The sequence below is a fragment of the Oncorhynchus mykiss genome, chromosome 1, assembly GCF_013265735.2.
Source record: "Oncorhynchus mykiss isolate Arlee chromosome 1, USDA_OmykA_1.1, whole genome shotgun sequence".
Classification (NCBI taxonomy): domain Eukaryota; kingdom Metazoa; phylum Chordata; class Actinopteri; order Salmoniformes; family Salmonidae; genus Oncorhynchus; species Oncorhynchus mykiss.
The window spans coordinates 51,454,738-51,526,826 of NC_048565.1; the positions used below are offsets into that span (position 1 = coordinate 51,454,738).

Consider the following 72,089-nt stretch of genomic DNA (forward strand, 5'->3'; position numbering starts at 1 on the left):
TTCTACATCCTGCAATACATTATTTTATTACATTTATTTGATTTCAGTCGATATTGGATTGTTTTAGACAAAGATATCATGCGTAATCCTCCCTGTCGCCTGGACACATCTTGAGGAGTCTGAGAAGTTTGCGCGGCGTCAAGACACAATAGACTAAATAAAGGATGAGCAAAACACGTTGTAGAGGCTACATGTGTCAGCTCACACTAAAATTACAGTGGCAACTACTGCGTTCATTGAGATGTTGTGCATGGTGCGCCCTGCCAGTCGAGATCAGAGCGCACAAGGGGAGGTGGTTTTCTGAGTGACTTTGCGTCGGAGGTAACTAGCGTGCATGTGGATCGAGTTGAGAGCAACCTTTTGTTACAGTAGGTGGCGTGTGATGTCATTTCGGGGCACATATAAGTATCATCAGGAGAGGGACATGGCTATGTCTTGCAACACGACTGACAATTCACAACTCGATCTAAAAGCATCTCGGAATAGAGTAATTCAGCGGAGCCATTTGAAGTAGCCTACAGAAAATACTTCATGCAGACTCAAAAATAAGTTCACTGGAGGCTCAGTCAGTCCCACAGTCTCCACAACTTTTCCGTCAACCTGTGAGCACCACGGACAGGGGAAAGAGGGGTTTGGGCAAAATTGTAAAACAAATTCAAACACGTGAGACCGCACTGACCACACAAGGATGTCTGTCCACGCGTCCTGGCTACCAGTACCGCTGCTGGTGTGGGGACTGGTCTGCAGCTCAGTGCGCACTGCCCCGTTAGCGGGTGTGCAGAACGGCGCTCTTGAGCGGCATTGGGAAACGCTCTACTCGCGATCACTGGCTCGGAACCCATGGGAGAAGAGAGAAATCACCCGGGATGGTGAATATCTTATGGGCATCAAAAGACTTAGGCGTCTCTATTGCAACGTCGGCATTGGGTTTCATATTCAAGTTTTACCAGACGGAAAGATAACTGGAATACATAACGAAAATAGATACAGTAAGTTTAGTTTCATACTTTTATTTAAACCAGCATCTTTGGGCACACGTGTTGGACGCCCCTCTCTTCGTCTGGAAACCTGTTTGTGCCATGTGCCACCACTTTAGAACTTCATATTGTGAGTTTGGGTTGTGTGAATGGGCACCATGCCAACTTCAACATAGTATTGTGTTTAGATTAGGCCACTAGCCAATTGACGTCACGTGTTAGTATTTTCGTCCGATGGCCATGAGGACAGAGGAAGGAGTGTTTTAGCCAAGTAAGATTTCGTCTTCTTTGGGCAACATTGAAAATCGTTTGCGGCTCTGTTTCAACGACATAACAACAAACAAGGCTTTAGTACATGTTTCTGAAGAGTCAAAATAAATCACGGATAGTACCAGATCTGGGGGTTTGGACTTGACGATAACTGTTGGCTACCAGTATATTGGGGTGCAATTGGGTTAGTTATTCTTTACTGACTATCCAGTATAAAGTCAGGACAATTTTCTACTTTTCTTTTCTTCCTACCTAACACATTAGTATTGTATTTTGATACATACATTTGATACATTCCTCCAAGAGAATAACAAAGACTAGACAACATTATTATTATTATTATTATTATTTTGATCTTATGTAAACCATAGACATAACAGTTTGAAGTTTTCTCAGAACTTCATACTGCCAGGAACTCATACTGGGAACTTTAGTGAGGGGAAGTCTATATCATATGTAGCCTAGTTGTCATCTAATGCCAAGGGAGAAATGCACCAATTTCCTTGCAGGGTGTTTTAGTAACAGTTTGAAAATAGATCTAAATAGATCTGTGTCTACTACAGACTTCCTTATCTACTGGATCTATTTTACAAGACTGGCATAAACAATGGATTATACACAACTTTGCTATGGTGTACAGAATAAACCTTTCAGTAATATTCTTTATCTCATTTCAGGTCTCCTTGAGATATCACCTGTGGAGAGAGGGATTGTGACCATCTTTGGAGTACGAAGTGGTCTGTTTCTAGCCATGAACAGCAAAGGGAAGCTCTATGGCTCTGTAAGTGTACATGATGTGTTTTCTGGGACGTATTTCTGGGTCACAACATACTTTATTGCATGAAAGGTCTCCACAGCAAAATGACTGTCAATGTCTTGGCGGGCCTTTACGTGTTTGTAGCTTATGAACTTCATTATAAGCTACATCACAGGTGCGTTCAAAATAACCTTTCCTTTCCTTAGAGTCCATGTACAGTATATGGTATTTCAAAGTAAAGTTGAATTGGGCCACAAAATCCCTAAGTGTTGAGATTGATCTGTGTGATTTGGGTCATTTGCCAACAGAGGTTCGACATCAGCTTCCATATGGCCTGCTGTTCATTGCGTTATTTTATGGTCTCTTAACGTAGACCGTAACCTCTCCTCTCTCATCCTTTCTCTAGGGTCATTACAATGACGAGTGCAAGTTCAAGGAAAGCCTCTTGGCAAATAACTACAACGCGTATGAATCTGCAGCCCACCCAGGGATGTATATTGGACTGAGTAAGACTGGCAAAACCAAAAAAGGAAACCGGGTAACACCAGCAATGACAGTGACACACTTCTTACCGAGGATCTGAATGATTCCAGACAGACTGTGCCTTCAACAGAGGGCAGAGGAGAGAGAGAGAGGAAACAATGCACTTTCAAATGGTTTTTCTAGAGTGAGATATTTAAATAGTTTATTTATGATTCTTGAGACTTTTTATATTTTGGGAAAGTGGAATTACGTAGAAAGGGAACATGAAAAAAATGACAATAGTTTTTTTTTTTTTTTTTTTTTTTTTTTTTTTTTTAAATCTATTGAATGTGCGCTGCTATAAGTGTCTTGAGAGGAGTACATTTTCTTTTTAAACGTCAAATGGATTTTGCACTGTTTTTAAGTTATTGTTGTGCGGCAATGGTTGTGCAGTACGTGTCCTTGTCTTACTTGTGTTACTTTGAAAGAAGTTGCTGGCCCAAGTTTGTCAGAGTTGTCTCTCGGCATCAAAAAGATAGACAATGACGGAAAAGGTCCAAACCATTCAAAGTTAATTACAGGTCCCATGATTAGTCATTTATTGGCCGATACAATGACAATTGGGACTTACAAAAACTCCACAACACAGAAATGGGTTTCTGCATTGAATTTGTCGTGTGGTCTTGGTCAGAGTTGCGTGTGTTATGGCAGTATTTCTACGTCAGAAAGACCACTTGTTATTTTTCCATTCCTAATTGATTTAGTTTTTTACTACCTCAGTGTGGACGTGCAAGCTCCAGGGATTGTGTTGTTGTTTGTTCTGTGTCTTCTACAGTATGTTGTTCTGTCATATTTCTGAGCGTGACATATGACGCTGCCACACTTCTGTGTTTTACAAGTTACAACTTAACCTACACTGTATACCACCGATAAGGTGAACTGGAGGAATTGAGAGGAACCCATTCAGAGAGAGGGAATCTGAGGTTAGAAGGCACATCTATAGTGTACGGTCAGGGTTAAAAGTAACTCTGGTCTAGGGTTGAACTATATTTTTGTTGTTGTATGCATGTATGGTATAAAACTCTTTCATAAATAGTACATGCAGCACACAAATGACTGGACGGTACTTGATTATCAGTAATTTATGACAATTCCACTTTCTTATGTTTTCTGTATTTCAAATATATGTATTGTTGTACTCAATGCCTGATATGTGGTTTTGTAAATCCTTGTGAATTGACTTCCCTTGCAGTTGTCAATAGTAAGAACCCATATTAGCTTTGGGAGTATGTTGCTATTTCAGTTTTTTTTATTCATGCAAACTAAACCAAGAAGAATGTCCTTTCTTGCTGGCACAGAGGATGCAGAAAATGAACAAAAACTGAAACTAGATGTGTTTCTTACTGTGTTCATTCATATGATCCCTTGTGACCTCCTGCAATCAGTTCAACATTATATTATGTTCTCTGTTATGCGTTTCATGTGTATAAAAACTATGTCTGTAGTTTTATACAGGTCCTGTTCAACTTTGTGATGTATGTGCTGTGCACATTATCAAAAAACGTAAAGAAAGTCAATAAATGATGTTCTGCAGCATAGACTATGTAGTGTGGATTGCTTTCTTCCAGAAAGGAGTTCATTGAAAAGTGACGTCTTGATCAACATCAATCTACAACAGACGTGTCTGTGAATAATGCCCCAATTTCGTTTTTAGCGCCTACATAAAATATGAACATATCACAGATCATTTGTCCACACTCATGACCCACAGCACTTTGAGAAATGTAGAACGCCTTTTCAAGTACTGATTGGTGCAATACATAGCCTGGGGGACATAGGCCTATCACACGGTCCCATAACAAGGAAGTGTTATGCAGTGTGCTCTTCTGAATGGTGACTCACACGTATACAGTTCTGACTTCAAACTATGACGCTTCAGTCAGTTTCACTAAATAATGGGGTTCCCCAACTGTGACCATCTTGCAATGCATTTTCAAAACAGACCAAAACAATTGAGACGTGAAAGATGAATAACAATGCTTTTAAACTATCCTACCTCGCATGTGATTTCCATGCATTTTCAGACCTGCAAAATAACATTCATTTAACCTAGAAATTCAGATTGAATTCAGATCTGTTTCACGCTTGTTTCACTCATTGAAACCACGGTGAAACATAGCAGGGTTGATTTCCAAGCTAACTTTCAGTGACACTTGAACTCAAAACCAACGGCAAATCCACACTGGAGGTCACCATGCAGGGTGCGGAGGTCGCCATGCAGATCACTGAGACAATGGGGTAATTTGTATGCTTGGATTTAACATGTTAAAAGCCTGTTGCATTCACACCTCTCTAAAGTGGTAATGCTGCTGAAATCTCATCGGTAAATTGGCTATGCTAATAGGGATAAACACGACTAGATTGTTTTCCTTGTGGCAGGCTGAGACAGTGTGAATGGAGGACAAAGCATTCGTCAATATGAGAGTGTGATTTCAATGAATGAATGCATGTACAGTAGGACAGTAGAGCACCAGTCCCGCCTCCCTCTTTGGGCCCGCTCAGCTTCTATACATACTCTACTTGATTAATCCGCCACTCACTATGTAGTCATAGCTACATTCATAAGGTTACACAGTGACCAGCTCATGTAAATTAGCCTTCTGACAGTTTACCATGCAACATCTACAATGGCCCTAAGCCTTTAGTACGTTCAGAAGATCACAGAGAGAAGTGTCCAATCCCGACACAAGCATTTTGGGCGTCTTCTCTTTTACACCATAAAGATGACAGTACACTGGTACCTTCCCAGCCCAGATGAGAGACCACTAAAAACGGTGTCATTTCTGCACCAATCGTACTGCCATCATCAACACCAACATTTGCACATCACTAGGGTGCTACTTCTACATTGAACAATTCACCTCGAGGGTCTGTTTTATTCCCTGTAATCCTTTCATGTCCTTTAGATGCACAGAGGTCTCAGCAAACTCCAGACAATCCAGGAAACTAGCAACAATGTGTGTGTTAACAGAAAGTGTATTGATTGTAGTTGATTGGTGGTTAAATTGATGGCCTTGGTAAACAAGATGCAGCATGGCTTGGGCAACGGCTGGTATTTGCTAGTAGCTATTTTCACATGATTTTTTCCCTCTCTCTTTTTCAGTGCTAATGCACACACACTGGCTGGGAGGCTAGCAGCAGGGAACAGACAGCCAGGCCTACACATTGACAGCAGGCAGTTGTGAAAAGGCATGTATAATGCAACCGTCCTTTCGCTTCTGTGTCTAAGAGCTCAGGTGTAAAAGGGGGAGGTCCTAAATGCTTACTCCTTTGGCTCGAGTCTAATGTGCTGCCGTCAAAGGGAACACGGAATGGTAATTCCTGAATGCAGTAGTGAACTAATTGCTACAAACTAATATCATCGCTGTAATCCCTAAATAAAGGGCCAACAATAACTCTCCCAGGCCAGGAAACTAGTTAACGATAGTGGATGAAAAATGAAGGATATGTTAAACTAAGCATTTGTCTTAAACTCTTAGACCCACTTAATCTTCCTCTACCTCTACTGCTGTGAGTGACTGGAAGGGGAACCTTTGACTATTCATTGTTCCATTAGAGTCTCAACATCCACAATTGTTGAAATCATTAAATTACCGTTTTTTTTTAATCCCCCTATTTATCCTCCTTTAACAGACAAACAGACACACAGCCTCTGCTTTTGGAATAGGGTTATAGGCTCAGCGCTGGGAAGAACTCTCCAGGACAGGGCTTATGTCTAATTCTCTGTTATGGCCTGTAGGCCTGAGCAAATAGAAGAAGAGCTGTGGGAGGAGGACTGCAAGTACACCACAGAGAGGGAGGTTGTGGGTTTGGTAGTTTGGTGAGAGGTCAGGTTTACTGCTGAAGACTCAGAGCATCTCACATAGTTCCTCTCTGGACGTGACCCCACTCTCTAAAAGGGTCTCAGGGGGAGTTGGGATATGCAAAAAAAACACATTTTCAAATTCACATATGCATATAATACTCACTTGTACATGTGTGAAACAGAACAAATATAAGCATTATTATTATAGTGCAGTGATGATAATATGGACACTGGAGTGTAAAACCATGCAGCAATTTGGTGAATCCAGTCAGACTTCAGTTGCTGGTTTTACCGGACACGTTACCCGATAATTTACCTTTCAACAGGTGCTTTGGGGACAGGAAGACACAAATGCAATTTATGCTTCAACACAAATTCACTTGCCTTAAGATTATATCAAATGGAAGATTCACAAGCGCTATTTGAGCCACACAAAGCTTGTTTTGCCTGTGTTAAGGTTTTGTTCTCTAGATCTCAGATATTGTATATATATATATATATATATATACATTTTAAATGTGTGATAGCCCGGCCTCAGTTTATTGTTTTTCTTTGCTACTGTTTTGTCTGTCTCTGTCCCTTTATCTAGTCACTTCCCCTTGAGTTAAAACAAAACACTGAGCAGATGGAAGTCTTTCTTTCCCTAAGGTCAGACCACATTGCACACAACAAGCTATAATATTGTAGCAAACGGCGACAGAGCAGCACTTGTTGGTCTCTAACCCGAGTCTCCAAGCCCGTAGCCAAACACTCTAACCACTGCTACAATATTGTCATGTAAAAATGAATGTTACAAATATTTTTTTAAATATCATCGTTTGCGTGATTTCTTCTTGTATGCATTGAATCCAGGCGAGTCTTAAGCGAGTTTGCTGTCCATGTTTGAAATAAGCAATTCTCAATGCAAACAGCACATTAAACATCAAAGGGGAATTACTCATGGCCAGACATGAAAGAGGCGCTCATTTAAGAGTGAAATCGCATGATATACAGTCAGGGCTGCTGTGAGATGCCACATGCTCTGGTCTGTTTGTCTGTAATCATTTCTAAGCACGTAATGGCCAGCCTTTTCTTTGGTTGGAATTCACGATCTGGGAAGTCATAGCCTAGCTGTTTACCTGCCTCTCTTTCTTCTCCTCCCAAACTAAATGGCCACTCATGTGAAAGTGTGCATTTCCTGTCTGAGCGTGCTCTCTATATGTGTGCGTATGTCTGCTCCTGTCCCGTGCAGCAATGCCGGCCCAGGTTTGGCCTGGATCCATGGTGCGGCAGGCCCGAACCTGCAGCTGGGAGAACGAGGCCTGGCCTAGCGGATGGAGGGAGGGATGTATTTAGCTGGCGCGTTTGTGCCCCTGGTCTCCTTTGTAGAGCCAGCTGTGAAGTATGTGTTTGGGACAGTGGTGTAGTGCGGGCCTGCAGATGTTTGGCCATAAAGAGCAGCACTTCAAAAGAGAAGAGACACTCCCCCCCTTTCCTCCAGCCCCTCTCTTCTAGGACAGAGCTCCACTCTGGAGGACTTTCAGTGAGGGGAAACAATGCAGACTTGGGCCCTGTAATCAGTGGCCACTGACAGGTGTTGTGAAGAATAAAGGGCTAGTTCTGAACTGGTGAAACAAGTTTAGACCCAAGTCACTTTCTATGCTGTTGTCTCACATTATGGAGCAGCAGACTGGTCTGTCCTGGCCAGTCAAGGCTTTATGTCTGTAAACTTGGGACATCTTGAACTTGACTGCTGCTTGCACTCCGTCTGTCCAGGAACACAAGCTGGTAAAGCAGTCTTCAATGTGAAACAAACCAGGAAATGACAACTGAGTTACTGTGTGTGAGCTGGGAAAGCTTATGCTAGTATTAACAGTGTGTGTTGTTACAACAGCTGGGAACTGGAGCACTCCAGATTAACCTAAAGTGTTTGGGTTATCTCATTAAGGATCCTTTTCATGCTCTGACAATTATGTGTACATGTGGTTTTTTTTTTAACCAACGTTTTAGTCCTTTTAAACCCCATCTGTTTGAAGCTCTTTAGAGCTGGATCACACACGACTGCAGGGACCACAGAGGGAAATGTGAAGTAGTAGTACTAGAGGTAGCAGCAGAAGTACTGGAGGTAGCAGCAGTGTTGTATTTACTGTGTTATCTCCTGTTTCTTCTCTAGAATCTAGCCAAGTTCATAATCTAATAGAATATCATGTGTTAGATTCAATCAGAATGTCCCATCATCTAACAACTGTACAATAGGGGTTCCTCAGGGAACTAGCTTAAGGCCTATACCCTTTGGCATACAACGTGTCTAATTAATCCTAGTATCCTAATAGTGTCATAGCTACTGGTATATTATAACTGCTCAGCCATCCAGTTAGCTCCATTGAAGCCGCAACTAGTTGACGAGCCCCAGGTGACGAGCAGAATAGGAGGGACATAGGAGGAACTTGTCACACCTCCAGTGTTTATGTGATTAGAATTCTCTCTAAGGGGGAATAGAACAACTTCTGTTCTCAAAGGTCAGTCTGATTTCCACTGCATTCCTGCTACATGTTTTCACATTTGCATCTGCAGTCAAACGTTCCCATGATTCTCATCTGGCACTCCCTCACAGCTGAGATGGTGCAGCCAGGGCATGACAAAACAAAAAAGGCATGACATGTTTTTTTTAGGCAGGCTGTGAAATGAACAAACAAATAAAAAGACACGACAAAAGCTTGCAATTTCTATCGAAAGTTGAACGGTTGTTCTCCATTTCAAGTAGTCAAACACGTAGATTCTAATGGAACATAAAACAATGGTTTATTTTTCTTTCATCAAACTTTCTTTTAATCTCCCTTAAGGTCATGCACAATGTGACACTCCTCTAATGACACGTGTGTTTTTTCTCTGCACCTTCTCTGAGGTCGTTAAGACCACACACCTTCATTTGACTGGCTCCTCCCTCTCAGCAGGGCTCTCCTTGATATCTAGTGCTGTGTTGACATGGACCGCGCCTCAGAGAGGATAATACTCCTGTCCTGCCGCTAGACTCCTATCATAGAGAGAGAAGAAGTGATGGCTTGGGGGGGGACGTCTCATCTCATTCATCAAAGCTGCTGAGTTCAAGCCCTGCCCTAACTCACCATGGGAAAGACGTATTATATCTGATCTGTCTGTTGAGCATAAGAAGCCGTCTCCTTTCATTTAGCAGCCTTTTGATCAAACGCTTCACTCGCAGGTATCAGATCCAGCAAAGGTTTGGTTGCGACAGGGAACAAGGTACTGTATCAGCACGAGGGATCACTAAAAACTGGGATCTTATCGTTTTATACATAATGTGGGACACTTGATTGATCTGCTGCACCACAGCCAACATGTTCCTCTGGATTAACGTTGGTAGTTAAAGGTCTTTGAGATTTTAAGTACTCTGTGAACTGTGACTACACCAGACACACCACTTCACTGTGATTATCGTTATTTATAATGCATTGTGCATTAGTTACATGCATGGTATTCCTTTCACATAATATGACAAATATGTGACGCAGTCAACATTTACTCCTATTTTCCAGCTGATTCGTCCTTTGCCACTGCACTGCCTGTGGGGGTTGATGTCAAATCAATCAGAGACTATCAGTCCAAAACGCTGCCAAAGCTCCCCCCCCCCCCGCGTGTGAGCTAAAGATCAAACGACCTATTAAGGGAAGACATTAAGCAGTGAGGAGGGTAGGTACACACACTTTGTATCTAAATCAAACTTCACTCAATGATTTAAGTCAACAGAAAGGGGCAATCAGTGAAACTTCGGAAGGGTACAAACATGTGCCCTTGGGACACAAGCTTCCGAAATTGTAACATCGCCCTTCTTTTGTTATGACATAACGTTTGATATCGCTCAATCCCTTTGTGTTTGATGGAATAATGGGACAGATACTTTCCCAGTGCAGTAATAACAATAATAAATCAGTAATAACACTAATAACAGAAATAACACTTGTCCTACAACTGTAGAACTTCCATATAGCTGGATGACCCTGGTTATCTGACAGCATTACAAACTCTCAAGGACAATCTGAGGGGGGTGAGCTGCATAATAAACACTTTAAAAGCATTATTAGTGGAAATAAACATCAGCGTGTTGAGAGTTGCACTCGGGGGTTTCTAATCATCAAACAAATGAGTCATCAGTGAGTTTCCCAGCAGGTGAGCACTGAGTTCTCTGGGTGTCTGTCCTGCGTATGAGTGTGTGTCTGTCTGTGCATACCTGCGTATTTGTGTGTATCTCCCACCCAGCGTGGAGTGACACTACATCTATATGGGCATGGCTGAGTGTCACGCCCTGGTCTTAGTATTTTGCTTTTTCTTTATTATTTTGGTCAGGCCAGGGTGTGACATGGGTTATTTATGTGGTGTGTTTTGTCTTGGGGTTTTTGTAGGTTATGGGATTGTGGTGTAGTATAGTTGTCTAGGTAAGTCTATGGTTAATATTGCCTGCTAACATGAATTTCTTTGTGTCACTTCTCTTGCAACAGAGTCAGGGTATATGCAGCAGTTTGGGCCGCCTGGCTCGTTGCGAACTTTGTGAAGACTATTTCTTCCTAACAAAGACAGCCAACTTCGCCAAACGAGGGATGATTTAACAAAAGCGCACTTGCGAAAAAAGCACAATCGTTGCACGACTGTACCTAACCATAAACATCAATGCCTTTCTTAAAATCAATACACAGAAGTATGTTTTTTTAAACCTGCATATTTAGGTTAGCAGGCAATATTAACCAGGTGAAATTGTGTCACTTCTCTTGCATTCATTGCATGCAGAGTCAGGGTATATGCAACAGTTTGGGCCGCCTGGCTCGTTGCGAACTAATTTGCCAGAATTTTACGTAATTATGACATAACATTGAACATTGTGCAATGTAACAGGAATATTTAGACTTATGGATGCCACCCGTTAGATAAAATATGGAACGGTTCGGTATTTCACTGAGAGAATAAATGTTTTGTTTTTGAGATGATAGTTTCCGGATTCGACCATATTAATGACCTAAGGCTCGTATTTTTGTGTGTTATTATGTTATAATTAAGTCTATGATTTGATAGAGCAGACTGAGCGATGGTAGGCACCAGCAGGCTCGTAGGCATTCATTCAAACAGCAATGTCGTGCGTCTCGCCAGCAGCTCTTCGCAATGCTTCAAGCATTGCGCTGTTTATGACTTCAAGCCTATCAACTCCCAAGATTAGGCTGGTGTAACCGATGTGAAATGGCTAATAGCGTTTCAAACGTCACTCGTTCTGAGACTTGGAGTAGTTGTTCCCCTTGCTCTGCATGGGTAACGCTGCTTCGAGGGTGGCTTTTGTTGATGTGTTCCTGGTTCGAGCCCAGGTAGGAGCGAGGAGAGGGACGGAAGCTATACTGTTACACTGGCAATACTAAAGTGCCTATAAGAACATCCAATAGTTGTATATGAAGGTATATGAAATAGAAATCGTATAGAGAGAAATAGTCCTATGATTCCTATAATAACTACAACCTAAAACTTCTTACCTGGGAATATTGAAGACTCATGTTAAAAGGAACCACCAGCTTTCACATGTTCTCATGTTCTGAGCAAGAAACTTAAATGTTAGCTTTCTTACATGGCACATATTGCACTTTTACTTTCTTCTCCAACACTTTATTTTTGCATTATTTAAACCAAATTGAACATGTTTCATTATTTATTTGGGGCTAAATTGATTTTATTGATGTATTATATTAAGTTAAAATAAGTGTTTGTTCAGTATTGTTGTAATTGTCATTATTACAAATAAAATAAAAAAATTGACCGATTAATCGGCATCAGCTTTTTTTGGCCCTCCAATAATCGATATCGGTATCGGCGTTGAAAAATCATAATCGGTCGACCTCTAGTGTGAACCAAGTAGTTGGAGCTATCAAAGGAGTTAGGGGAAAATGGGAAGTGGAGGCCTACACAACTGAGACTCCTCAATGTTTGATCCTCAGTTGGTGAGCATTGCGTTGGTGCAGGAGCGGTAGCTCCCACAAGAGGACGACGTTCTGTGAGAACAGGCTGAATAGGAATTTCAAAGGCTGCGTTTGTAATGCTCATGCTCACCTGTTGCAGTGGAGTAGATTTAGAGTTAGGTACACTGGCATTCATGCTTATGCCCTGACACGCATGGAGTTTGATTTTTTTTCTGCAAATGCCAATAGTGTAAAATACATACTAAAGGTGTCGTATGCAACTCCCATTTACAAGCTCGGCACCCTTACACAAAACGTCCAGATGCCAATAAGGGTCATTTTTGTGTGACGATAATCACAAACCGACATGGAACACATAGGACAGTACAAATGTATTGACATAAACAAATGCATTAAACATGTATTTGACACGTATTAGAAAACGGAAGGATCTAACATATTGAGACTAGCGTGTCAATTTGTCACCAGCCTTGATAAAACAGTCTTCGTAAGGCGCTTTCAAGCCACCTTATTTACCGGCTTCTCCTCTGATAGGGAGCCCTTCAAAGGCAGAGCTGCTGCAGATAAGACACCAGGACACAACATGTATTCTTGGAGGAGCACTACACCACAGAGACCAGAGACCAGGGGACACAGATTACCCCGATGCTGGCTGCAGGAATGCCCATATAGAGTAGGGTGTTTTGTAACAGCACGGGCAGAAACACACTGCACTCCAGAAACCCCTATGTACCAAGCTGAACCTCAGAACAATTATTTGTTCTTTTCTGTTTGAGGATTTGAGAGCTTTGAACAGCATGGACCTCAGTATATTTTGCCAACGCTTGTCCCAACCCCAGCAATGGTCATTCTGCTAGATGTGAATAGACTAGATTGGACTGAAATGAAAACATCATGAATGATTCAATAACATCATGATCCCGTAGTAGCCGATAAGAAGGCAAGCTTATAGTTCTATCAATCAAAGCCCTTTTCAAATCAGCAGATGTAGCCTCAACCCGGCCCTAAACCCCAAACAGAAGTCAATGCAGACGTAGAAGCACGGTGGCTGGGAACAAACTCCCTAGAAAGGCCAGAGCATTCTAGATCATGTTAGATGTTCAAACGTTCATAGATGACCAGCAGGGTCAAATTATCCTTTTATACCTAATGCTCCAAGGATCATTGGGGTTTAAAAAATATCAGACACTTAGGTGATAAAAGCTGGTAAACCACTTGTTATAGTAAAAGCGACACTTAATCTGACACTTTAATTAAGATCATGATTTGACCCCAGTCACAATATGAACTTACTTTTTGTGAGTTCCAAATGATAGCAAGTAGACCGTATTGGGAAAGTCTGGGTGCCATAGCTAGTAAGCATAATCCAGTAAAGTGCTGCCCTCCTCTGGGTAAAATAGAGAACCACAAGGTAGCAACATAGCATTGTTATTTGCCGCTCCGTATCCATTTTGAATGATTTCAGGAAGCATCTATATAGGCCTTATAGAGGGTTTATGACAACGGCATTAAGCGTTTAAAAAGTGTCGTTTATTTAAAGTGGGACACAAAATCCCATCAAGAGGAAGAGGTATGACAGCACAATTTATTGCCTTAGTATCAGACATGCGCTCAAGTCTGTTCTGGACCCTCCAGTAGAGGGTGATATGACCCTTCCTACTGGACCCCGTGACACTACATGACTGCAGTTGGTTCAGAATGAATGAGAGCCACAGAGGCTGTCTGCATAATGCTGCTGCCTGCCAAGCTGGTTTTGTCCTGGGCAGCTGCCTTTCTCTGATTTTCCTTTTCCTAGAAGAGGCCTGGATCAGAATTCAGCGGGACAAAGCAGGCAGGGGCCAGCTGCCGGACAGACAGCTGGCCTATAGCACTCTGCAGCAGGTGAGCATTGGACTGGCGGCATGAACTGAGGCCCACTGATAACATTGCCCTGCTCTCTCTCTCTCTCTCTCTCTCTCTCTGCTCTTTCTCTCTCTGCTCTCTTTCTCTCTACTACAAGACTCCACTCTGCAAGCAAACAGCACTTCACTTCAAATGCTGCCAGCTGTACCGCCTGGAAACCCTTGTGCCAACGGCCATGACCCTCCTCTACTGTTTCATAAATCTGTGTCTGTGGAAAATGCAAGAGCATAGAAGCACTATCTGGAAGAAAGATAACGTGAAAAGAAAGAGAAGGAAAGAGAAAGCAATATTCCCTGGAAATCAGTCTTCCCTATTCCCTGGATGGGAGAATGTGATGGAATTTCGGAAGCGACAGGTGGTATCAACGGTAAAAAAAACAATTAGAAGTCACGATGCTGCAACTGACATACCATTATAATAGCGTACATTACTTTACTTTACTTTGCAGGCTATGCTACAGGCTACGAGAACAGCAACAAAAGCAGATTTACAAGTTACAATCGTACAAGCTGCTTGCGAGGAAACTTCTCCCTCTACTTTTTGATAAAACACAGTATGCAGTAAGAGGCCGCTTCGGCAGCTGTTCTGTTGTGTGACATAGCAGTGGTGGTGCAGTGTGTCCTGAGGCCATAGGCTTAGGCTGACTGGGTTACGCTGACTGGGTTGGGCCGCTGTGTCCTAAATGACACTCCATTCCCTATATAGTGCACTACTTTTGACCATGGCCCCAAAAGAATCTCCTTTATAAGAAAGCATTGCATGCATATCATTGTACTTGCAGATCTGAGAAACAATTTCTTTTCCTAAAATCATTTCAAGGAATTCTTTGTCATTTTACATGACTGGAGACATTACAATAATGACCAAAATGACACGCTACTCTGACACTGACATAGGGAGATCAATAAAACGAATGACTTTGCCTTAAATGCAACCAATAGTATAAGCCAATGAAAGGAGTGGAGACACAGATTGTACAACATGATTTGTCACATCATGAGCACACAGAGTATAGGCCTACATGGGGAGGAAGTTACAGTCCACCTTTCTAGTGGCACTCACTCATACAAACTTTTTTTCACGCAATTGTATTTTGAAATATTGTGAAAGACCTTTTAGCTACTGCCTGTTGTTCATTGACAGCCACAACTCAACTCAGCTGTTTGATATTTGCTGTAAGGGTTGCACAAATGCAGGCTTTCCAATTGTGGGCTTCTCGACTGTAGGCCTATATGTGCTCGGAATGTGACAGAACACAATCCATAGCGATTTTTTAAAAGTAGTTATTGATCATCTGTGGCTAAATTATGTGAAGTATTTTCAATTATTTCATTTATTTCTATACAGACAGGAGTATTTATGTAATTTGGCAAATGTATTTAAATGACTCAACACATATTATTATTATTATTCAATGGATTGTAGCCAGTAACCCCAATCAGTGCTTTGCAAAAGTATTCATCCTCCTTTGCCTTTTTCCTATTTTGTTGCACTACAACCTGTAATTTAAATGGATTTTTATTTGGATTTCATGTAATGGGCAAACACAAAATAGTAAAATTTACAAAATATTTATTTCAGAAAATTCGAGTACAGTATATACATATGAGATGAGTAATGTAGGGTATGTAAACAAAGTGGCATAGTTTAAAGTGGCTAGTGATACATGTATTACATAAAGATGCAGTAGATGATATAGAGTACAGTATATACATATACATATGAGATGAGTAATGTAGGGTATGTAAACATTATATTAAGTAGCATTGTTTAAAGTGGCTAATGATATATTTTCCATCAATTTCCATCAATTCCCATTATTAAAGTGGCTGGAGTTGAGTCAGTGTGTTGGCAGCAGCCACTCAATGTTAGTGGTGGCTGTTTAACAGTCTGATGGCCTTGAGATAGAGGCTGTTTTTCAGTCTCTCGGTCCCTGCTTTGATGCACCTGTACTGACCTCGCCTTCTGGATGATAGCGGGGTGAACAGGCAGTGGCTCGGTGGTTGTTGTTCTTGATGATCTTTATGGCCTTCCTGTGACATCGGGTGGTGTAGGTGTCCTGGAGGGCAGGTAGTTTGCCCCCGGTGATGCGTTGTGCAGACCTCACTACCCTCTGGAGAGCCTTACGGTTGTGGGCGGAGCAGTTGCCGTACCAGGCGGTGATACAGCCCGACAGGATGCTCTCGATTGGGCATCTGTAGAAGTTTGTGAGTGCTTTTGGTGACAAGCCAAATTTCTTCAGCCTCCTGAGGTTGAAGAGGCGCTGCTTCGCCTTCTTCTCGACGCTATATGTGTGGGTGGACCAATTCAGTTTGTCCGTGATGTGTACGCCGAGGAACTTAAAACTTACTACCCTCTCCACTACTGTCCCATCGATGTGGATAGGGGGGTGCTCCCTCTGCTGTTTCCTGAAGTCCACAATCATCTCCTTTGTTTTGTTGACGTTGAGTGTGAGGTTATTTTCCTGACACCACACTCCGAGGGCCCTGACCTCTTCCCTGTAGGCCGTCTCGTCATTGTTGGTAATCAAGCCTACCACTGTAGTGTCGTCCGCAAACTTGATGATTGAGCTGGAGGCGTGCGTGGCCACGCAGTCGTGGGTGAACAGGGAGTACAGGAGAGGGCTCAGAACGCACCCTTGTGGGGCCCCAGTGTTGAGGATCAGTGGGATGGAGATGTTGTTACCTACCCTCACCACCTGGGGGCGGCCCGTCAGGAAGTCCAGTACCCAGTTGCACAGGGAGGGGTCGAGACCAGGAAGTGGGACATCTGAGGTTTGTAGTTTTTCAAAGCTTGGCCTACCGAATACACATTGAGATATGGATGAGGTTGCACTTCCTACGGCTTCCACTAGATGTCATTCATATTTTGAAACTTGAATAAGGATTCTACTATAAAGGAGGGGCTCATGAGACCTCTTTGAGTCAGTGGTCTGGCAGAGAGCCTTGGTCTCACGACGCGCGCTCCCGACAGAGTTACCTCGCGTTCCAGTGCTTTTTCTAAAGACAAAGGAATTCTCCGGTTGGAACATTATTGATGTTTTATGTTAAAAACATAAAATTTTATGTTAAAAAAAAATTCCATACATCGTTTGACATGTTTCTAAAGGACTGTAACGGAACTTTTTGAGTTTTTGTCTGGATGAAGTGCCTGCGCCTCATGAAGATGGATTACTGGGCTGAACACGCTAACAAAAAGTGGCTATTTGGACAAAAATGATGGAACTTTAAAAAAAAAAGATTGTTTTTTATATTTTCTGGGTCAAGGTTTGGCTTTTTCAAAAGAGGCTTCATTACTGCCACTTTTAGTGAGTTTGGTACACATCCTGTGGATGGGGAGCCATTTGTTATGTTCAACATAGGAGGGCCAATCAGAGGTAGCAGCTCTTTCAGTTGTTTAGTTGGATGCAGCTTGAAGGTTTAGAAGCCATGACTATTTTCATGAATGTGTCAAGAGATATAATATTAAAAGCTTTGAGTGTCTCCCTTCATCCTAGGTCCTGGCAGTGTCGTGCAGACTCAGGACAACTGAGCTTTGGATAAATACGAAGATTTAAAGAAGATTTAAAGACAAGTCCATAATTTGCTTTCTAATGATCATGATCTTTTCGTCATAGAAGTTCATGAATTTATCACTGCTGAAGTGAAAGCCATTCTCTCTTGGGGAATGCTGCTTTTTAGTTAGCTTTGTGACACTATCAAAAATACATTTTGGATTGTTCTTATTTTCCTCAATTAAGTTGGAAAAATAGGATGATCGAGCAGCAATGAGGGCTCTTCGATACTGCACGGTATTGTATTTCCAAGCTAGTCGGAAGACTTCCAGTTTGGTGTTGCACCATTTCCGTTCCAATTTTCTGGACGCTTGCTTCAGGGCTCGAGTATTTTCTGTATACCAGGGAGATAGTTTCTTATGACAAATGTTTTTTATTGTTAAGGGTGCCGACTGCATCTACGGTATTACGCAAGGTTACATCTAGTTCCTCAGTTAGGTGTTTAACTGATTTTTGTACTCTGACATTCTTGGGTAGGTGGAGGGAGTCTGGAAGAGCATCTTGGAATCTTTTGGTTGTCACAGAATTAATAGCACTGCTTTTGATGATCCTTGACTGGGGTCTGAGCAGATCATTTGTTGCGATTGCAAATGTAATAAAATGGTGGTCCGATAGTCCAGGATTATGAGGAAAAACATTATGATCCACAACATTTATTCCACGGGACAAAACTAGGTCCAGAGTATGTCCGTGGCAGTGAGTAAGACCATGTTGGACAAACCCCACATGTTGGACAAAACCCACTGAGTAAATGATGGCTCCGAAAGCCTTTTGGAGTGTGTCTGTTGACTTTTCCATGTGAATATTAAAGTTACCAAAAATTTGAATATTATATGCCATGACTACAAGATCCGATAGGAATTCAGGGAACTCAGTGACGAACGCTGTGTACTGTTTGTGGGTGAGTCCCAGAAAGAAGGCCAATTATCTACAAATTCTATCTTTTGGGGTCGGGCAGAAAACAGTTTTAAACCAGCGATTGAGTTGTGAGACTCTGCTGTAGAGCTCCTCACTCCTCCTAACTGGGAGGAGGCCAGAGACAATTTCTCGTTGCCGACATATCTTTCTAGCTGATTTACACGCTGAAGCTATGTTGCGCTTGCTGACCTCTGACGGTTTCATCTTAACATCGTTTGTCACGATCGCTTAAATGGAAGGACCAAGGCACAGCATGATTTGAGTTCCACATCTTTTATTCACCTTGAAACTTACACAAAAAACAATGAACATACACGACCGTGAACTACGTGTTGCAACAGGCACAAACACAAAAAAATATCCCACAAAGCAGGTGGGAACAGGGACACCTTAAGTATGATCCCCAATTAGAGACAACAAACATCAGCTGCCTCTATTTGGGAACCATGCTAAGAGCACCAACATAGAAATGAAAAGACACCCCCTAGTCACGCCCTGACCTACAACACCAAAGGTGCGGACGCCCTGATCTACAACACCTCCCCCCCCCAAAGGTGCGGACTCTGGCCGCAAAACCTCAAACCAAATGGGGAGGTTGGGGGGGTGACTAGTGTCGGTGGCGGCTCCGGTGTGGGTCGTGGCCCCCGCCCAGACCACGGATCCGGCCATGGAAACGGGCTGAACGCCGTGGGCATTGGCTCAGAGGAGGGCTCCAGACATGGAGCTGGGTTGGACGCTGTGCCTGGACTGGGCACCGGCGCAGAGGAAGGTTCCTGCCCTGGAGCGGGACTGGACACTGTGCCTGGACTGGGCATCAGCGCAGGTTTCACCGGAATGATGACACGCTCCTCAGGTCGAGTGCGTGGAGCCGGCACAGGACGCTCCTGGCTGGGGAGGCGCACTGGAGGCCTAGTGTGTGGAGCTGGCACAGGTTTCACCGGACTGATAACACACACTTCAGGGCGAGTGCGGGGAGCCGGCACAGGACGTACCGGGCTGGGGAGGCGCACTGGAGGCCTGGTGCGTGGAGCCGGCAGAGGTGGCACTGGACTGTTGACACGCACTTCAGGGCGAGTGCGGGGAGCCGGCACAGGATGTACCGGGCTGAGAAGGCGCACCGGAGGCCTGGTGCATGGAGCCGGGCAGATGGCACTGGACTGGTGACACGCTCTTCAGCACGCCTGCGCTGTAGCATACTCCTCGCTACCACCTCTCTCCTGTGTCTTTCATTGAATTCCTCCACCGACTCCCACACAGGCTCTGGCACTCCCCGCTGCTCAGCCGACCACTCCTTGTGCAGGGAGTAGTAAACAGCGTTATACAAGATCTCAATTTTCTTGGCAATTTCTCGCATTGAATAGCTTTCATTTCTCAGAACAAGAATAGACAGACGAGTTTCAGAAGAAAGGTCTTTGTTTCTGTCCATTTCGAGCCTGTAATCGAACCCACAAATGCTGATGCTCCAGATACTCAACTAGCCTAAAGAAGGACATTTTTATTGCTTCTTTAATCAGGACACAGTTTTCAGCTGTGCTAACATAATTTCAGAAGGGTTTTCTAATGATCAATTCGCCTTTTAAAATTATAAACTGGGATTAGCTAACACAACGTGCCATTGGAACACAGGAGTGATGGTTGCTGATAATGGTCCTCTGTGTGCCTATGTAGATATTCAATTAAAATCAGCCGAATCCAGCTACAATAGTAATTTACATCATAAAAAAATGTCTACACTGTATTTCTGATCAATTTGATGTTATTTTAATGGACAAAAAATGTGCTTTTCTTTAATTTCAAAGAAAATTTCCAAGTGACCCCAAACTTTTGAACGGTAGTGTATATATACACCGCTCAAAAAAATAAAGGGAACACTTATACAACACAATGTAACTCCAAGTTAATCACACTTCTGTGAAATCAAACTGTCCACTTAGGAAGCAACACTGATTGACAATACATTTCACATGCTGTTGTGCAAATGGAATAGACAACAGGTGGAAATTATAGGCAATTACAAGACACCTCCAATAAAGGAGTGGTTCTGCAGGTGGTGACTACAGACCACTTCTCAGTTCCTATGCTTCCTGGCTGATGTTTTGGTCACTTTTGAATGCTGGCGGTGCTTTCACTCTAGTGGCAGCATGAGACGGAGTCTACAACCCACACAAGTGGCTCAGGTAGTGCAGCTCATCCAGGATGGCACATCAATGCGAGCTGTGGCAAGAAGATTTGCTGTGTCTGTCAGCGTAGTGTCCAGAGCATGGAGGCGCTACCAGGAGACAGGCCAGTACATCAGGAGACGTGGAGGAGGCCGTAGGAGGGCAACAACCCAGCAGCAGGACCGCTACCTCCGCCTTTGTGCAAGGAGGAGCAGGAGGAGCACTGCCAGAGCCCTGCAAAATGACCTCCAGCAGGCCACAAATGTGCATGTGTCTGCTCAAACGGTCAGAAACAGACTCCATGAGGGTGGTATGAGGGCCTGACGTCCACAGGTGGGGGTTGTGCTTACAGCCCAACACCGTGCAGGACGTTTGGCATTTGCCAGAGAACACCAAGATTGGCAAATTCACCACTGGCGCCTTGTGCTCTTCACAGATGAAAGCAGGTTCACACTGAGCACATGTGACAGACGTGACAGAGTCTGGAGACGCCGTGGAGAACGTTCTGCTGCCTGCAACATCCTCCAGCAAGACCGGTTTGGCGGTGGGTCAGTCATGGTGTGGGGTGGCATTTCTTTGGGGGGCCTCCATGTGCTCGCCAGAGGTAGCCTGACTGCCATTAGGTACCGAGATGAGATCCTCAGACCCCTTGTGAGACCATATGCTGGTGCGGTTGGCCCTGGGTTCCTCCTAATGCAAGAAAATGCTAGACCTCATGTGGCTGGAGTGTGTCAGCAGTTCCTGCAAGAGGAAGGCATTGATGCTATGGACTGGCCCGCCCAGTCTGGGACATCTGGGACATCATGTCTCGCTCCATACACAGACTGTCCAGGAGTTGGCAGATGCTTTAGTCCAAGTCTGGGAGGAGATCCCTCAGGAGACCATCCACCACCTCATCAGGAACATGCCCAGGCATTGTAGGGAGGTCATACAGGCACGTGGAGGCCACACACACTACTGAGCCTCATTTTGACTTGTTTTAAGGACATTACATCAAAGTTGGATCAGCCTGTAGTATGGTTTTCCACTTTAATTTTGAGTGTGACTCCAAATCCAGACCTCCATGGGTTGATAAATTTGATTTCCATTGATAATTTTTGTGTGATTTTGTTGTCAGCACATTCAACTACTATGTGAAGAAAAAAAGTATTAAATAAGAGTATTTCATTCATTCAGATCTAGGATGTGTTATTTTAGTTTTCCCTTTATTTTTTTGAGCAGTGTATATTTATTTGAACAAAAATCTGACAATTTGAGTGATTATACAAAAAAAATTCAATATTTTTTGTTATTTAATGTTTTTGCGTATTGCCTTAACATTTTGCCTGGGGTACGCTGTGCAAATGTAGGCATGTTTACATAATTTTGCGCTCACATCTTATGCTCACATCCATTGAACTGTACAAAGCTAGCTAGCTAGCAAAAACAACCTGAGGGACAAATGGACTCTATTGCACCTCCAACAATTTTCCAAGTCGACTGACAGAATTGATACTTGCTCTATCACTGATGGGAGTGCAGATGCTGTTGCCATGGACTCGCCAAGCACTGAAAGACCTGCACAGGAGATATTTCAATGGTATGTAGCCTTTCATTCTCTGTTAACCGCAAATAACATGGTTTGCTCTCAGAACAGCCTCAATCTGTCAGGGCGTGGACTCTACAAGTTTTTAAAAGCGTTCCACAGGGATGCTGGCTCATATTGACTTCAATGCTTCCCACAGCTGGGTCAAGATTGCTGGATGTCCTTTGGGTGGTGGAACATTCTTGATACTTAAAAAATATATATATACTTAACACTTTTTTTTACCAGGTAAGTTGACTGAGAACACATTCTCAATTACAGCATCAACCTGGGGAATAGTTACAGTGGAGATGATTGAGCCAGTTGGAATCTGGGGATGATCAGGTGGCCATGATGGTCTGAAGGCCGGATTGGGAATTTAGCCAGGACACCGGCCTTAACACCCCATACAATAAGTCAAGACAACCATTTAATGCCCCATCTGAAAGAGGACACCCTACACAGGGAAATGTCCCATATCACTGCCCTAGTTGCCTCCTATTGGTCCTCTAACACCTCTTCCAGCATCATCTTGTCTCCCATCAAGGGGCCAACCAGGACCAACTCTGCTTAGCTTCAGAGGCAAGCCAGTAGTGGAGGGTGGTTTGCTGCTGAGTGTGAAAACCCCAGCAGAGTTGCAGTTCTTGACAAAAAAACGGCACACCTAGCTCCTAATACCATAACCCTTACTACCATACTCCATTAAAAGGCTCTTACATTTTCTGTCTTGCCCATGCACCCTCTAAATGGCACACTTACACAATCCATCTCTCAATTGTCTCAAGGCTTAAAAATCCTCCTTTAACCTGTATCCTCCCCTTCATCTACACTGATTCTAGTGGATTTAACAATTGACATCCATAAGGGATCATAGATTTCACCTGGATTCACCTGGTCAGTCTATGTCATGGAAATGTTTTGTATACTTAGTGTATATCAATCTTTCTAACAATGAATATCAATGTCCTGTGTATTTGCATGTCATTGTGGACGCTACATCAGTCAACATGTCTGAGCTGAGCAGTGTGTAATTTTGTCAGATGATATTAAATTTGCAAACATTAAAAGTTTTTCTATCTTGGCTACAATGGTATTTTCATTTGGTAAAAAGATTTGGTAAAAAGAAGAAGTCAATTTTGGTTATTAATAGCCTATTTCACTCTGGTTGTTGGCGCTATCTGTTGTATGGTGAACATGGGCTTCATCAAGCTTTATTTGTCAGTAAATCTGGCTTTGAGAATAGCCAGTGCTTACCCAGCCACCAACCTCACTTCATGTCACTGGCGCAATGGCGCTGTCCCAATGAAAACGGTGCTGAAATGATAATGTAGTTGAGAACACACAGCAATTGCTTTGCATGTATTATAACGGTTGGATGACTTTGTGAGTTTCACGTAACCACGGCTCTATGAACTAAGCGGTGCATTCAGCTGACTAAATTATTTTTACACCATCGCAGCAGCGCAAAAGATTCAGGGCTGACCACAAATCATTCGAGGCTAAAGCCCCAAAATCCCGATCCTGGTGAGGTCTTTGCCTGTGGGAAAGGATTAGGGTTTCAGCCTTTCTATTCCTCTATACAGAATTCTCCCTTCAAAAGCATTCCATGCATAACAAAACAGAATGTACTGTGTCCCTCTTCTCTCTCGCTCCTTTCTCTCAATTCTCCCTCTCAGTCTCTTACCCCCCCACCCCCCCTTACATACACACACGCGCATGCATACGCAACCTGATGTCTCTTCAACAGATTTCCCCCACTAGGTAGGAATCAAAGTGATTAGGACCTGGATAGCAGCTTCATATCCAAGCAGATGTATTTACTTTACTTTGGTCACAAAGACCAGAAAAGTATTTACTTATGTTGAGGCAAAACCAACAATATTGCCTCCATATGGAACACTCTAACATACCAGGAAGAGAAAAGAGACAGTAGTCTTTATGGTTATTTATTTTTTATTGTGCTGCAGCAAAAACACATGATTGATAACATCATGTCTCTGGTCGTTTCGAGCTGATGACATGAGGTACATTTTTTTTTATTATCAAAACGGTGTTAAATCGCTATCAGAAAACAACCTATGGCTTAATAGGTAAACATGCCATTTACAAAAATCTGTTTTCAATTTGTACAAAAGCTTTATAAATATATATATATATATAAGGGCCATCAACGGCCTAATGGGGGATAGTCTCTTTTAATGAAACAGCTTAAAAAGGAGTTATAAAGGTGTTTTAAACTAGTTATAACAACTTTCTAACATCAGGTTGGTTGTTATGTCACCAGGTTCAATCAATGCTTTCGACTAGCTCCCTGAAGGACCCATTTGGATAATAGTATTCAAATTTTCAAAATGGACAGACAAATAAAAAAAAAGATACAGTCAGAATTAAAGTAAAACTCAGACGAAATAATCAGATATTTTTGTCTGTAGCATGAGGTATAGTGAAGGAAACAGGAGCTCTATTTTTTTACGTTTTCTTTTTTTCTTTTTTGGAATAGAGCAGAAATCATAAAACATAGTAAGAAAAATCTGATCACATTCCAATACACTACAAATGACAATGTCAATAATATCATCATTTTCTATGAGAAATTCTATTACATGGCAGTATATTGACATTTAACTAATACAAATATCCACAAAATAGCAGCAAACACTTTGAGAAAAAAAAGGATTGTTTTTCTTTTCATTTTCATTTCATTTAAAGTCATGCAACTTTGCTGGGAATATTCCTCCATAGCAGCTTGTTGTTAGGAGTGTTAACCATTTTTTTCTGTCACTGTACAATCAAACCGTTTGCCCACATACCTTATGCCCCCCATCACTCACCTCGCAACCCCATAGCAACTTCAGTTATTTCTTCCAGCTTCAACAATACGCAAAAGACATCTTTGAATATGTGCAAAATGATTTCAAAGCCTTTTCAATTTTCATTTGATGACAAGGGAAGATTTGAGACATTCCTCTTTTGAATTCTAGTTTTTCCTTAATAACATTCAGTACACTAAGCCAATGCAATGATTTCAAAGCAATACTTTTGAGTGTACTTTTACTTCATATGCCTTTCAAAGTAGGGCCAAAATGTTGTATTTTGATTGGATGAAATTACACATATTTGTAAAAAATGTATTTGCAACTCTGAATTGAATGTTTTGAAATATTTACATATATGAAATAGCTTCTGTCATCATGATCCACACTGGCCTTGAAAAGAGAATACTCTGCAATAAATAGTTCTTAGTGTAACTACAAATTACAAGCCTCAGATGCAATTCAAGCTGTTAGAAAAGTCTGTTATCAACTGCCATGAGGAGAATAGGTAGATAGGTGCCTTCTTGCGTGAATGGGACTACCATTTTTCACTGTCTTTACTACCAAGATGTCGGAAAGATGGGGTCCAGGTATTTTAGCTAGACAAATAGATTAGATTTGCCCAAAACACTCTAATATGTCCTGCCATTCCCACATAACACCATGTTTAGAAACACTCTTCATCCCAGAAGCTGACGTTGTTCCCAAACCATTCCATTATGTTACGTCATGTCCCATATGGTTCTTCTCAAAATAGGCAGTAAGGAGTTATTGACCCAAAGTGCTTTTTTTTGATGGAATGGTTTTTAGATAGTAAGACAGAATTACAATTCGATAAAGACTGTGGACTACGTTAGCTTACATAGAGAGAACATACAGGACAGCTAGCTAATTATTCTGTCGCAGAATGCAATGTTGCAAGCATTCAGTATAATATGATCTAGACGTCCTGCAGATATTTTGAAGTAGCTGTACTTCACTGGTTAGCTTGCTGTCTCCGGAAAGCAGTGTGTTAGCAGTTAGGACAGAGGCCTAGGTAATCCACAGACCTCTGATGACAATTGAATAAAAGGCTCTATTCAATGAGTATCGCTGAAGCGTTACAGATTGCGCGATCGAAGAGGTAAAGGTCATTTCCGATTAAGCCGACATACGCAGAGTTTACAGTTAATGCAGTCTCTGCTAACGCGGGAACATTGCCTTTCAATTTCAAACCTGTCGTAACGATGAACTTCCGCGATATGGATTGAATAGAGGCCTTAAGTACGCTAAACAAATTAACATTGTACATTCTCCATAAAAAAAAGGAAGAGGAGATTAGAAGACTGATTTTCAAAACAATATCTCAAAGTTGGTTAAATGGCCACACCAAACTAACCAGGGACAACAAAAACGCCCCTCCATTAGAAACGGGTTTACCATACCATAAAACGCCTATGTCATCAAACAACTCAGGACTAGCTTTTTTTACGTGAGACATTGCAGGTGTATCGTGCTCAATCTGTCCAAACAACAACAAAAATACCTAGTTCATTATTCTCTAGTTGTCTATTCTGTTGTACATACAGCACTACATTTCTTTTTTTTGTTATTCAAGTTTGTTTCGTCTAAAATACATAATGGGAACCATGCCCAATTGATGCTGCCTCAAACCAGTGAGGGGACAGAGAGCAAGTGTACGCATGAAGCCCGGGCTGATCCCTTACAACACCTGTTAGGAGCCAGACAGGATGTTCAGGCCAGACCCTATGCTACGAGCACAGGTGTGTGAGTAGGTGAGAGCGCAGTCAGTGGGAGCGGTGCTGCTGAGACAGTGTCAATCAGCGCGTTCTCTTCTATCCCCGAAGCCCTATCCTCCATCCATGGCTTCTGCTTAGTGTGCACCAGAAAAGGCTGTCCAACTCAGATGTTCACATCTCTAACGTCCGTTGGCGTGCACGACAGGTCGACCTCCTCATCCATGCTCTTGGTGTCAATGGAAACAGTGTGTTGTTGTGCCTGACGGAGACTGGTCTCCAATAAGGACTCGATCTGTTCTTGACATGCCCGTAGACAATCCTGCAGAGGGGGGAGAGAGAGGCATTGTTAGAGATGACATAAGGACTCGTGTTGGTTCGTCTCTCAGCAACAAGCACCACTTACAGTCATGGACATTTGTCTAACAGGTGGCTTTTTTGCCTGCCTTCTAAAATAAATCTTCAAACAATCGGAACAATCTGAAAACATATGCAGTATTAGAATGGTATGACCATGGTACCAATGGTATACTGTGTAGGCTTTAAGGAGTGGTGACAACACACAGAGCCAAAGAGGCAGAGTTGCACTCTAGTGGGAAGGGCTGTGACTGTGTGAGGATTAGGAGGAAGAGAATACATCCAGAAAGACTGGAAACCCAATCTGCTAGCACCAATTCCTGGACACAAAACAATAGGAGCAAAAGCAATTCATTGGGCGAAGGATAAGAGGGGCAGTCCCTCAGTCAGGTGGTGGAAGGAGAGCCCCAGGGACCTCATTCTATTGATTACGGTTCTTATTACCAGGATCAAAGAGACCTGTAGAAACTAGAGCCAGACCAGTGGGTGAGGAAGGTTTCAGAAGTTATTCTATTACTATACAACACTTAGATATTACCCTTTGATTAAAATAATAACAATACACTGAACAAAAATATAAACGCAAGATGTAAAGTGTTGGTTCCATCTTTCTTGAGCTGAAATCAAAGACCCCCGAAATGTTCCTGTATGCACAAAAAGCTTATTTCTCTCAAATGTTGTACACAAATTTGTTTACGTCCCTGTTAGTGAGTATTTTTCCTTTGCCAAGAAAATCCATCCACCTGACAGGTGTGGCATATCAAGAAGCTGATTAAACAGCATGATCATTACACAGGTGCACCTTGTGCTGGGGACAATAAAAGGTCACTCTAAACTGTGAAACTTGGTCAAAAAACACAATGCCACAGATGTCTAAAGTTTTGAGGGAGTGTGCAATTGGCATGCTGACTGTAGGAATGTCCACCAGAGCTGTTGCCAGAGAATTGAATGTTCATTTTTCTACCATAAGCCGCCTCCAATGTTGTTTTAGAGAATTTGGCAGTACGTCCACCCGGCCTCACAACCGCAGACCACGTGTATGGTGTTGTGTGGGTGAGCGGCTTACTGATGTCAACGTTGTGAACAAAGTGCCCCATGGTGGTGGGTGGGGTTATGGTATGGGCAGGCATGAGCTATGGACAATGAACACAATTGCATTTTATCGATGGCAATTTGAATGCACAGAAGTACTTTGACAAGATCCTGAGGCCCATTTTGTTAAGGTATCTGTAACTAACAGATGCATATCTGTATTCCCAGTAATGTGAAATCCATAGATTTGGGTCAAATTAATTTATTTAAATTGACTGACTTCCTCATATGAACTGTAACTCAGTAAAACCTTTGAAATTGCTGCATGTTGCATTTATATTTTAGTTCAGTATAATAATAATAATAATAATAATTTGTGACATTCCTTTGAAATAATGAGAGTGCCTTGCAAAATAATTCATCCCGCTTTGCTATGAAGCCCCTAAATAAGATCTGGTGCAACCAATTACCTTCAGAAGTCACATTATTAGTTATATTGCATACAGGTGGACTTTATTTAAGTGTCACTTGATCTGTCACATGATCTCAGTGTATATACACCTATTCTGAAAGGTCAGAGAGTCTGCAACAACACTAAGCAAGGGGTACCACCAAGAAAGCAGCACCATGAATGAACTCTCCAAACAGGTCAGGGAAAAAATTGTGGAGAAGTACAGATCAGGGTAGGGTTATAAAAAAATATCAGAAACTTTGAACATCCTATGGAGCACCATTAAATCTATTATTAATAAATGTAAAGAATATGGCACCACAACAAACCTGCCAAGAGAGGGCCGCCCACCAAAACTCACAGACCGAGCAAGGAGGGCATTAATCAGAGAGGCAACAAAGAGACCAAAGATAACCCTGAAGGAGCTGCAAGCTCCACAGCAGAGATTGGAGTATCTGTCCATAGGACCACTTTAAGCCATACACTCCACAGAGCTGGGCTTTATGGAAGAGTGGCCAGAAAAAAAGCTATTGCTGAAAGAAAAAAATAAGCAAACACGTTTGGTGTTCGCCAAAAGGCATGTGGGAGACTCCCAAAACATATGGAAGAATGTTATCTGGTTAGATGAGACTAAAATTGAGCTTTTTGGCCATCAAGGAAAACGCTATGTCTGGCGCAAACCAAACACCTCTCATCATCCCGAGAACACCATCCCCACGTTGGGGAACACGGTGGTGGCAGCATCATGCTGTGGGGATGTTTTTCATTGTCAGGGACAGGGAAACTGGTCAGAATTGAAGGAATGATGGATGGCACTAAATACAGCGAAATTCTTGAGGTAAACCTGTTTCAGTCTTCCAGAGATTTGAGACTGGGACGGAGGTTAATCTTCCAGCAGGACAATGACCCTAACCATACTACTAAAGCAAGACTTGAGTGGTTTAAGGGGAAACATTTAAATGGTTTGGAATGGCCTAGTCAAAGCCCAGACCTCAATCCAATTGAGAATCTGTGGTATGACTTAAAGATTGCTGTACACCAGCGGAACCCATCCAACTCGAAGGAGCTGGAGCAGTTTTACCTTGAAGAATGGCCAAAAATCCCAGTGGCTAGATGTGCCAAGCTTATAGAGACATACCCCAAGAGACTTGCAGCTGTAATTGCTGCAAAAGGTGGCTCCACAAAGTATTGACTTTAGGGGGGTGAATAGTTATGCACGCTCAAGTGTTCCGTTTTTTGTCTTATTTGTTGTTTGTTTCACAATAAAAAATATTTTGCATCTTCAAAGTGGTAGGCATGCTGTGTAAATCAAATGACACAATTCTAGGTTGTAAGGCAACAAAATAGGAAAAATGCCAAGGGGTGTGAATACTTTGGCAAGCCACTGTATGTACTAAAATATGACATTAGGACTGAGTTGTGTCCTGTGTTTGTGCTACTACAACTGACTTTGTAGTTGCAAGGAAAGTGCATTTATTCATGGTGCCTCTTTCTTTTTTCTTCCTCCTTTCCTTTTGGACTCCACAAGAGCCTGGCCTCCTGCATCAATGACAAAGGGGACAACGAGCGAGAACTTTTGCACATTGTCGTCGACTGCACTAGAGTGAGGGACTGTTCGCTCGCCTCTCATTTCCTGACCTCATTCAGAGACAGGGTTTATGGCCTGGCTACCTGCTGCTCTACATCCCCTGTCTCTCAGATCTCTCTCTCTCTCTCTCTCTCTTTCCTCTAGTGCTGAGTGATTAGTACTTTTTGAGGTCGGTTCGGGTTTGTTTTGATTATAAAAAAAAAATTTTAAACGACTCCGGTTTCGCTTATTTATGTTTTTTAAACATTAAATGCAACATGCATTATGGGAGTTGAATGCTGTAACAACACAGAATAATTTTTTTATAAAAAAATCCCATGATGGTAGTGATTGCCCATCACATCACTTATTAACCATCATTTATTCACATTACTTGAACAAAATATTTCAGTTGTTGTGTATATTACACTTGTTTTATTTGATGACTTTACTACGTCATTCCAAATCATCATCTCATCTCTATAGAGCTGCTGCCCCATGCTGTCTTACAAAATCACTATAATAGTCCTTCTTCAAAGTAAATAAGGCATACTTTTATGACTGCTGAATACCATCTAACAATCACTGAGATCATGTACTTTCAGGTAGAGATACCATGCGAAGTAACTGCTCTCTATCCTTCTCAATAACGCATTCTTCGGTCTCTTTTACATAGCAGGTATAGCAGACATGAGTCAGTCATGGTCACATGATGAGGTAACCCTGCCTACGAACTTCAAAACCAGTGTCTGCCCTCGGCCCAAGAGGGAATTTCCTCTTGATCTAATGGTCTAAGATGTTGGTTGCTCCCGTGGGAGACCCGGGCAACTGATACTTCGGGTTAATGCTCAGGACTACTCCTCTCTTGTTCTACTGTCACCCCCTCTCCCCCACGAGTTACCACACAGTGGAAGCAATCCGATCAATAAAAGGAAATCTGTGGAAGATAAAAGACGGCCATTCATTCCATTGCAAAGCTAGGCAAAATGGTTGCACGTTTACTATATTAGGCTCTCTTGTCACATTTCTAAGCTATATGTTCACTTTCAACATTTTTGCATGAGACTTGGTTGTCCTTGCATACCGGGTCACTTCTGATGACTTGAGACAGGAAGTCAGTGAGTTGCTGGGATGACAGTGCATCGTCCATGCTCTTCAGATTCAGCCCCTGGACAGCAGCCGCCACACTGCCCGCTGCGATCATTGACGGAGGGTTGGCAATGAATTTGACATCTGGTGGAGAAAAAAGGAAAAGAGAGAGAGAGAGAGAGAGACAGACAGACAGAGAGAGAGAGAGAGAGAGAGAGAGACAGAGAGAGAGAGAGAGAGGGTCAGAGAGAGAGAGAGAGAGAGGGTCAGAGAGAGAGAGAGAGAGAGAGAGAGAGAGAGAGACAGAGAGAGAGAGAGAGAGAGAGAGAGGGTCAGAGAGAGAGAGAGAGAGAGAGAGAGAGACAGAGAGAGAGAGAGAGAGAGAGAGAGAGAGAGAGAGAGAGAGAGAGAGGGTCAGAGAGAGAGAGAGACAGAGAGAGAGAGAGAGAGAGAGAGAGAGAGAGACAGAGAGAGAGAGAGAGAGAGAGAGAGAGAGAGACAGAGAGAGAGAGAGAGAGACAGAGAGAGAGAGAGAGAGAGAGACAGAGAGAGAGAGAGAGAGAGAGAGAGAGAGAGAGAGAGAGAGACAGAGAGAGAGAGAGAGAGACAGAGAGAGAGAGAGAGAGAGAGAGACAGAGAGAGACAGAGAGAGAGAGAGAGAGAGACAGAGAGAGAGAGAGAGAGAGAGAGAGACAGAGAGAGACAGAGAGAGACAGAGAGAGAGAGAGAGAGAGAGAGAGAGAGAGAGACAGAGAGAGACAGAGAGAGAGAGAGAGAGAGAGAGAGAGACAGAGAGAGAGAGAGAGAGACAGAGAGAGACAGAGAGAGAGAGAGAGAGAGAGAGAGAGACAGAGAGAGAGAGAGAGAGAGAGAGAGACAGAGAGAGAGAGAGAGACAGAGAGAGAGAGAGAGAGAGAGAGAGAGAGAGACAGAGAGAGAGAGAGAGAGAGAGAGAGGGTCAGAGGCAACAGGTCAAATTCCCGAAGCAAGGCATTTGATCCGCAAATAATTCACACAACAACCTTGCTAATGGGGCAGCTCACTGGCTGCAGAGCGGCAGCTCAGGCCATTGACACTGGTACGACAACAAAAGAGAGATGACACCCTGGCAGTGAGGGGCGAGGCGGCGGTGTGGGGGAGGGAGAGAGGGCTGAGAGGAAGGAGGTGGGACGAGGCAGCGTAATGTGGCACAACCAGATAATGGCAAGGCAGAGAGGAGAGAGACACTGCATCCAACAGAATCAGAACAGAGCCACCATGCTGACATGTGGCAATGTGCCCTGACTGCAACTGAGGAGCTATGCTGTAGGTCCCAGTCACACTGCCCCCTCCCCCATTACACTCCTATAGCCGTCACCCCCTCCTACTCTCTCTATCCTCGTCTCTGTAGCCTCAAATTTGCATACATACAACACTCTGTTAAGAGCAAGGAGGAGCAGATACAACAAATGACAATCAAATAAGAGGTAAGACATATTGCTGGAATCTGATGTTGGTGATAAATGATCTATTCAGCCCAAGAACTGCTTGACAATCACACAGAGAGAAAGAGACAAGCTCATGAAATGCAGATGTATTCTCCCCAGACCCTCTTCTCCCCCTCCACCTCAAGCCCAAATCCCCTTTCCCCTTCTCGACAGCCTCAGTATGCAATAAATCACTCTTCAACTCGCTTGGCTTGGACCCCTCTCTGGAAAGATCATGTCTCACTTCCTCTTTTCAAGTGCTTAGAGAGACAATAAATCTACTCCAGGCAGGGGCGCTCACACACGCACCACATGTGCGCACAACACACACACACACACACACACACACACACACAGAGGGGCTCCTCAGACGATGCACATTGTGTGAAACAACAGGTCTAATCACCAGGCTCAGACCATTAATTTTACCATATTAATTAGGGGGCCTCTCAGTCTAGGAGACGAGCCCCCTTTACACCCCCCCCCCCCCCCAGCCCAATGGGTGTGGGGCTGGGGCATCATTGTGAGTGAGCTCCCATTGCAAGGGCCTGCACCACAGAGAGCTTAGAGAGGAGGGTTGAGGAAGAGCGCTGCGAGATTAATTGAACTCGCATAAAGGCAAGCCAGAGAGCCATTATCCAGGCCCATATCCCCACTAGATCTGCCCAATCCTAGCCTCCCTATAAAAGAGAAAGGAAATAAATGCTTGCAACCCTCAAGATGAATGCAAGGAATGCCAGCCAGCAGCTGCTCTTAAGGACAAATATCAGGCAAGAGACTCCACAGTCTCAGAAGAAAAGGAAGATATAAAAAGGGGATACATTTCTTCTATTGCCGGCAAGATGAAGGAAGTAAATGAATGTCACAGAGGTGCATCAAAGAATATTAAAACACACTCCTGATACCAACAATGTTGCAGCAGGTCCGAACTCGTGAAGTGCCTTCCTTTACGCAACGCAAATAGCACATACAGGATCTTCAACATGCTTTCACACACTCCCCCTGTCATTCCCTCCCTCCCTTATTCTGTTTGTCTAGATTCTTTCATACAATTGGAGTAAACTGTTGTAAGTGATCCTTTGCGGAAAAGCGTTTCTTATTGCGTCACTCTTAATTCCCTTCCCTTCCACTACCAAAAGAGTGGAGTTATTTTAAAAAAATCTCCATGCCACCATGGGTGCACAACAGAACAGGGCAGGGCCTAGGCCAACAGGCCCATTCAATCTATTACATTAAGCACTAACCTCAAACAGCGCGTTGAGTTAAGTCCTCCCCCTGACCTACCACAAGGCAGAGGGGCTTACTCTTGTCACAAATCAAATGCTGTTGAGTGAAAGCAACGCAAGGTTGGAAACCTATAGAGCAGGACTTCTCTTCAATATAAACCTGAAGTAAAAAACGCCTGCTGTTGGGGTCCAGGCCTTCTATTGTGCAAGCTTATGCTAGAGCTTAGTCCAAAGGGTCGACATTGGACAGGGTAACAGCAGCTACGTCGAAGTATATTGCTGCAGTAAGACAGCTTCGCAGGGCCTGCTCACGAACGAACGCAACGTGTCTGGAATGTGTCCAGCGTCTGCTGTATTTACCAGAACCGTCTTACGCCAAACCAAACCTCTTCCCTTTACCAAAACGCCAAGTCAAGTGGTTTGAATCAAGTTTAGCAAAGGATAACGGCACAACTGTTACACGAGTATGGGAGTTGTCATGCCATTGACAAACGTCAACTCAACCGCTTGCCTTTTGGAACCCCCCCACCCCCCACCCTCCCCCCACCCCGTCTTCACAGTAGTAATCCACATCAGTACATCTAAAACCCACAGGGACATGTAGCATTACAACCTCCTCCTAAGTTAACAGCACTAAACAGCAGAGCAGTCAGCAGTGTAGGTGGTGGTGGGACTCCAATGCATACCTGTAGCACAGAGAGCCACAAAGGTCTGGGCATGCTTGCACAGGATTTGCTTGGTGTCCTGATGGATGGGTAGCTTGGAGAGGAAGTGGTCTATGAAATCGTGCGGAGTAACTGAGGCTAGATCCCATTTCAGCTTGTTCAATACCAGTAGTTCCATTTGCTGTAGAGGAGATAGGAAGAGAGAGAGAGAGAATATATGTAGTAGGACACCTGCAAGGGTTCAAGAAACCAACACACCACTAGAGGGAGGACATGCTCCACACAGGCCTATGCTCCGCCATGGTGCCAGTGCCAACACAATGACAATCATTGATGATACGGGAAGTAGATTTAAGACATTTTTTGTTACAGAATTTCAGTTATTTTCTCGTTTAAAATGATGTATCTCCTAAAGTTAACTTTGGCTAAACTGAAAAGAATCCACTTATAATAAATTATAGTCATAGTTCAAATATGTCAAAAACAGCATACTACATTTGTACAATACCTCCTAAACATAATCTACATGTGTTGGTTATAGCTAATGAGAACATGATGCGGAAGTCAAATTACCAGCAACTCGCCCGTCCGGATGGAATTGTCTGTGTATATGCACAACTTCACAGCTGTTAGAGGAATGGTCTCCTTCATTTTAGACGCCAGAAACATGCATGTAGCGCCCAATAACTGTAGTCGAGTCTTCTTTGTGGGTTCAACAGACAAATATCTGTCTAAAAAATTCATAGCTAGGGGAAAAACCTCCTCTTCGCATTTCTGTTCCTCACAGACCTGGAATCAAAAGCAAAACGAGTTAGGCTAAGGTTTAACACATCCAGTCTAAGGTTGATCTCTCTGCAAGGCAAGCGCATGGCTTGCAGAGCCATATTGTCGTTCGCCATATTTTCAAAAAAATATTTTTAAATATTTATAAATAGTTTTAGAATGTAACATGGGCGTGTAAACGTTATTATGCTTTTGTTTTATCGGACAGAAGTGTCATATTCCGAATATCTAAAATAATAATGTTCAAAATGAACTATATTTGTAAGCCACTAGAAACTGGACAAGCAGCATGCGCACACATCTCATAACAGCATGCAACTTTAAAAAAAATAATTTGAAATGTAATCTTCCACATCACGAAAACATTTTTACCCGGTTAATGTTAATCAATGTGCCGTCTCACATAATATGTCACCTTTATTACAATCTCTCGAAAGGGATCGAAGCTTCTAACCAATTTTAAAGGCGACCCTTTCAAGCTCCCAAATCGACTTGTTCAGTTGCTTCAACTCTTAAGAACAATTATGTAGGCTACGTTTACTTTATCAAGTGGCAACTTAACAATAGAAACAACGTTTCAAATGCATCCAATGTCGGTGACGATATGGAAAACAGCTGTGACATGGTTATTACACTTTTTAAACCACAAAGTAGTGCTATAAACCACAAGCAAACAAAGAGGGCGAATACTGGCACTAAGTGACGGCATAATACTAAAGTGTAACATTTTGTTTACTTGAATTTAATCCAAGGGGAAATTTTGGCGTCCTTTGCAGCATGCGTCAGGTAAAAATAAGGCTCAATGAGTCACACAGACAACCTCTAATTAAGTCCAAAGTGTAAGCTATCGCTGGGTGAATAATGTAATAAACACATGACATGAACAACACAGGACAAGCAATCGTTATAGTTGTATTTTGCCAATATTCCAAAGGGCATAGGCCAGTGAGATGATTCAGATAATTGAATGATATGGATTTGTTAGAAACGGTTTCTTGCACAAACCTCCAGCATCCACGTAGCAACAATTCTCCTCATGCAGGGTACAATCTCTTTCTGTACACATTTGAAGTAGTTCGTTGCGGGGAGATAATTGTCTTCCGCTTTTAGCATGGTCTGCAGAACTCTGTCGTTGAGCAGGTTCGAGTCTTGGTAAGCTCTCCGGATGGTCTCCACTTCACAGCACAGCAACAGGTGTTCCATTCCGGCAGTCGCTCGAGCAATGAGAGAGACTGAAAGAGAGTCTGAACTATTGCTTCCCCCAAAAAGTTCCGTGGACGTTGCTTTACCTCTGTCTGCTGCGACTGCTGTGTCGAAGCTCTCAGGAGGCCACCAAACTTTGATCAGCTTCCCTCAATAAACTCCCCTCCCCTCCGCGCACTGGGGAAATGACGTGACTGTTGTTATGTAGGTTGGTTATGGAGCAGATCAAAGGCGAGAGAGAGAGAGAGAGAGAGAGAGAGAGAGAGAGAGGGAGAGAGAGAGAGGCCCAAAAAGAGAGGTCCGCCTCAAAGAAGGGGGCACGTTTTAGAACGCTATTCCACATAAGTTTATAGTCCCTTCCCATCGCCGCCAGCGTATGGCCTATTGGAAGTGGGAGGTCTCAGGTCCGTTTCTGGAGGCAGTAGACTAGGCGAGGGTCTGATTGTAGCTACTGCGAGGTACCAGTGGGGGAAGCAGAGATGCTCGGTGGCTGGATTGGAGAACTCATGTAACCTTTTTTGTTCGTGTGGCCTCTTTTTTTTTTTTTTTTTACCCCTGCACAACAAGTACTTTGCCTAATATTAACTAGGCCTATTAACTAGCCCCCCCCCCCCCCCCCCCCCACATCCAAAAAATAAGAAGTAGAGGAAGGAGGAACATAGACTAATAATAGCGTTATTAGTTGTACAATTGGGTTATTCTATTTTTATTTTTTATGTGCGTGTATTGTTTTGTATCGTCAGGTATTACTGAACAGCTGGGAGCACCCACGGTAACATCAGCTAAATATGTGTATGCGACCAATACCGTTTGTTTTGAGTAGGATGATGAGGACGATGATGAATATGATGATGATGATTATTATTATTATTCTATCTCTGCACACGTGTTCATTGTCATGATAGCAAGGCAAATATTTGTTTTCATTTGTGAATCTGAATCTGAAAAAAAAGAAGAAATTTAACAAATATTATTTTGTATATATAAGCCAGCCGTAAAACTCCAATGAAAAGCAGCAACATAATATCTTGTAACTAGACTATTTGGCTAAATGGCAATAATCAGGACTAGACAAACTATTAAACTAAATTAAAACCATAGGCAATGAAAACTAAAGTAAGAAATAGTGTGGAAATCAAAATTGAAAACTTCACACAGCAAAATAGTGTTTTACCTTTTACACTGAGAATTGCAGTGAAAACAGTCTACATCATGTTTACATTTTGCTCATTCAACAGCAGGTAGTGAGGGCATTCATTTTCATACATGTTCCTCATGTGAATCGAAGCCACGACCCTGGTTGTTGTAAGCTTCATGCTCTACCAACTAAGTCACACAGGACACCTGTTGATACTATTGTGAATACATACCTTTTGATTATTCACATGAATACACTGAACAAAAATGTCAATGCAACATGCAGCAATTAAAACTAAAGTGAATCAGTCATTAGGCCCTCATCTATGGATTTCACATGACTGGCAATACAAACATACATCTGTTGGTCATAGATACCTTTAAAAAATAGGGTCTTGGATCAGAAAACCAGTCAGTAACTGGTGTGACGACCATTTATCTCATGCGTGACACATCTCCTTCACATAGAGTTGATCGGGCTGTTAATTGTGGCCTGTGGAATGTTGTCCCACTCCTCTTCAATGGCTATGCGAAGTTGTTGGATAGTGGCGGGAACTGGAACATGCTGTCGTACATGTTGATGGGGCCGGATGAATGGCACGACAATGGGCCTCAGGATCTCGTCACGGTAGCTCTATGCATTCAAATTGCCTTTGATAAAATGCAATTGTGTCTGTTGTCCGTAGCTTATGCCCACCGCCACAATGGGGCACTCGGTTCACAACGTTGACATCAGTCCACACCAATGCCATACACGCTGTCTACCATCTGCCCGGGTACAGTTTAAACCGGGATTCATCCATGAAGAGCACACCTCTCCAGCGTGCTAGTGGCGATCGAAGGTGAGCTTTTGCCCACTGAAGTCGGTTAAGATCAGTCAGGTCAAGATCCTGGTGAGGACAACAAGCTTGCAGATGAGCTTCCATGAGATGGTTTCTGACAGTTTGTGCAGAGATTATTTGGTTGTGCAATCCCCAAGTTTCATCAGCTGACCAACTGGCTGGTCTCAGACTATCCCACATGTGAAGAAACTGGATGTGGAGGTCCTGGGCTGGCGTGGTTACACATGGTCTGCGGTTGTGAGGCCGGTTGGAAGTACTGTCAAATTCTCTAGAACGATGTTGGAAGTGGCTTATGGTAGAGAAAATCATCTGGCAACATTCAATTCTCTGGCAACAGCTCTGGTGGACATTCCTGCAGTCAGCATGCCAATTGCACGCTCCCTCAAAACATGACACATATGTGGCATTGTGTTGTGTGACAAAACTGCACATTTTAGAGTGGCCTTTTATTGCCTCCAACACAAGGTGCACCTGTGTAATGGTAATGCTTTTATTCAGCTTATTGATATGCCACACCTGTCAGGTGGATGGATTATTTTGACAAAGGAGAAATGCTCACTAACAGGGATGTCAATAATTTTGTCCACAACATTTGAGAGAAATACGCTTTTTGTGCGAATGGAAAATCTCTGGGATCTTTTATTTCAGCTCATGAAACATGGGACCAGTGTTGTGTTTACAGAGGCTGAATGGGCAAAACAAAAGATGTAAATGTCTTTGAACGGGGTTTGGTAGTGAGTGCCAGGCACACCAGTTTGAGTGTGTGAAGAACTGCAATGCTGCTGTTTTTGTTTTTACGCACAACAGTTTCCTGTGTGTATCAAGAATGGATCCAACACCCAAAGGACATCCAGCCAACTTGACACATCTGTGGGAAGCACTGGAATTAATATGGGCCAGCATCCCTGTGGAACATTTTTGGGACCTTGTAGAGTCCATTCCCAGATGAATTGAGGCTGTTTTGAAGGCAAAAGGAGGTGCAAATCAATATTAGGAAGGTGTTCCTAATGTTTTGTGCACTCAGTGTATGTTCAGAAAGGCTAAATATTCCCTTACTGCACACTGTTTTAACCCGTTTTAACACAGTTACAGCCGTCAGTATTTTTCAGTGACAATACTTTTGCGGCGTCCATCTTCCCATTACACACAGGTGTTCGGAGAGGCAGATTGCTAATTAGCACAGGGGTGGCAGGTAGCCTAGTGGTTGGACTGTTGGGCCAGTAACCAAAAGGTTGCTCGATCGAATCCCTGTGCTGACATGGTACAAATCTGTCGTTCTGCCCCTGAACAAGGCAGTAAACCCACTGATCCCCTGAAGGCTGCCATTATAAATAAGAATTTGTTCTTAACTGAATTGCCTTGTTTAATAACAAAATAATTGTTCACTCTGTCTTCGGCCTGTTCTGCGTAAACAAGCGTTGTAACATGGACATATGCCCGTGTGGCAACCCTAACCCTGTAAAGTTGTGTTGTAATTTAACCTTTTGTTTTTTTGAAAATTATTTCTTGCTGACATGAAACATGACATGTTTCCAAAGCCATACCGCAAGCCATGCGTGTTCATCTTTAGAGCAAGCTTTGGCGCTTTTAACTAAACTCCCCTATTTCAGAAGATACTATCGTCAATTTGCCCTAAAGCAGTTAGCGTCTATGGATGGGGATAGGTTAGGCTACACAGAGTGATTCTTCCTGTTGGTATGTTCAGGGGGAATAGACCAAATGGGGGTAAGACAGTACAATTGAGAGACTACTGTGTACTTCTCTTATTTCACCGTGACTTCCTGGTCTATTGCCACATATGAGCAGCAGAGGAGGTGTGGGTCTCTGTGACAAAGCTGGCCCTGTGTAGGACAGCTCGACTTCAGTTCCAGGAGAGCAGAGTGGTTGAGGTGGAGGTGGCAGGGTAAAGGCGGTTTAGTTTTCCCCGCGTTCCTGCTGCATCCCAGTCAGTGGATTGCTTGTTAGAGGCCAGAGACCATTGACGACTACATGGTGTGTGGAAGGAAGACTCGTGGAGAAAGAGAACATTCAGGATGCACAATCAACAATGTGTAATCATGTGATCTAATGATCTTTATTCTGCCACTGCCCTGGCGTCTTCCTCTGCACTCTCTGTGCCATACACATGTAGGTGTGCTTGAGGAATCGCTACTCATTCGCTGCCAGCGGGGCTGGCTGTTTTTAGTTGCCATGGATAACAAAATAAACTAAAATGGAATGTGAAATTATCGTCATTGCCAGTGTTTATGTGAAACAACATCAGAATAAATTCTTTATCAAAGAGCACCCTTTGGGCTAAATCTTTAGCCATACCTCAGCTCTCCATGTGAATATAAATGACAGTTCCTTGAAGAAGTCTGGACCTTTGACAACCCCATAAATCACACAGCATAATGGAAGGTCAATTACATAGGGAGTGGTAAGAGTACCATGTAACGGCAATACGAGATTAATGTCCACTACTCTCAGTCTTCTGACCACGACACCGTGACCCCATTAGCTGTGAATCAACTCTACTTGAAGTGATTCCAAACACCAAAGAATCTCGAACTCATAGGAGGGAGTTTGAATTTCTCTCATAACCTGTGTCAAAGGTTCCAAGTGAAGTAAGTATTTAAAGAGAAAGGGAGTGACATTGGCCTGTGAAAGCAACAAAGGCAGTTACATTTTGATGCCCGGATATCTTTGTGCAGCATGGCCTGGATCATCTTGGTTAGGGTCAGGGTTATTTTGGTCCTGTCCTAAGCGCGCTCTTAGTTTACTGGACCCATATAGGTATTGATCTGAATCTTTGTCTTAGCAATCTTTGTCTTCATTTTATCAGTGTTTACCATGTTCTTCATTAGTTGTTATGTTTCTGTTAATAATATCATTATTCAAATGGGTAAGAAGTTACTAGCAATAATGATTAGCAGTCATTAGCAATAGTTAGGACAAGAGTCTCTGTCAATGCTTACAGGAGGGACTATCATCACACTTTCCCCAGTGCAGTGTTGCTTGTTGAAATGAACTTTGTTTTTGTATTCAAGCTTAATGACTTGATTATGCAGTGAGGTTATGCCGTGGCCTGTGGGTGAGAGGTTTAGTATATACCTTCATTCCTGCTGTTAGTTTCAACTGACCTCTAGGGCTACATTCTCTCTCCCGTCTCTCTGTACATGCGTCCCAAATGCACCCTTTTCCCTTTATAGTGCACTATTTTGACAAGGGGCAGAGGTGGAAAAAGTACTAAATTGTCATAGTTGAGTAAAGATACCTTAATAGAAAATGACTCAAGTAAAAGTGAAAGTCACCCAGTAAAATACTACTTCTGTTAAAGTCTACAAGTATTTGGTTTTAAATAAGCTTAAGTATCAAAAGTAAAATGGAATTGCTCAAATATACTGAAGTATCAAAAGTAAAAGTATAAAGCATTTCAAATTCATTATTTTAAGCAAAACAGATAGAAAAACAAAGGGAGGGTATATTACTGTAATCGTTAGAAGTTTGCCAGTAAACTACCAGAATGCTGGTAGCTTTGGGTGGGAATTTTATAAGATGACATGTGGTGGCCTTTTTGGCCTTATAACAAGTAAACTATATAAAATTATCAAATAATACCAAAAATATGATCAAAATCACACAATTATCTTTTTTCCCTTTTATTTACGCATAGCTAGGAGCACAATAAAACACTCAGACATCATTTACAAATTAAGCATTGGTCTTATGTGAGTCCACCAGATCAGAGGCAGTAGGGATGACCAGGGATGTTCTCTTGATAAGTGTGTGATTAGGACATTTTTTCTTTCATAATGTAACAAGTACTTTTGAGTGTCAGGGAAAATGTATGGAGTAAAAAGTACATTATTTTCATTAGGAACATAGTGAAGCAAAATAGTGAAAGTTGGCAAAAATATAAATAGTAAAATAAAGTACAGATACCAAAAAAACTACTTAAGTAGTAATGTATTTTTTTAATGAATTTTTACTTAAATACTTCACACCGCTGACCAGGGGCCCATTGGGCTCTTGTCAAAAGTAGCGCGCTATATAGGGAATAGGGTGCCATTTTGGATACGTCTATGTGATTCATTCCCAAGCCGCCTGTGCCTTTTTGAAGCCCCTGTGCTGGAAATGTTTAATGTTTGTGCCTTTCTAAGAACTAATTTCTATGTTCTATTCATGTGCTTTTCTAATAACCGTTTTCTGTGTTCATGCAAGTGATGCAAGTGATTGACTGAGACTGAACGAATCCTCACTATCAGTAGCTGCAATTTGGCAGTACGCCCAGACTTGTTTTCAGAACGAATGATATCTCAGTTTCAAGGTCTCAGTTTCGAGAGAAGAAGGCTCGTGAGGTATTGGTCTGTCACACGTTATGAACCAGTATTGGTCGGTCACATGAATGAGACAAAACGGTAATGATGAATTAATTATGCTAAATCATGCAAATATAACTTGTCTTGTGTATAGCTGCATATAAGACAACTGCTGGGACTGCCCCAGCAGAGCTCCTGATTGACATGTGTACTATGGTGCATAGAGTTGGTTGGAACCTCTCCAGTGTGGTGATAATAAAGGATGAGTCATTTAAGATTGACTTTGAGTGTCCCTGGTGGTCATTTCCACAACATGGTGGTGAATTTCCACGACACATCTCTCCTTTCTCCCTGACCAGTGTTTTATGCAGTAATGATGATGAAGATACATTCAGTGCCAGGCAGAAGAAATGGCCTTTTGAGAAAGATCTGGCATTTCCGTCTTTCTGTGAAGATAAAGATGAAGTGAGCCGACCTGAAAGCTTTAGTTTTGTGGCAAAGTCTGTTATCCTGTGAGGGAGGAGGGCTTGTGTGTCTTTATCCCTCACTCACTGGATCCCTAATCTCAAACCCAGAAGAAAATCTTGCGTGCTTGCTGGGCAGCTACTCGATTTTAACATTAACGTTCGCAACCTGTTATGACTGGATCCCTAATGTGTTTAATCTTGTCAATCAAAATGAATATAATACATTTAGAATGCATGTGTGATTGTGCATGCATTGCTGAGTCAGAGAGATTTAGAATTTTCAGCAAATTGAGATATGAGCAAATAAATATTTCCCAATCATTACTAATGGAAAAAACACTATTTTATGCTCTTGAAGAAAACCTACCCAGCCAAGTCAAGGCTGTTCCCCGCTCAAATAAAATGTTTTCATACACATTCCTTGTCTCCACACATTTCCCGAAGAAAGTAATGGCACCGGGGGGGATAGATGCCGTTTTATAGGCTCCTCATCAACTGTGCTATTTTGTTTGTTTTTTCACATTGTTTGTAACTCATAATGTTGCTGCTACTGTCTCTTATGACCGAAAATAGCTTCTGGATATCAGAACAACGATTACTCTCCTCGAACTGGATGAAGATTTTTCTTTAATAAGTCCGACGTGAAGGATATAATGCTTTGTCGAGACGAGGCCCAAATCCCCGTCATCACCGTGGAGAAAAGATGGAGAAAATGGGGGGGAGGCCGGGGTGACTTGTAAGAATTTGTCGACGGGCAGGTAAACCACCACTACCCTCTGTATTTTTGGCCAACTTGCAAACATTGGAAAACAAACTGGGCGATCTACGATTAAGACTATCCTACCAATGGGACATTAAAAACGTTAATATCTTATGTTTCACCGAGACTTGGCTGAACGACGACGCGGATAATATAGAGCTGGCTGGCTTCTCCGTGTTTCGTCAGGACAGAGCAGCTACGTCTGGTAAGACGAGGAACGGGGGGGTGTCTATTTGTCAATAACTGCTGGTGCGCGATGTACAATATTAAAGTCTTGAATATCTACCAAGAGAGTTCTCATCTATATTATTCGTAGCCATCTATTTACCACCACAAACCGATGCTGGCACTAAGACCGCACTCAATGAGCTGTGTAAGGCCATAAGCAAACAAGAAGACGCTCATCCAGAAGCAGCGATCCTAGTGGCCGGGGACTTTAATGTCACCAAACTTAAATTCAATTTCTACCAGCATGTCACATGTACAACCAGAGGGGGAAAAAACTCTAGACCACCTTCACTCCACATGCATACAAAGCTCTCCCTCGCCCTCCGTTTGGTAAATCTGACCATAGTTCTATCCTCCTGATTCCGGCTTACAAAGCAAAAACTAAAGCAAGAAGTACCAGTGACTCACTCAATACGGAAGTGGTCAGATGACGCTTTTTGCTAGCACAAACTGGAATATGTTCAGGGATTCATCCAATGGCATTGAGGAATATTGCACCTCAGTCACCGGCTTCATTAATAAGTGCATCGACGACATCATCCCCACAGTGACCGTACGTACATTTCCCAACCAGAAGCCATGGATTACAGGCAACATCTGCACCGAGCTAAAGGCTAGCGCTGCCGTTTTCAAGGAGCGTGACTCTAATATGGACGCTTATAAGAAATCCCGCTATGCCCTCATACGAACCATCAAACATGCAGAGCGTCAATACAGAACCAAGAATGAATCATACTTCATTGGCTCTGGCACTCATCAGATGTGGCAGGGCTTGAAAAGTATTTCAGACTATAAAGGGAAACCCATCCACGAGCTGCGCAATGACGCGAGCCTATCAGACAAGCTAAAGGCCTTTTATGCTCGCTTTGAGGCAAGAAACACTGAAGCATGCATGAGAGCACTAGCTGTTTCGGACTACTGTGTGCTCACACTCTCCATAGCCGATGTGAGCAAGACCTTTTAACAGGTCAACATTCACAAAGCCGCGGGGCCAGGACATGTACTCAAAGCATGTGCGGACCAACTGGCAAGTGTCTTCACTGACATTTCCAACCTCTCCCTGTCTGAGTCTATAATACCTACAGTACATGTTTCAAACAGACCACCATAGTGCCTGTGCCCAAGAAAGTGAAGGTAATCTGTCTAAATGATTACTCTCCCATAGCTCTCACGTATGTAGCCATGAAGTGCTTTGAAAGTCTGGTCATGGCTCACATCAACACCATCATGCCAGAAACACTAGACCCACTCCTAATCGCATAACGCCTCAACAGATCCACATATGACACAATATCAGTTGCACTCCACACTGCCCTTTCCCACCTGGTCAAAGGGAGTGCCTATGTGAGAATGTTGTTCATTGACTATAGCTCAGCGTTCAACACCATAGTGCCCACAAAGCTCATCACTAAGCTAAGGACCCTGGAACTAAGAACCTCCCTCTGCAACTAGATCCTAGACTTCCTGATGGGCCACCCCAGTCGGTAAGGGTAGGCAATAACACATCTGCCACGCTGATCCTCAACACTGAGGCCCCTCAAGTGGGTGCGTGCTTAGTCCCCTCCTGTACTCCCTATTCACCCATGACTGTGTGGCCAAGCACGACTCCAACACCATCAATAAGTTGGTAGGCCTGATCATTAACAATGATGAAACAGCCTATAAGGAGGAGGTCAGAGACCTGGCAGTGTGGTGTCAGGACAACAACCTCTCTCTCAATGTGAGCAAGACCAAGGAGCTGATCATGGACTATAGGAAGAGGAGGGCCAAACAGGCCAGGACGACGGGACTGAAGTGGAGTGGGTCGAGAGTTTCAAGATCCTTGGTGTCCACATTACCAACAAACTATCATGGTCCAAACACACCAAGACAGTTGTGAAGAGGGCACGACAACATATTTTCCCCCTCAGGAAACTAAAAAGATTTGACATGGGTCCCCAGATCCTCAAAAAGTTCTACAGCTGCACCATCGACAGCATCCTGACCAGTTGCATCACCGCCTGGTATGGAAACTGCTCGACATCTGACCGTAAGGCACTACAGAGGGTAGTGTGTACGGCCCAGCACATCACTGGGTCCAAGCTTCCTGAAATCCAGGACCTATATACTAAGCAGTGGCAGAGAAAGGCCCAAAAAATTGTCAAAGACTCCAGGCACCCAAGTCATAGACTGTTCTCTCTGCTATCGCATGGCAAGCAGTATTGGAGTGCCAAGTCTAGGACAAAAAGGCTCCTTAATAGTTTCTACCCCCAAGCCATGAGACTGCTGAACAACTAATCAAATGGCCACCCGGACTATTTACATTGCCCCCCCACCCCCCTTGTTTTACACTGCATCCACTCGCTGTTTATTATCTATGCGTAGTTACTTTACAAATTACCTCGACTAACCTGTACCCACCGTACTTTTTGATTGATTCAAAAAAATATTTACTTTAGTTTCTTGAGTAAATATTTTATTAACTTGAATTCTTGAACTGCATTGTTGGTTAAGGGCTTGTAAGTAAGCATTGCACGGAATTCGGCGCATGTGGCAAATAAGATTTGATTTGATTTGATTTGATTTGAAGTCCCGTGTGATTTCAGAGGAATTACCATCTGACAGTCAAGCACCTAATAACCCAAACACAGAGCACTGCCTGCAGCAAAATCCCATTGAGGAAAGTCACCATTGAAAAAGCCAGGCAGCACACCTCCACTGGGATTCCTCCCCTGAAGCACATCAGTGAGAAAAACAAGTCCTTTCAAGCAGGGGAGCCTAGATTATGAGCTGTTTACACAGGGTAATCCCTCACCAGGGACGGATGTGCTGCAGTCAAATCTGGGTTCAAGTAGTGTTTGAAATCATTTCAGATACTTTAACCGGTCTTGATTGAGCTTGCCTGTTGAACCAGTAGAAGTGGTCAAAAAGGTGCAAATCTGGCACCTGGCACCATCTAGCATTCCAGGAAGGCTTAATGCAAACACTCAAAGTATTTGAAAGATTTCTAATAGTTTTCGAACCCAGGGCTGACTGCAGTAGTGCTTCAGGACCTCTGACTGAGGGGGTAGAGGGGCAGCAGGGGGAGTATAGGGGGACCAGGGGCAGGGTAGGGGGCAGGGGGCAGGGGTGGGGGTGGTGGTGGTGACTTGTAGGATCATTCACGCCTCTCCTCAGGTTTTGTGATATGCACCGGTGACAGACACTTATGGTGTCAGCATGCGTCAGTCCGGCTGGTGATTTGCCGACCTCAGCTAGCCGATCCAAACAAGTGTGCTCGCATACGCCCTTAAAAAATCTTCACTTGAAAAATGAGAAAAAAGTGGCAATAGCACTGTTTGTCCATTTTTAGACACGGTAGCCAGTATTTCCTCAAAATAGTCAGAATTAATCTAAAGATAACAAGAAAACTGTCATTAATTTTGACGATTTAGTTGCTCAATTTGACATCTAACTAAATGTTTTGTGCAGTATTTTTCACTGAAAACATTTGCATGAAAATGAGTCGTCTCTCATTGAATGACAACGAAGACTTCCCTACAGTTAACCAATCACTGACGAAGGGGCGTAGACTTCACCTCCGATACTTCAGCTTGCTTCCATAAAAAAATGTGTGTTTCAAAAAAAAAACGTGACCAAAGTCTAAAACAAACAAAAACGTCACAAAATGTCATCATAATATAAGCAGGAACTCTACCCGAACTGTTTCGGCTCGGAAGCATGTGGACACCTTTAGTTGCCCGTTTAATTCCGCCCTCTGGGCATGCCATCATCTCTCCAACTAAAAGTAAACCATGGTTATGATTAGTACGTCCTACTCAATTTAGACAGGATTACGATATCACTTTTATGATATTTTATTAAACCAGGCTCATAAAACAGTGGGTGTGAAGTACCTGGACGAGAAAATGAGCTCTGAGAAAAAAACGCTTTAGTCTCTGTCACAACAGGTTGCTGACACGGAACAAGAGAAGGGCGCATTTTGGTGGATCTAGTCTTGCCACTTTTGATTGGCAGGGTTCAGTGTAGTTGTACATGAAGAAAATGCATTGCAAGTACTGTATGAGCACACATTCAGAGCATATGATCACTTCATTGCGAAAGAGTACAACATTTTTCTCAACAGGTTTTGCTGCAGGTAGTGCTCTGTGCTATTTGGTGTATCGCTGTTTGAGTGAGTAGTCTACATTGAGTACTTGACTGCTGGTGCTAATGATGGTAGATGTCTTCTCAATGACATCAGGATATCTCAAATTCAAATCTGCATATGATACTGCATCATCACATGATGGGTATACAAAAGTCCTATGACTCGAGTTTTAAGGAAAGTTACTTACTTTCATTTACCCACAGCAGTGTGAGAGCAGAGCATCACAACAAAAGAGTAATTCAGAGAACTAGGGGAAGCATGCAGACTTTCTTTAAAGTCTCTGACTAACCCAGGGATATGTGATACAACACATTCCTGCTGCATCCCAGTCAGTGGATGGCTTGTTAGAGACCAGAGACCATTGAAGACTACATGGTGTGTGGAAGGAAGACTCGTGGAGAAAGAGAACATTCCGGATGCACAACCAACTATGTGTAATTATGTGATCTATGGTCTTTGTTAATTATTAGACCTAGACAACTCAGTGAAACTTTTGAAACAGGACTTGGCGTAGTTGGCGTATTTTGTGTAATTCTGCTACATAAACTAAATGTCACAGACTACGAATGGCTCAAATCTGTAACAACGTAACAATGATTTGTAACACTTATTTTTTAAGAGTACCAACGTTGGACTTCATAGCACATTAATAAGCTGTACTTAACAAATTCATGAGCAGAACATAACCTTTAATGAAAGCTGTTATATTAGTCTGTTAATGAGGTAGAATTTCCCCAAATCCACCTATTCTGTCCATCCAAGGGAACGCTGCTCTTTCTGGCTGCCAGCCTATCAGCTGCTTTGATGTCCTACGGAATACAATTCAAATCAAATCAAATTGTATTTGTCACATTTGCCAAATACATCAGGACCGTGAAATGCGTACTTACAAGCCCTTAACCCACAATGCAGTTCAAGTTGAGCTAAATAAACTAAATACATTTTTTAAATAAAAGTTGCTTCATTTTCTTCTTCTTCCCTCACCTCCCCCTGCAGAAAAAAAGGAGGAGAAGAAAGAGGAGAAAGAGGTTTCCCACTGAAAGAAACCCTTTCTCTACCCAGGGTGTCTCCACAATGGCCCACAATGAAAAGATGGATATAGCAATTGTCCTGTTTAGTGATCCGCAAAAAGGGAGAGGAGGGGGGTCCTCTGTGTGGCAAAGGCCTGCACCGGACCCGACCTGACACAGAGGTGGCAAGACAATGAGAGGCCAAGGGTGCTAAAGAGAGGAAAATCTGGAGACAATAGGGGCCTCCGCCAGAGCAGCGCTGTGGCCACGCCAGCCACCGAGCAGCAACATTAAGTACTTTAGACACCAGAAGGCCAAGTGGAGCGTAAGGAACTCAAAGTTTCCTCCACCGAGAAGCGGAGAGAACAGAAGCAACCAGTGTGGGCTACCGTGTGGCCTCGATCGTTTTGGGTTTGGAAATATACTTAGGGACTGGACTCCACAGGTCTGCTCAGTGACAGTTGAGTTAGACACTATCCACTCGGATCTAAAATGACGAGGATTTGATTTGACTAGAAAAGGAGGGTTGGCGTTTAAACGTGGTAATGAATGGGGTCTGTGTTCTCCTAGCCTGATCGGTCAGCAGCTAGGGTCATTCCTCTTCTCCATTCCTCTCCTCCATTAAGGCCCTGCCACTGTTCTCTCAGTTCTCTCTCTCTCTCCTCTTTCTGCAATGTTGTTTTATGTTGTCAGCCAAGAAAAGGAGCAGATGGGAAATGAGTCAATTAGAATAGAATTATGCCGTCATCAATCTTCTTTTCTAGGCACGTAAGGATACCCCACAACAACATAGGGTCACAACAGATCTAACAGTCTAAACAGGAGGTCCTGTTCAGAATGACTAATCAAAATATTGTTTTGTTTTCGAATGACTGACTGGCCCTTCATGCCTCATTGAACTGACTGCACCAAAGCTGTGTGTCTGATTTCTTTTTTCTTATCTGAAGAGGCAGAGAGCCAAAGGAGATATGAGAAAATGTTTATCTCGCTTATCACAGCACTTGGAATGCCAAGTAGAATGTTTCATTATGGTGACCAAAATTAAAATAGTTAACTCAATTATTCTGATCCCAGAGCAGCCGACAAGAGTGTTTGTTTGCCAACAAACGCAGATTCAGACTATTCAAGCGAATCAGAGTGTTTGAATCGTGGTTCAATCTGACCTTACTGCTGACTTACACTCGTCCACACTCATTCATTTCCAACCACAATTACATCGACAAAAGCCTCCACACACATAAATGTTTCCCATTTAGCTGATTTCTAAACGGTTACATTTTCCAACTAAATTAGAACATTAACCTTGCAAAAGCACTCTGTTACTCCATATATTTATTTGTAGTCAAGATTCAGTCATGAGTCATGCTTGCTAAAGTGCTTGATACACAGAACTTTGTGACTCATGAATACGCTCTGATATGTTCTGACCAAATGATCCGCGATGCAAATATGGCTTTTGAGAAATGATATACTTTACAATATCATTTACTTGACATTCATAATATTTTAGATTTCTTGGTCACAAAATGACCTAGGGGATTTAAGGGCCTCCCATTCTATCTAGATAGTATATATCTACAACATTGTCCATGTTTTGATGTCGAACCTTTTGGTGGAAAATAAATCATTCTGGACTTTCTCTGCCCAATCACTTTGAACTCATTGTATGTGGTTTGAAGAAGGCTTGTTCATATTTCAGCAAAGGGTCCCAGTCCTCTATAGCCCTGTGCAGGCGTTATCTATATTCATAAAGATCTGATCACAGAGAGACTTTAGGCCTACTACCCCACCCATTGCTTTGGAAATAAGTTGTCTAAAGTTTATGTGTGGCATCGAGTGACAAGACATTTACACCATCTACCAGTGTAAAAACTATTCAGTAACAATTAGCAGCAGAAAAAAAAAGATGACATGTATTTTTGAGGATGTGTCTCAACTCTGATGAGGTTATGTGAAGTCAAAAGAAACATAACACCCATTACTGATAAACTAATAGTGCATTTCCACTGGTGATTTACCCCGGTGTTTTACCAAAAAGCCTCAGACCTTTGTATTTCCACATCCACGGCCTGACTCCTGGGAATCACTGGGCCATGGTCTCAATGGACCATCTCTGACATGCAGACCCATATACAAGGCTCTGGGCCTATTCGGGTGGCATTGTAATAACAATGGCTAACTGTGAACACGGGTTTACTCCTTCGATGGTTAGCACCTTCTCACAGCGCAACTGTTTTGATTATGCAGAGGATGTCGATTCTGCTCTTCACAAGCCCTCACTGTCAGTCCTAGCTATGGAAACACAATTTCCCTAGTAAGACATCAGGGTGTATATACTAGTGTAACACTGGTCTTACAGTTGAAAATAAAATTAATTTACCCTAAGTGGTGCTTTCTGGTCACCCCCCCCCCCCCCCCAGCCCTGACCCCGTAGTCATATAATAGTGTTACCTAACATATTCTAGCTACATGTTATTCATCCTCTGGGAGTTTTCTCCTCACACATGTCATCATGTGCTGGACAGGACCAAATGGCAGGAGGAGAGGAAAACAGAACAGAAGTCTCTCTCTCTCTCTCGTTCTCTGTCTCAGGCGTACTACAGGCGGGTGAACCAAACACTGACCTCTTGTCTATATTTACTTTCTGACATCCATTAATTTAGGATCTGTGACTGCTCTCCACTGATGTTAGGGGCCAAAGATCCTGAGAACAGAGGGTGTCCATGAAATCACCTGGGATCTCCCAAGTAGCACAGCCTCCAATCAGTCATTATGAGTCAAAATAACAGCCTGGATCCCCTTACAATGCCTTCATCCCAAATGCCACTGTATCCCCTACGTAGTGCACTAACCCATAGGGTTGTGGTTAAAAGTAGTGCTTTACATAGGGAATAGGCTGACATTTGGATGGAACACCTTGTTTTATGGGACATCGGTCCAACCCCTCCCTAGGTGATATTTACAGCTCTGTTCAGGCTGCTCCAGAATTTTACACACAGCAGCTAAAGTCATCATGGATGTGAGGTGGTCCACTTTGAATGGGGGTCAGGGATGAATTATGACATTATTAGCAGGCCCTTGCAGAGGAATGTAGATGGACACAGTTGGTCACTGATTGCAATTTATCTTTAAAAAAAAAAAAATGTTTACAGCAACACATGGTAGCTAGACCAGACACAATAATGGGGTGAAGGTGTTACATTAACATTACACAAGTCCTCAAGTGGTCTCATACTAGCATATGCAAAATGACTGTTCAATAAAAACACTAACAGTTAGGTCGTTTTGCAGAACGCCAACTCCATCATCAAGTTTGCTGATGACGCCACAATTGTAGGCCTGGTAACCAACAACAATGAGTCAGCCTATCGGCAAGAGCTAAATTAACTGGAATTGTGGTGCCAGGACTAGGGCTGTTGCCGTGACCATGTTAGCGCCACACCGGCGGGTCATGAAGGCGGTCAAATTCCACATGACCATTTAGTCACGGTAATTATGCTTCTCCAAGCTCTGATGCTGCTGATGGTCATAAGTAGCCTACCAAACCTGCTAACTGCCTGGTACTCAGCACTCTATTGTCCCTCTAATCACTCTGACATCAATGAGAGCCCATGAGCTCATGTTGAGCAACATTTCTATAGGCTATGCAATTGCATGAGAAAATAGAGTGATGACCTCTATTAAAAAGAGGAGGATCCCATCAGCTTTCTATAGGCTAGGCCTACTATGTTTATTTCTCAACTTTCCCATTAAGTAAATTGCTTCTCTTTACAACAGGAGTATAGCCTACCTGGCTGGCATGAAAATGAACCATGGAAAAGCGTCCTCCATTTGCTATTTAAGTGCAGAGATTACATGCATTTCCCCCCGCCCCCGCTTATAGCCTACTGCCATTGATGTGCTTATAATGTGAAGAAATAGCCTAATAGTTTATCAACATTATAAGCTAAACGTTCTGATCTGTCAGCCTAATTGCGTCAAAACGCTGTTGTTTTTTTATGCTGATGGTTGTATTAATTTGGGATCTATCACGTCCCACAACTGTCCCAAACCAAGTTTGGAATATTTATTTTGTACTATGGGGGATTACAGATTGACATAGGCTAGTGCTTTTGCTGTTCGTCAGGCCTATTCATCTTGTTGGCTGACAAAAAAGTTATTGGATAAGGACGCGCACAGTTGCATTTCCGATGTGTCTGTCCTCAGCTGTAGCCTGCAGGGAATTATACATATTATATTTAGCCCAAGGGCAAAACGGCCACTGGTCGCAAATGCATGGATATTTTAGGATATATTAGGCCATACAAAGGGGATCCAGCTGGGAAATTCAAGGAATTATCAAGAGCTTGTCAAATTGTGAATGAGAGACTGATGAAGTGTGTACAGCCTGCACAGAAACAAAGCAGAGCTCATGCCTTTCAAGCAACTTTTTAAAAAATCATCGAGTTGCATCATGCAGCCTTAAAAAGCCCAACGTTTGTAGAACAACCAAAGTTACATTAATAACTCAAAATGAAGCATATAGGAGTACTTATTTCTTTGTTAACCGCTCAACACAGAATAGCCGCATGTGCGCACTCCCTCAAATAATTTGGAGAAAATATCCTTTCTTTTTTATTCAGTTTTGTTCAATTGCATTCTTCATTCTATAATATAATATAAAATAATGTCACAGATTTCTAAGCAAATCTTCAAATCAAATGCTAAATTAACTAGTGTAGCCCACAGCCATATGGCATAGCCAGATCAGGAACTAACATAAGGACAACTCAGAGTATGCTATTCTGTTCTTCTGAAATATACTACATTTTCTTCCTATCATGTTTCTTTAGACCTGTCTAAAATAAATGATGGATTTATTGTGAAGGAGTAGGCTATATTAAATGGATTTATATTGTAGATGTTCCAAAGGTCTGCATCAGTGGCTTGTATGTGTGGAAGCCAGGAGATTCTAAATGTGTTCATGTTAATTAGTGGCCAATTACCATAAGACTGGCAGTTATTTGACCGGCTGACAAAATTTTGTGACTGCCACAACCCTAGCCAGGACAACAATCTCTCCCTCAACATCAGCAAAACAAAGGAGTTGATTGTTGACTTTAGGAGGGAACAGGATGGAACATCCCCCGAACCACATCAACATGACTGCAGTAGAGAGAGCAGTGACTCTCACACACACACACACACACACACACACACACACACACACACACACACACACACACACACACACACACACACACACACACACACACACACACACACACACACACACACACACACACACACACACACACACACACACACACACACACACACACACACACACACACACACACACGCCCACACGCACACACACACACACACACATCACAACTGCTGCTACCAGACCCTTGTTATGATTGCTAAATACTGCACAATTTAAGCACGTGAACCCGATGAGCCGGCAGAGGCATGGGAGCCCGACGAGCCAGCTGAGGCGTAGGAGCCCGATGAGCCGGCTGAGGCATGACATGGGATGGGAGCATGCCGACCCAACCGAGGCAAGGAAACCTCTTGAGCCAGCTAAAGCGTGGAAGCCCGACAAGCCAGCTGAGGTACCCCCGGTTCAATCGGCGGCGGCACCCAGGCCCGACGTCGCCACCAAAAACAAAAAACAAGAACATCGCTGATGCTTCAAATATTGGTGTCAGCATTCTGTGAGGACCGATGCTGGTGACGAGAAGCAGGTACAGAGAGTGAACATTTAATGGTAAACGGACACATAACACAAACAAGGATAGCGTCTGGACGGGGGACTGAAACGGGGAACACATCTGAGGAATAGACAGATATAGAGGGCGCAATCAACAACGTGTAGGAGACCAGGTGATTCCAATGAGCAAAGATGCGCGTAATGATGGTGACAGGTGTGTACAATGAAGGGCAGCCTGGTGCGTCGAGCGCCAGAGGAGGGGAAGCGGGAGCAGTCGTGACAAATACATTTGGCAGGAGAAGTACAGCTCGGTCTCCACATCATTTTATGTGCAGCGTGCACATATGTGTCAAGTAATTATCTTCTTGTTGTTCTGTTATTTGGTTGGGTCTAATTGTGTTGCTGTCCTGGGACTGTGTGGGGTCTGTTTATGTTTGTGAACAGAGCTCCAGGACCAGCTTGCTTAGGGGACTTTTCTCCAGGTTCATCTCTCAGTAGATGATAGCTTTGTTATGGAAGGTTTGGGAAGTGCTTCCTTTTAGGCGGTTGTAGAATTGAGCAGCTCTATTCTAGATTTTGATAATTCTGCTCTGCATGCATTGTTTGATGTTTTACATTGTACACTGATGATATTTTTGCAGAATTCTGCATGCAGTGTCTCAATTTGTTGCTTGTGCTATTTTGTGAATTCCTGGTTGCTTAGCGGACTCGAGACTTCACAACCATAAAGGGCATTTTTTTGCCAGGTCCTAATTGGTATGTCATATTTTATGTTCCTTTTGTTGACATAGAAGGCCCTTCTTGCATCGTTTCTCAGATCGTTAACAGCTTTGTAGAAGTTGCCTGTGGCGTTGATGTTTAGGTCTAGGTATGAATAGTTTTTTGTGTGCTCTAGGGTAACAGTGTCAAGATTGAATTTGCATTTATGGTCTTGGCAACTAGACCTTTTTTGGAACACCATTATTTTTTCTTACTGAGATTTACTGACAGGCCCTAGGTTCTGCTGTAGGTCCTCCTTGGTTAGGGACAGAAGCAGTGGATCATCAGCAAACAGTAGACATTTGACTTCAGATTCTAGTAGGGTGAGGCTGGGTGCTGCAGACTGCTCTAGTGCCCTTCGCCAATTTGTTGATATATGTGACTCACCACCTGGATTCGGTGTTATGTAGAAACATTTTAATTTCTGTTTTTTACATTAGCAAAAAGTAGAGACTCAGAGCTACAAAATGGTATATCATACACTGCATTTGAGGAAACAATGGGAGTGTAATTCTGCTTTGAAAGTTGATCAACTTGTAAACTCACTTTTGAGAAAACGTCTTTCAACATTTTGGTACTACTATTGGAGAGCCCTTCTTTGTCTACACCTGTTCAGCATTGTTCACACCCTCTTAAGTCTTAGCCCCACCCATCTATTTAAGGGTTGATCCAACCTTTCTGTACTAACTTGCCAGCTACTTCCAGACATCTAAGAAAGAGAGAACAGCTCACTGAACATTACTCGCCCTATCTGTGGTTTCGCGTTCAGAGCACACACTGGATGCCCTGGCCAATAAGTAGGATTGTTCCGAAAGCTCTGACCTCACAAATACAGTCAAGAACCCAAGCTAACTGGCTAACATTGGCTAGCTACTTCCAGACACATAATGAGAGAACACCCCGTTTTGACCATTTTACTCGGCCTAGCAGAGCTGATTAGGCTTTTTTAATATTATCCAGAGTGTTGGTGACTGTAACTGTGCTGCTGGCAACAATTGAAATACGCTTTGTTGCCAACGTTTACTGACACCGGATATATTCACCGGGTGTTGAGGGTTCAAAAATGCATCAGTTATTCTGCGCTTTTGGCACACTAAGACGAGAGTCTTTTGTTAAGAATTGTAGCTAGATATCTACCTAGGTAAACAATGCATCCCAACGCATGACGTAACGTTAGTTAGTGAGCCAGCTAGCTAACATTAGCTAGCTAGCTAACAGTACACGTTAACTTGAAATGAAAATACTTTGCAAAATTAGAGTGTAGCTAACTAGCTAAACAATGGACCATAATCACAACTCATGACGTTGCTACCCTGCATGAATCTGCAGGTAGCTAACCAACCAAGTTCTATGGCTGTAATTAGTCAAGCAAATGTGTCTGAGATATGATGAATAAGATCATACACAAAACTTTAGCTAGCGACCCAGCCAGCCGTTAGATAGCTAACAGTACACTTGAAATGAAACCACTTTCTGTCAAAATTAGAAACGTGTAACATCTGAAAATCTTACCAGTATAGATCATGGTTAGACGCGTCTCCTGTCTGATACCATGCATGGTTGCCTTAGTTTGATAATGAAATCCAGACTGGTGTTTTCTCCATCTCCTTAGGAATCATACTGAAATTTCACTGATTTCAAAACTCGGTCCTCCAGGAAGTGGAGAGCATACACATAACGTTAGCTAGTGAGCCAGCCAGCTAACGTTAGCTAGCTAACAGTACACTTTAACTTCACATTAGGTTTATGCAGTTTTACAACGTGATACATTTTTTAAAGCCACGTTCATCGTAAATATACTGACCAGCTACAATAGACAGACAGGGGTTATATGGTATACCAATCCAAATTCATGTCTCGGCATGTCCAGCCAACTCATCATCTCAGCCAATCATGGCTAGCGGGAAGGTTGCTCCCTTTTTCTGTGGCTAAACCAACTAGGCATGTAATTTAACCATTTTATTTGTATTTACAGATGGCATACAAGTTTGATATGAACCTTTTTGGGTTAGGGGGCAGCATTTTCACTTTTGGATGAAGAGTGTGCCCAGAGTGAACTAATATATGCACATTATTATTAGTATTGGATAGAAAATACTCGAAAGTTTCTAAAACTGTTTGAATGATGTCTGTGAGTACAACAGAACTCATATGGCAGGCACAAACCTGAGAAAAAATGCAACCAGGAAGTGGGAAATCTGAGGTTTGTAGTTTTTCAAATCAGCCCCCATTGAAGATACAGGGTTATATTAGTTATGTTTGACTTCCCAAGGCTTCCACGAGATGTCAACAGTATTTAGAACCTGTTTTGAGGATTCTACTCTAAAGGAGAGGCTCATAAGGGCTCTTTGAGTGAGTGGTCTGGCAGAGTGCCACAGCCTCCATCTGGCGCGCTCATGTGAAAGGTAACTACGTTCCACTTCATTTGTATAGACAAAATAATTGTCCGGTTGGAACATTAATGAAGTGTTATGTTAAAAACCCACTAATGATTGATTCCATACTTAGTTTGGCATGTTTCTACGGGCTGTAACAAAACTTTTTTAACTTTTCGTCCGACATTCGGCGCGACCTGAACGTGTTTCTGGATTTGTTCACCAAACGCCCTAACAAAAGAAGATATTTGGACATAACTGATGGACATTATCGAACAAATCAAACATTTATGGTGGGACTGGGATTCCTGGGAGTGCATTCTGATGAAGATCATCAAAGGTAAGTGAATATTTAAAATGCTATTTCTGAGTAATGTTGACTACCCAAAATTACGGGTTTCTTTTTGGCTGCTTTGTTGTCTAAAGGCTGTACTCAGATTATTGCATGGTTTGCTTTCTCGGACACATCGGTTGCATTAAGGATACGTTTATCTAAAGTTCCATGTATAATAGTCGTATCTTTATCAATGTTTATTATGAGTATTTCTGTAAATTGATGTGGCTCTGCACAATCATTGCATGTTTTAGAACTAATGAACGTAACGCACCAAAGTAAACTCAGATTTTTTGATATAAATCTGAACTTTATCAAACAAATCATACATGTATTGTGTAACATGAAGTCCTATGAGTGTCATCAGATGAAGATCATCAATGGTTAGTGATTAATTTTTATCTCTATTTCTGCTTTTTGTGACTCCTCTCTTTGGCTGGAAAAAATTAAGTTTTTCTGTGGCTTGGTGGTGACCTAACATTTGTGGTGCTTTCGCTGTAAATCATTTTTGAAATCAGACACTGTGGCTGGATTAACGAGAATGTTATCTTTAAAATGGTGTAAAATACTTGTATGCTTGAGGAATTTTAATTATGAGATTTTTGTTGTTTTGAATTTGGCGCCCTGCACTTTCACTGGCTGTTGGTGGGGGGGTTCCCCAGTCCTAGACAGGTTAGCGGAACCCCAGTCCTAGACAGGTTAAGGCACATGAAAGTTCACATGTTCGAGAAGGCATTTCTGCCCAAAAATGCTTTTTTTAAAAAATATGTTTTTTACATTCAAACATATTTTGCGTTCAAAGTCGCGACTTGTGACATATGCCTAGTTTCCTGAATCGGGTCACATATATGTTAAAGAGGGCAGGGCTTACGCTGCATCCCTGTCTCACCCCACGGCCCCTTGGAAAGAAATGTGTGTTTTTTGCAAATTTTAGCTGCACAATTGTTGTTTGTTGTTTATGTTTTTCCCCCAACACCACTTTCCATCAGTTTGTTTAGCAGACCTTCATGTCAAATTGAGTCAAAAGCTTTTTTGAAATCAACAAAGCAAGTGAAGATTTTGCCTTTGTTTTGGTTTGTTTGTTTGTAATTTAGGGTGTGCAGGGTGAATCTTTGATCTGTCATACAGAAATTTGGTAAAAAGACGATTAGTATATTGTTTTTACTGAGGAAATGTTAATAATAATGCAGAGGATTTTCCCAAGGTTGCTGTTGACACCTATCCCACAGTAGTTATTTGGGTAAAATTTGTTTCCACTTTTGTGCATTGGGGTGATCAGTTCTTGGTTCCAAATTTTCAGGAAGATGCCAGAGCTAAGGATGATGTTAAAGAGTTAAAGTATAGCCAATTGAAATTTGTGGTCTGTATATTTTGTAATTTCATTTAGGATACCATCAACACCACAGGCCTTTTTGGGTTGGAAGGTTTGCATTTGTCCTGTAGGTCATTTCATGTAATTGGAGAATCCAGTGGGTTGTGGTAGTCTTCAATAGTTAATTCTAAGATTTGTATTTGATCACGTATATGTTTTTGCTGTTTGTTCTTTGATATAGGGCCAAAAAGATTGGAGAAGTGGTTTATACATACAGTACATCTCCATTTTGGATAGATAACTCTTCGTGTTGTTTTTTTAGTGTTTTCCAATTTTCCCAGAAGTGGTTAGAGTCTATGGATTATTTTCTGACGTGCTGTTCCTTCTTTTTCGTAGTGTATTTCTGTATTGTTTTAGTGATTCACCATAGTGAAAGCGTAGGCTCAGGTTCTCTGGGTCTCTATGTTTTTGGTTGGAAAAGTTTCTCAATTTCTTTCTCAGGTTTTTAGATTCTTCATCAAACCATTTTTCATTGTTGTTCATTTTCTTAGGTTTCTGCTTGAAATGTTTAGATTTGATGGGGAAGCTGAGGTCAAATATACTGTTTAGGTTTTCTACTGCCAAGTTTACACCTTCACTATTACAGTGAAATGTTTTGTCCAGGTAGTTGTCTAAGAGTGATTGAATTAGTTGTTGCCTAATAGTTTTTTTGTAGGCTTCCACACTACTTTCCTTCCATATATTGGATATCTAAATATTATTGAGTTCATTTCGCTCAATGACTCATGATTGAGTTCAAGTAGACTGTGATTTTGCTGTGATCTGATAGGGGTGTCAGCGGGCTGACTGTGAACTCTCTCTCTCTATTTCTCTCTCTCAATTCAATTCAATTCAATTCGCTTTATTGGCATGACGTAACAATGTACATATTGCCAAAGCTTATTTTGGATATTCACAATATAAAAATAAATAAAAATGAGAATCAAAATTGTCAACGGGACAACAGTAACAACAATAATCAAGGGTCAAAATAACCATACATTCAACAATAACAATGAGCATACAGTAGAGTACATGTGCAGGTTGATTGGTCTGTCAGACACTGTCCCTCAACTTTTGGCAGTCAGCAATGTAGTGTGCTGCCAACCCACAGCTCTCTGCGTCCTCCCCCAACAGGACGGGTAGCTTACTCTCATTAGAGAGGTCTTCAAATTTGGGAAAATGACACTCTCTAATTGTTTTAGATTTTTTACATTTTGTTTTTACATGCAGCTCCGTCTCAGGTTCTGCTGTTGTGCAGTGGTTGCACAGCCTTTCCTCTACGGGGAGCCAGGTTTTTCTGTGTCTACCCTTCTCAATGGCAAGGCTGTCAAGGTTTTGATCAGTAACCATGGTCAAATTTAGTCACGGTGTACTGTCGATTTAGGGCCAGATAGCACAGCATTTTGCTTTGTGCTTGTGTTTCCCAATAAGCAATATAGTTTTGTTTTGACTGTGTTGTAATTTGGTTTATCCTGATTGATTGGATGTTCTGGTCCTGAGGTTTCGTGTGTTAGTAGAACAAGTATGTGAACTCAGGACCAGCTGGATGAGGGGACTCTTTTCTTTGCTCAGCTCTTGGCATTGCAGGGCTTGGTAATGATATGAGAGGGGGTCACTGTATTTTAGATGTTTCCAAAACTCAATTGCTCTTTTTTGAGTTTTTATTATTAGTGGATATTGGCCTAATTCTGCCCTGCATGCATTGTTTGTAGTTTTCCTCTGGACATGTAGGAGAATCTTACAGAACTCTGCATGCAGCGTTTCAATGGGGTGTTTGTCCCATTTGATGAAATCTTGTTTTGCAAGTGGACCCCACATCTCTCTTTTAGCATTACTCATACTTGGGGTGGACAGCATTAGCATTGATTTTGCCAAATGGATGTTTTGTGGATGCAAGGTATTCCAAATAAACTAACTTAGCTTTCTTTATGAAAGGGATCCTTTTAACGTAATGGAAACGGTCATATTGTCTATTGACCACTTGACATCTTTTTAAAAGCAGGCATTCATTCAGTGACTATGATTGACTTGGGCTGCTTTTTTTCTCCATCTGTTTTCCTTTGACCCTCAAATATGATTTTTTTTTTATTTTAAATAATTTCTAGAAATTATACATGCTTTCCTGCAGTAGACATGTGTCCTAGACTGGTGGACGAGAGTGCGCCTGGGCTTTGGGATCAGACGGAGGGGATTCCCCAGCCCCATTCACAAGGATACAGCCCTAAGTGATAGCTGAGACGGTGGGCCAGGGCCGGTAGTGTCTGGATGCCACACACATGCTGCCTCTATGGCCTTTCCCTGTCACAGAGGCACCACGAAGGTTAGGGTGGGCTAGGGGGATGGGAGACAAGGCCCTCCTGCATTTTAGGGTCAGGTTCTGTAGGCTTAGTATTCTGCTGAGGGGTAGGAGGACAGCATTGAAGGATATGTTCATTTTAGACCTCACAATTCTATGCTTCCTTACCCTGACACTAGTATATGAGCCAGGGGAGACTTCGGATTTTCTTTAATGAATAAACAGCCACTACTTACCCAGTAACACTGAATGTCATTACATTTGTAATTAAGTCTCCCACCCCTTCTCTAGACTGGACCACTGTGGAACGTAAGCCATTGTTACCTTACATCCACGCAGTTTCAGCCTGGCATCATGTCAAACAACCTGCCAAAGCTCAATTTGCAAATGTAAACAGCTCCACTCTTAGTTCCTCGCGACACTCATTAACTCACCCTAATTAGCATTTACATGGAAAAACAACATCAGCAAACAAAAAGGCATGGAAGTGCCTGTTGATTTATATTGTATCTCATAAACTAAACAAAAAAATACATTTATTTTTTAAATACATTTTAACCTGTTTTCTCCCCAATTTCGTGGCATCCAATTGTTAGTAATTACTATCTTGTCTCATCGCTCCAAACGAGCTTCAATGCCATACAACACTCCTTCCGTGGCCTCCAACTGCTAGTAAAACCAAACGCATGCTTTTCAACCGTTCGCTGCCTGCACCCGCACGCCCGACTAGCATCACCACCCTGGATGGTTCCGACCTAGAATATGTGGACATCTATAAGTACCTAGGTGTCTGGCTAGACTGTAAACTCTCCTTCCAGACTCATATCAAACATCTCCAATCTAAAATCAAATCTAGAGTCGGCTTTCTATTCCGCAACAAAGCCTCCTTCACTCATGCCGCCAAACTTACCCTAGTAAAACTGACTATCCTACCGATCCTCGACTTCGGCGATGTCATCTACAAAATAGGTTCCAACACTCTACTCAGCAAACTGGATGCAGTTTATCACAGTGCCATCCGTTTTGTTACTAAAGCACCTTATACCACCCACCACTGCGACCTGTATTCTCTAGTCGGCTGGCCCTCGCTACATATTCGTCGCCAGACCCACTGGCTCCAGGTCATCTACAAGTCCATGCTAGGTAAAGCTCCGCCTTATCTCAGTTCACTGGTCACAATGGCAACACCCATCCGTAGCACGCGCTCCAGCAAGTGTATCTCACTGATCATCCATAAAGCCAACACCTCATTTGGCCACCTTTCGTTCCAGTTCTCTGCTGCCTGTGGCTGGAACGAATTGCAAAAATCGCTGAAGTTGGAGACTTTTATCTCCCTCACCAACTTCAAACATCTGCTATCTGAGCAGCTAACCGATCGCTGCAGCTGTACATAGTCTATCGGTAAATAGCCCACCCAATTTTACCTACCTCATCCCCATACTGTTTATATTTATTTACTTTTCTGCTTTTTTGCACACCAATATCTCTACCTGTACATTAACACTCCAGTGTTAATCTGCAAAATTGTCATTATTCGCCTACCTCCTCATGCCTTTTGCACACAATGTATATAGACTCTCTTTTTTTCTACTGTGTTATTGACTTGTTAATTGTTTACTCCATGTGTAACTATGTGTTGTCTGTTCACACTGCTATGCTTTATCTTGGCCAGGTCGCAGTTGCAAATGAGAACTTGTTCTCAACTAGCCTACCTGGTTAAATAAAGGTGAAATAAAAAAAATACATAAAAATTAAAATTCGCTACAACTCCCGTACGGGCCCGGGAGAGATGAAGGTCGAAAGCCAAAACACAACCCAACCAAGCCACACTGCTTCTTAACACAACGCACCTCCAACCCGGAAGCCAGCCGCACCAATGTGTCGGAGGAAACACCGTGCACCTGGCTACCTTTGATAGCGCGCACCCGGATGACACTAGGCCAATTGTGCGTCGCCCCATGGACCTCCCGGTCGCGGCCGGCTGCGACAGAGCCTGGGTGCGAACCCAGAGTCTCTGGTGGCACAGCTAGCGCTGCGATGCAGTGCCCTAGACCACTGCGCCACCCGGAAGGCCCTAACAAAAAACAAAAAACAAAAAACAAACAAAAAAAAACAGACAAACAAAAAAATATTAACCGGCAACCCAACCTTGAAATGAGGGTCTGTTGAAGTTCCAAAGTTTAGCATTTCATTTGAGTTCTACCAGATTTAGGTCTGGTGTCTGAGCTCTGTTACATGCCCAGTAGGGCCTGAAACAAATCATATTCTGTAGGAGTTCTCTTAGGGTTGTTATGGCCAAAGGCTGCAGAATACAGGACAAACAAGCAAGCCTTCCTAAAGAACATAATTCGAAAAGCTACACAGGCTAAAAGAAACGATGAAGCTGGCTCTTACAGTGCAGCTGTGTCATCTCTCTCCATAAGGCCACCACCCAAGGACATCTGCATACCATTTTCCTCATTAAGGTTTTGTTCCACAGTAATACAGTAATGCAGCCTGCCTCTGTAGGATCCTTGTTTTAAAGGGTTGTAATAGTTGTGAAATTGTGAATACAAATAACGTCTCCCAACATTACTTGGAGACAATAACACAAACATGATACAGCAGCTGTACAATAACACAGCATATAACTATACATACTGGACTATAGGTTTGTAAAGTTTTCATGCAACGCTCGTAGTCGTCATCGTCCATTTTCAATTTTCTATTTGACTGGTCACAACGGGAACACCTCTTTAGGACTACCACTGTAAGATACACTCTCCCATCTTCTCCGATCAGATTACAGCAGGCTCCTGGGGAAAGTAGGTTGCACAAACGCTAATACAGCCAATACTTCGTTAATCCCATTGGTTAGGCCTAATCCCTTGTCATTGATTTTTATTGTTTCTCTTTGACTTTCAGGGGAACAGGTGGATTTAGGGGGAGTCCCCCCCACCCCTTTTCCCCCACGTGGGCCAGCCCCCTAACAATTTGAGTTCTAGCCAATGAGCTTCCGCCCCTCACCATTTGAGTGACAGCTAGCAAGATGCACACACAGTAGAGCGAGGGAGAGAGCAATGACATGGTGCGAATATCTGCATATACAGCATGTGACATGGTACGTCATTTTTAGGGACCACTTTGGCACATGAACACTACTTTCAGAACTACTGGCTAAAAACGATACAAAGTACTGACGGATTTCTTTAACCAAAAAGGTCAATCCAATAACCCTGTTGTCACCATTGGAGAAACATTAAAAGGTGCAGTATCTGATCTATGTACTGTATGGAGTTTACTTAGAGTACAACAAATTAAGGATACCTTCTTAATATTGAGTTGCACCCCTCCCTCACCCCCTGCTTTTGCCCTCAGAACAGCCTCAATTTGTTGGGGCATGGACTCAACAAGGTGTCGAACGTGTTCCACAGGGATCCTGGCCCATGTTGACTCCAATACCTCCTACAGTTGTGTCAAGTTAGCTGAATGTCCTTTGGGTGATGGACCATTCTTAATACACGCGGAAAACTGTTTAGCGTGAAAAACTCAGCAGCGTTGCAGTTCTTGACATAAACCGCTGCACCTGGCACCTACTACCATACCCCATTCAAAGGCACTTACATCTTTTGTCTTGCCCATTCACCCCCTGAATGGCACACATACACACTCCATGTCTCAATTGTCCCAATGCTTAAAAATCTTTCTTTAACCGGTCTCCTCCCCTTTATCTACACGGATTGATGGGGATTTAACAGCTGACATCAATAAGGGATCATAGCATTTTTTTTTACCTGATAACATACCCAACACATTATTTTGAATTAAATATTACAAATGAAATGTTCTCCAAACATGCACTAAAATGCTGTGCACATCATCTGTAACAACCACCACAGAACATTCCCCAAACGTTCTAATGTAACAACACAAAGTACCAGTAACGTTTTCCCGGCAAACCAAAATGTGTTCTGTAAAAGTTCCCAGAACATTTATTAGGTTGCAACAAATGTTCTCATAACACCAAAACTGTCCAGTCGTGTTGATGATTATAAAATGCTTGTTTAAAACTGTTGCCTGATGTTGCAAGAACCTTCCCAGAACACATTTTGTCTGTTCATTAAAAGGTTCCCATAATGCTTCATTAGGTTGTGGGAACAGTCTGGTGGGAAATTTGTGGGGATGTCACGAAATATATGTTCCCAAAACATAAAAACTGTCCAGCTGTGTGCAAGATTATACAATGTTTATTTTAGGGTGGAAAGAACATTTACCTGATGTTACTAGAATGTTCACATAACACATTGTCTATTCTTTAAAGGTTCCCAGAATGTTTCATTAGGTATAGGAACAGTCTGTTGGGAACATTGTGGGGACATCACAAAAGATATGCTCCCAAAACACAGAAACTGTCCAGTTGTGTGGGTGATTCTACAATATATATTTTATGGCGCAAAAAAACATTCACCTGATGTTAAAATAACGTTCCCAGAACACATTTTTTATGTTCTTTAAAAGTTCATAGCACATTTCTTTAGGTTGTAAAAATTGTCATTTTCTTTAGAGAATACAATATTTTGTACAAGATACAGGTATATGTTCTCAAAACATAAAACGTTCAGGTTGTGCTGATTATTACAATGTAAGTTTTATGTTCTCAAACATTTCCTCAACGATTCCTTTAGAGATAGATGCCCAAAACATGAAAACTGTCCAGTTGTGCAGACATTCAGATAATATTTGTATCAGGGTGCACAAACATTCCTTTGATGTTGCACGAATGTTGACAGAACAGTTTTTTCAAAGGTTCCCAGAATTTGTATTAGGTTGTAGGAAGAGTGTAGGTACATTACAAGAGATAGGTATGCTCAGATGTGATGACATTACTACAATGATTGAGTTAGGTTGCACAGGATATTCCCTTAATGTTGTAAGAATGTTGACAGAACACCTTTGAATACTTATTGACACAAAACATTTCAGCTTTTTGTTTTTATTTTATTTGTAAACAGTGGCAAAGAAATCTCAATTGAATCCATTTTAAATTCAGGCTGTAACACAACAAATGTGTGGAAAAAGTCAAGGGGTTTGAAAGCTTTCTGAAGGCACTGTATTTATTATGTATCATAGTTTTTCAGAATGATTATTGCATGCATTTGAATGTGTTTCGATCTATATGGACAAAAAGATACAATTGTTTTATTATTTAGTTTGACGTTTCTGAGCCAGTATTTAAAAAGCATATGAATACACCAGAATATAAGTTATTTGAAGGAAGCTCTATCCAACTAAAATCCCATTTTCATAAGACTTTCATCACACGTAATGAAGAAAGAAAATCATAAAATACACAGCATATGAAGAGGGGGGGATCATTTTAACCCTTGTGTGGTGTTCATGTTTTTGTTATTGACCCAATGTTCGCAGGTCTGATGGACCCACAACATTATTAGGTTTTTAAAACAATACAGCCATAACAATTTACGTAAGAATACTTAATAATTAGATGTTGACTTACATCAATTACAAGCAATATAGACAGCAAACATGGTTAATATTTGCCATTTACCTCTGGCAACTCCGGGATGCTTGGCTTCTAGGCAAAATTGCAAAGAAAAAGCCATATCTCAGACTGGCCAATAAAAAGTAAAGATTAAGATGGGCAAAAGAAAACAGACACTGGACAGAGGAACTCTGACTAGAAGGCCAGCATCCCGGAGTCGCCTCTTCACTGTTGACGTTGAGACTGGTGTTTTGCTGGTACCATTTAATGAAGCTGCCAGTTGAGGACTTGTGAGGAGTCTGTTTCTCAAACTAGACACTCTAATGTACTTGTCTTCTGGCTCAGTTGTGCAAGAGGACTCCTCTTTCTATTCTGGTTGGCGCCAGTTTGCGCTGTTCTGTGAATGGAGTAGTACACAGCGTTGTACGAGATCTTCAGTTTCTTGAAAGTTTCTCGCATGGAATAGCCTTCATTTCTTAGAACAAGGTATTTGTTTCTGGCCATTTTGAACCTGTAATCGAACCCACAAATGCTGATGCTCCACATACTCAGCTAGTCTAAAGAAGTTTTATTGCTTCTTTAATCAGAACAACAGTTTTCAGCTGTGCTAACAAACTTGCAAAAGGGATTTCTAATGATCAATAAGCCTTTTAAAATGATAAACTTGGATTAGCAAACACAACGTACCATTGTAACACAGGAGTTATGGTTGCTGATAACGGCCTCTGTACGCCTATGTAGATATTCCATTCAAAATCAGCTCTTTCCAGTTACAAAAGTAGTTTACAACATAGAAAAGGTCCACACTGTATTTCTGATCAATTTTATGTTATTTGAATGGACAGAAAATAGCTTTTACACTATAGTGTATAGTTACAGCAGTAGGAGATTCAGACGCACACATGCAACAACATCACTCACACTGACTTCTGATATTGGAGTTTCTGGTTCTGTAGGTCGGGCGGATGGGGCACCAGCATCCTCCTCCTGAATCCTCCTCACGCTGGATGCAGAAGTTGGGGTCCTTGGGATATGTGGCCTCCTCTGGATTTGAAGTCTTACCAATGACTTGCCCCGCTGAAGAGGGTAACAGAGTGGGGCAACAGACAGATATAGGGGAGGTAATGACAGAGGTGATTGAGTCCAGGTGAGTCCAATAATCGCTGATGCGCGTGACGGGGGAAGGCAAGTGTGCGTAATGATGGTGGCAGGAGTGCGTAATGCTGGGGATCTGGGCACCCTCGAGCACCAGAGGGGAAGAGCGGGAGCAGGTTGTGACAGGTATTAGATAAAACTGAAATATACAATTTTCTAAATGTTTTCTAAATGTTCTGAGGACCTCCAAGACAAGGTCAAATGTATATTTGTCTAGTTAAATAAAGGTAAAATAAAAAAATAAAAAAATAAAATATATGTACATACAGTGGGGCAAAAAAGTATTTAGTCAGCCACCAATTGTGCAAGTTCTCCCACTTAAAAAGATGAGAGAGGCCTGTAATTTTCATCATAGGAACACTTCAACTATGACAGACAAAATGAGAAAAAAAATCCAGAAATCACATTGTAGGATATTTAATGAATTTATTTGCAAATTATGGTGGAAAAAATAAGTATAAGTATAAGTATAAGTATAAGTATAAGTATTTGGTCAATAACAAAAGTTTATCTCAATACTTTATTATATACCCTTTGTTGGCAATGACAGAGGTCAAAAGTTTTCTGTAAGTCTTCACAAGGTTTTCACACACTGTTGCTGGTATTTTGGCCCATTCCTCCATGCAGATCTCCTCTAGAGCAGTGATGTTTTGGGGCTGTTGCTGGGCAACACGGACTTTCAACTCCCTCCAAAGATTTTCTATGGGGTTGAGATCTGGAGACTGACTAGGCCACTCCAGGACCTTGAAATGCTTCTTACAAAGCCACTCCTTTGTTGCCCGGGCGGTGTGTTTGGGATCATTGTCATGCTGAAAGACCCAGCCATGTTTCATCTTCAATGCCCTTGCTGATGGAAGGAGGTTTTCACTCAAAATCTCACGATACATGGCCCCATTCATTCTTTCCTTTACACGGATCAGTCGTCCTGGTCCCTTTGCAGAAAAACAGCCCCAAAGCATGATATTTCCACCCCCATGCTTCACAGTAGGTATGGTGTTCTTTGGATGCAACTCAGCATTCTTTGTCCTCCAAACACGACGAGTTGAGTTTTTACCAAAAAGTTATATTTTGGTTTCATCTGACCATATGACATTCTCCCAATCTTCTTCTGGATCATCCAAATGCTCTCTAGCAAACTTCAGACGGGCCTGGACATGTACTGGCTTAAGCAGGGGGACACGTCTGGCACTGCAGAATTTGAGTCCCTGGCGGCGTAGTGTGTTACTGATGGTAGGCTTTGTTACTTTGGTCCCAGCTCTCTCAGGTCATTCACTAGGTACCCCCGTGTGGTTCTGGGATTTTTGCTCACCGTTCTTGTGATCATTTTGACCCCACAGGGTGAGATCTTGCGTGGAGCACCAGATCGAGGGAGATTATCAGTGGTCTTGTATGTCTTCCATTTCCTAATAATTGCTCTCACAGTTGATTTCTTCAAACCAAGCTGCTTACCTATTGCAGATTCAGTCTTCCCAGCCTGGTGCAGGTCTACAATTTTGTTTCTGGCTGTCCTTTGACAGCTCTTTGGTCTTAGCCATAGTGGAGTTTGGAGTGTGACTGTTTGAGGTTGTGGACAGGTGTCTTTTATCCTGATAACAAGTTCAAACAGGTGCCATTAATACAGGTAACAAGTGGAGGACAGAGGAGCCTCTTAAAGAAGAAGTTACAGGTCTGTGAGAGCCAGAAATCTTGCTTGTTTGTAGGTGACCAAATACTTATGTTCCACCATAATTTGCAAATAAATTAATAAAAAATCCTACAATGTGATTTTCTGGATTTATTTTCTTCTCGTTTTGTCTGTCATAGTTGAAGTGCACCTATGATGAAAATTACAGGCCTCTCTCATATTTTTAAGTGGGAGAACTTGCACAATTGGTGACTGACTAAATACTTTTTTGCCCCACTGTATATTGCTTGAACATCAATAGAATATTATGTTAAACCTAACAAATATGCTATGAACGTCATAAAACCGTAATTATTTTGAAATTGTGTTCTGTGCAACCTATGTGTATATCCCAAAAGTATTCTTGCAACATCCCAGACAACTCCCATAACTTAATTAAATGTTCTGGGAACCTTTAAAGATCTTAGACCAGGTGTTCTGTCAACATTCTTACAACATTAAGGGAATGTCCTGTGAAACATTGCATGAAAGTCATCACAACTGAGCATATTTTTTTGTCTCTTGTATTGTACCCACACGGTTCCCAAAACCTAATAAAAATGTCCTGGGGATCTTTAAATAACTCAGAAAGGCTGCTCTGTTAGCATTATCTGAATGTCAGTACAACTAGACATAATTAGTGTTTTGGAAACATGTCTCTTGTCATATCCCCACAATGTTCACACAACCTAAATAAACATTCTGGGAACCTTTAAAGAATAGACAAAATGTGTTCTGGGAATGTTCTTGTAACATCAGGTGAATGTTTATTGCACCCTAAAATAAACATTCTAGAATCATCTGCACGACTGGATAGTTTTTGTGTTTCTCACTGTTCCAATAACCTAATGAAACATTCTGGGAACCTGTAGAGAACAAACAAAATATGTTCTAGGAATGTTCTTGCAACATCAGGCGAATGTTTTTTTCCCAAACATTATATAATCATCAGCACGACTGGACAGTTTTTGTGTTATGAGAACATTTGGCGTGACCCTAACAAATATTTTGGGAACTTTCACAGAACCAATTTTGGTTTGTTGGGACATAACTGCAATAGTTAAATGTCACTATATCCTAATGAGATTTTGGAACATTTGGGGTCAAGTCCTTAGGCTGTCAGTCAGTCAGGAGTAAAGAGTGAAAGCTTAGGTATCTTTCCTTACAAAGTGAGAAGTGAACAAGAAAGGACGGACAACAACAAAGGAGCCCTTTGGCATTTGTGGGGTGGCTGGAAAGCACATTACAATGTTACACTGTCCAAATGACGACTTCCTACGCCGACGCCGGGCTGATGGACGGGGAGTATGGAACACGGGATAGAAGGGCCCCATTCATA

At 42.3% G+C, this 72,089-nt stretch overlaps 2 protein-coding genes across 2 annotated transcripts; one reads left to right on the top strand and one right to left on the bottom strand.

Annotated features, from left to right (window-relative positions):
* The first annotated feature begins 393 nt into the window (after window positions 1-393).
* Window positions 394-4,060, top strand: LOC110524584 (fibroblast growth factor 4B-like). The gene is made up of 3 exons (XM_021604390.2): window positions 394-989; window positions 1,925-2,028; window positions 2,411-4,060. The coding sequence occupies exons 1-3, from the start codon at window positions 689-691 to the stop codon at window positions 2,585-2,587; spliced, it is 582 nt and encodes a 193-aa protein (XP_021460065.1). The 5' UTR covers window positions 394-688; the 3' UTR covers window positions 2,588-4,060.
* A 20,248-nt stretch (window positions 4,061-24,308) lies between these two features.
* LOC110524590 (G1/S-specific cyclin-D1) lies at window positions 24,309-36,982 on the bottom strand. The gene is made up of 5 exons (XM_036979616.1): window positions 36,566-36,982; window positions 35,351-35,566; window positions 34,799-34,958; window positions 31,416-31,564; window positions 24,309-27,246 (listed from the first exon to the last, which is right to left on the bottom strand). The coding sequence occupies exons 1-5, from the start codon at window positions 36,761-36,763 to the stop codon at window positions 27,091-27,093; spliced, it is 879 nt and encodes a 292-aa protein (XP_036835511.1). The 5' UTR covers window positions 36,764-36,982; the 3' UTR covers window positions 24,309-27,090.
* Between the last annotated feature and the right edge of the window lie 35,107 nt (window positions 36,983-72,089).

Coding starts and splice junctions, on each gene's coding strand:
- LOC110524584 (XM_021604390.2), top strand. CDS start 689: ATGTCTGTCCACGCGTCCTGGCTACCAGTACCGCTGCTGGTGTGGGGA. Junction 990..1,924: donor ACATAACGAAAATAGATACA/GTAAGTTTAGTT, acceptor ATCTCATTTCAG/GTCTCCTTGAGATATCACCT. Junction 2,029..2,410: donor AAGGGAAGCTCTATGGCTCT/GTAAGTGTACAT, acceptor TCCTTTCTCTAG/GGTCATTACAATGACGAGTG.
- LOC110524590 (XM_036979616.1), bottom strand. CDS start 36,763: ATGGAACACCTGTTGCTGTGCTGTGAAGTGGAGACCATCCGGAGAGCT. Junction 34,959..35,350: donor TCCGGACGGGCGAGTTGCTG/GTAATTTGACTT, acceptor TCTCCTCTACAG/CAAATGGAACTACTGGTATT. Junction 27,247..31,415: donor AAGTCATCAGAAGTGACCCG/GTATGCAAGGAC, acceptor CCCCCTCTGCAG/GATTGTCTACGGGCATGTCA.